Consider the following 72,089-nt stretch of genomic DNA (forward strand, 5'->3'; position numbering starts at 1 on the left):
AGTCCATTCAAGGTACTGGCCAATAGTTTAGTTGAGAATTGTAAATGTGTTAAAGATTGTTAGTAAAGTGTATATCTTGTTAGATAGCGCAAGCTCAGCCGTCTAGCGAGAGTGTTAATAGTGTGTTGCTGTATCATAGTGCACGGTACCATAACCCTGTATATTTACTGACACTGTATATAAGTACTAATCACTGTCGTCCATTGCATGTTTAACACCATAACCACTAATAATTGTATTGTGACCTTAAATTGTGCTTTGACCTATGCTAACCGTACTGTAACCGCTATTTGTAAAAGACGATGTTACTGGGGTGTGTTATAGACGGGTAATTCATATATAGAGAATTATAGCGTGGGTGACTGTATAGTTTCGCCAAAGGGCATAATATTGATTATCTAGTGACTGGTGTAACAGCTGTGTGTGTACGGGAATTCCCTGAGTGTTTATTGTGTTATTGTGTACGTTTCACTTGGTAACCGTACCACGTGGTGCTGTTGCCAGAGGAAACGGGTGTGACTGTTGAATAGTACGCGTGCATAGTATTCGTTGTCAACGACGTTCCATTGATAAGTATGGGTGCGTCGGAGTCAACGATTCCGGATCCCTTAGGTTGTATGGTGAAGAATTTTAAAAAGGGATTCAAAACATGTGATTTTGGGGTTAAAATGTCTCCTGTACGTTTGGTCACTTTGTGTACTAGGGAGTGGCCTACTTTGGTTGCGGCATGGCCGCCACGTGGCAGTTTGGATCCAACTCTGGTACAGCGCTTACACCTGGCTGTATCAGGTAGGCCTGAACTTTACGGGCAGTTTCCTTATATTGATTGTTGGAGACAGGCCGTAAATGACTCGCCAAAATGGATTCAGACATGCCACGAGGAGCAATGTCGCCTCATGGTGGCTAGGACTTGTTTGTCCACTAGGACTGGCGTTAGGCCCATTTTGGACACGCCCCCTGAGTCCGAGATCCCTTTGCCGCCCCCTTACTTTCCTTTAAGAGGAAGTGACGCGAATGCAGGAAGTCCTGCACCCCTTCCCCCATTGCCCCCATCCACTTCCGCTTCCTCCTCCAGTACAGAATCCACCCCCTCTCGTACTAAATCTCCCCTTCCGGAACCAGAACCAACCCCCAATTAGATCTGAATATCCTGATTTGGCGCCACTTCAGACTTCCGGTCAAGCTTCTTCTAGCTCGGCTCGAAGTGTTCTATTTACTAACTTTTCCCAAAACCAAGCTCCCACATCCTCATGTTTTATTACCCCCCGACCGGAACCTCTAACTGACGCCCCTCTACGTAGCCCCATACTAACCCGACAACTGACCAGTACCCAACAATTAAAACATTATCAGATGCCTCTTCGTCTGAATCCCGGGTCAGCTTATATCGATGCCGCAGGTCAAATGGCACATGCTGACCCAGTCTTCGTATATGTCCCGTTCACGACAACCGATCTCTTGAATTGGAAGACCCACAATTCCTCGTATACTGAGAAACCACAAGCTATGACTGATCTGTTCACCTCGATAGTTCAGACACATAACCCGACATGGGCTGATTGCCAGCAGTTATTAATGACTTTGTTCAATAATGAGGAAAGGACAAGGATTAATCAAGCGGCCATTAAAGCGCTAGAAGATAGAGCCCGTGCTTTGAATCAAGCCAATCCAGCAGCATCCCGACTGGAATGTAAATGGTGCTGATATGGTTCAACTCAGAGCCTATAGAGACGCTATAATTGCTGGCATGAAAGCTGGAGGAAAGAAAGCTATTAACATGTCGAAGACAGTTGAGGTGATTCAGAAAAGTGATGAAGCGCCCAGTGTCTTTTATGACCGATTATTGGAGGCATACCCCCTTTAATCCGGAAGACGCAGATAATTCCCGAATGGTGAACTCCGCCTTTGTCAGCCAAGCTTACGGAGATATTAAGCGCAAGCTACAGAAGTTAGAAGGGTTTGCAGGTATGTCTATCACCCAACTAATGGAGGTAGCGAATAAAGTGTATATGAATAGGGAAACAGAAAGTAAGAAAGAGGAAGAGCGTAAGATGCGTAGAAAGGCAGATATGTTAGCGGTAGCGATCGCAGGCGTAGATAGACGGGGCCCAGATAGAGGCGATAGTAAGTGGAATGAGGAACCTCTGAGTAGAAATCAGTGCGCATACTGTAGAGAAGAAGGGCATTGGAGAAATGAGTGTCCGCGAAGAGAACAGTATGAGAGAGACAGACCTAGGACAGGTTATGGAAACTTTAGAGGCAGAGCGAGAGGTAGAGGAGGCCCCGGAGGGAGTAATGGTAATAGAGGGAGTAATGGGAACAGAGGAAGTGTTAGGGAAGATAGGTATTTTCCAGCAGCGCAAAGGTCCCGCGATAGAGAAGGTAGGGACTTTGTAGGATTGGCTGACACGGTCATGGAGGACTATTGATACCGACCGGGCTCCATCCCCCTTGGTCGAGCGGAGCCTATGGTCGATGTATCAATAGGGGGAAAAAGGAGTGCGTTCATGATCGACACTGGTGCTGAACATTCAGTGGTGACTAATCTAGTTGCTCCTCCATCTGGAAGAACTATTACTGTAATAGGAGCAACTGGAAGAAGTGCTGAAAAACCGGTTCTTAAAAGTCGACTCTGTACATTGGGAGGCCACGTAGTAAAACATCAATTCCTTTATATGCCTGAATGTCCAGTCCAATTGCTGGGACGTGATATGCTATCAAAATTACAAGCGCAGATTACGTTCCTACCAAATGGAACAACATCCTTAAAGTTTAATGGACCTTCAGGTATTATGACATTATCCGTACCAAAGGAAGAAGAGTGGCGACTTTATACAGCGTTGACTAGCCAAAACCCTAGGAGTGATGAGTCCTTATTCAACATACTGTCAGGATCATCATTGTGTTTTACACAATATTGTGTATTTGGCTCTGGCTGGGATCGAACCTGAGTTGCCTGCATCCCAGTCAGGATCCTTACATTGGTCTCCACGCATCTTTGACTGTTTCTAGATGTTCTTGGTATCCTGTAGCCTGAGCCTGTTTGCCTGGGATTTGCACACCTGTTCCTGGTTCCATGATCATTGCTTGAGACTTCCTATTTAAACCCCGCAAGTCTGGTCCTCGTTGTCAGATCGTGTTTCCTGTTCCGTTTGGTTTCACTGCTGTTAATCTGACTCCTGGTTTTGATCTTCTGCTCGTCTACTGTTTTCGCCTGATTGCCGCCAGCCCTGACTTCTGATTCTGTTATCGACTACTCTTCTGGATATCCCTTGTCTGTACTGCGTTCCAGGAAGCACTGGTTATTTCAGCCCCAGTGCACTGTGTCACACCCTTGGGGATTTCTGTCCTGAGTCCCCTCGGTCTGTGCCGAATTGCAAAGGGTGCCTTAACTCTGCCTGCCGGACTCCCACTCCAGGTAAGATCCCTGACAGTACGATCTGACCAAATGGAGTCTGCAGAGTTGAGGATTACCGTTGCAGCCTTGACCCAGCAAGTTTCCCAGCTCACCCAGGCTTTGCAGGGCTTACAGCAGGAGCTCGCTTCCCTTAAAGGGAGAGTAACCTATGACTCTGGACTATCTGAACCGCTGGTTGCTCTACCTGAGAAATTTTCTGGGATCCGGTCTAAGTTTGACACCTTCAAGGTTGACTGCGAGGTCCTGTTTTTCTTGAGACCACTTACCTATGCCACAGATGCCATTAAAGTGAGGACAGCAATTACCTTATTGTCGGGGCACCTTAAGATTTGGGCCCACCAATTGTTACTCACCAAAAGCCCAGTCCTGGATTCCTGGGAGTCCTTTATTCGGTCCCTGGGGCTACAATGCAACAAGACACAAAAGTCCTATGTACAGAGAACACCTACTGTTGCTTCCCATATATTGCAACCCGGACTGGAAATGGTTTACACTACTCCTTTCACTCGGACTGATGTTACTACTAACCCTCCCACTCCCAAGTCTCCTGAAATGCCTGAAACATCTGGCAGCGAGGCGGAAGAACCCATGGAGATTGGACTGGTTAGGTGCCGTCAGTCATCTCAAGAAAGGGCAAGAAGGGTGGCGCATGGACTGTGTTTTTACTGTGGGGAGAGAGGGCATTTAATCTCCTTTTGTCCCATTCGTCCTTCTAGGCCTCGGGTTCTCCGTCTGGGTACTACTCCGGCATATCCCATGAGACCTGTCTGCCAACATGCTGCCTGTCCTTGCTTGACCACTTTGAACAATCCTCCGTCTTCTACAGTTGTTGCTCCTGAGGATGTGCTGGAATCAGTTACGAAAGAACCCGAGATCGCTATTTCCACTAAAGAGTCTGCTTCTAGGAAGGCAAGCACCACAACCACTACAAGTCCTATCAAGGAAGTCCCTCCTGCTGGTTGTACCTATGCCTCTAATGGGACTCTTGTCCGGAAGGAGGACTTGGAAGTTTTTGAAAAGGCCCTAATAGCTATGACCTCCACTCCTAAGGGTACTACTAAAACCAAGAAAACTAAAAAGTAACCTCCTGGGTCGTACTTGCCTTCCTCTTCTCGCCTACGGTGTCTTTGAAGGGGGGGGGGGGTAATGTCAGGATCATCATTGTGTTTTACACAATATTGTGTATTTGGCTCTGGCTGGGATCGAACCTGAGTTGCCTGCATCCCAGTCAGGATCCTTACATTGGTCTCCACGCATCTTTGACTGTTTCTAGATGTTCTTGGTATCCTGTAGCCTGAGCCTGTTTGCCTGGGATTTGCACACCTGTTCCTGGTTCCATGATCATTGCTTGAGACTTCCTATTTAAACCCCACAAGTCTGGTCCTCGTTGTCAGATCGTGTTTCCTGTTCCGTTTGGTTTCACTGCTGTTAATCTGACTCCTGGTTTTGATCTTCTGCTCGTCTACTGTTTTCGCCTGATTGCCGCCAGCCCTGACTTCTGATTCTGTTATCGACTACTCTTCTGGATATCCCTTGTCTGTACTGCGTTCCAGGAAGCACTGGTTATTTCAGCCCCAGTGCACTGTGTCACACCCTTGGGGATTTCTGTCCTGAGTCCCCTCGGTCTGTGCCGAATTGCAAAGGGTGCCTTAACTCTGCCTGCCGGACTCCCACTCCAGGTAAGATCCCTGACACATACCAGGAGTTTGGGCAGAGAACAACCCACCAGGACTGGCCCGCAATATTCCACCTATTAAAATCGAACTAAAACTTGGTGTTTATCCAGTAAGCCTAAGACAATATCACATCCCGCAGAAGGCTAAGAAGAACATCCAATCTTATCTGGATAAGTTCATACGGTATGGTATCCTAAAATTCTGTACTTCCCCCTGGAACACCCCATTGCTGCCTGTTCAAAAGCCCGGTACAGATGAGTATCGACCTGTGCAGGACTTGAGAGCAGTCAATGATGCGGTTGTTAGTATACATCCAGTTGTACCCAATCCATATAACCTGCTTGCTTTAATTCCGGGCGGGGCTACTTACTTTACAGTCTTAGACCTCAAAGATGCCTTCTTTTGCCTCCGAATTGCCGCAGAAAGTCAATGTATCTTCGCTTTCCAATGGGAAAACGCTGTAACGGGCTCAAAACGCCAAATGACCTGGACAAGACTGCCCCAAGGGTTTAAAAATTCACCTACCCTATTTGGTTCAGCTCTAAGTCAAGATCTACTGGATTTCGAGTCCATCCCAGGAGAGTGTGTATTGTTACAGTATGTAGATGACTTGTTGATAGCAGCAGTTACAAAGGAAATATGTCAGCAAGCAACGCACGATCTACTACACATTCTCTGGAAGGCAGGATACAAGGTGTCTAGAAAGAAGGCTCAGTTGTGTTTGCCAACTGTCAAATATCTGGGATTCCATATCTCTGAAGGTCAAAGAATTATGGGGCCAGAGAGAAAAGAAGCTGTGTGCCAAATACCGATACCCAAGAATAGAAGACAAGTGCGAGAATTCTTGGGGGCAGCAGGCTTCTGTAGGATATGGATTCCCAGCTACGCGATACTGGCAAAACCTCTGTACGCAGCTATAAAAGGTACAGAGCACGACCCCTTCTTATGGACTCAAGAACAGAAAACGGCATTTGAAGATGTGAAGAAGGCCTTGATGAGTGCCCCAGCATTAGGTCTACCTGATCACACACGACCATTCTACCTGTATGTACATGAGCAAAGAAGAATGGCTGTGGGAGTATTGACACAGTACTTGGGATCATGGCAAAGACCTGTCGCCTACATGTCTAAGCAACTAGATGCAGTGGCCAGCGGACTTCCACCTTGTCTAAGAGCAGTAGCTGCAGCTGCCCTGCTAGTAGCTGAAGCCGATAAACTCACTCTGGGTCAAGAACTTTATGTACGAGTCCCACATGCAGTACAGACGTTGTTGGATTACAAAGGAAATCATTGGTTTAGTAACAGCCGTATGACCAAGTATCAAGCAATGTTGTGTGAAAACCCAAGAGTGCATTTAGAGACTGTAAACACCTTAAATCCAGCTACCCTTTTGCCACAACCTACTGAAAGTCAACATGATTGTTTGGAAGTAATGAATGAAGTATTTTCAAGTAGACCAGATCTTCGTGATTTTCCCATCCAGAACCCCGATGTTCAATATTACACCGACGGCAGTAGTTATGTGAAAGAAGGGATCCGCTATGCAGGATATGCAGTAACAACAATTGACAAGGTGATAGAAGCTCGGCCACTGGCGAAAGGAACATCAGCACAAAAGGCAGAATTGATAGCACTGACACGAGCGTTACAATTGGCTGAAGGTTTAAGAGTGAACATCTACACGGACTCCAAGTATGCGTTTTTAACCACTCATGCCCACGGAGCTTTGTATAAAGAAAGAGGACTATTGAATTCAGAAGGCAAAGAAATCAAATATGCAGCTGAAATCCTACAACTATTGGAAGCAGTGTGGGAGCCGAAAGAAGTTGGTATCATACATTGTCGAGCGCATCTGAGAGGAGATGGTGATGTAACCAAAGGAAATCGGATGGCAGACAGTACAGCTAAGCGTGCCGCTGAATCAGGAAGACAGGAGTATGTGGGGCATATAGCTGCTCTTATACCAACTCCACTGTTTCAATGGACTCCAGTTTATACAGCTCAAGAAGAGGAGTGGTTAAAGACTGAACCTGGAAAGTATTTGGAGAACAAATGGTATCAGTTAGAAGATGGAAGAATAGTCATTCCAGCATCACTAGCGGTAGAAATTGTCCAAAATTATCACAACGGGACACATTCTGGGAGAGACAGCACAGAAGAATCTCTCAGAAAACATTTCTACATACCAAGATTGTCCAACTTGACTCAGGCCATTGTACGAAGATGTGTAACGTGTGCTAAAAATAATGCAAGGCAAGGACCAGTAAAGCCACCAGGAGTCCAGTTTATGGGGGGACTCCCCATGTCCGATTTACAAATTGACTATACAGTGATGCCTAAATCGGGTGGACATCGTTACCTGCTGGTAATTGTGTGCACCTATTCAGGCTGGGTAGAAGCATGTCCTACTCGTACAGAGAAAGCAGGAGAAGTTGTGAGATTCCTGTTACGAGAAATAATACCCCGATATGGACTACCCTGCTCTATAGGATCGGACAATGGTCCAGCTTTTGTTCATCAGTGCCTACAACAACTGACTCATATGCTTGGTATAAAGTGGAGGCTTCATACGGCATATAGACCCCAGAGTTCTGGTAAGGTAGAGAGAATGAATAGAACTATTAAGAATCAGTTGGCTAAAATGTGTCAGGAAACCCAACTTAAGTGGAACATTCTCTTACCCATAGCTCTATTGCGAATCCGCAGTACACCTACCAGAAGGATGGGCCTCTCTCCTTTTGAAATCATGTATGGGCGACCACCTCCCGTACTTGGTAACTTAAGGGGGGATTTGAGTCAGTTGGGAGAAGGAATTACCCGGCAGCAGGTTGTAGAGTTGGGTAAGACTATGGAGGAGGTACAGAAATGGGTACAAGATAGATTACCTGTGAATATTTATCCCCCAGTTCATAGTTATCACCCAGGAGACCAAGTGTGGATTAAAGAGTGGAATAATGTACCGTTAGGGCCCAAGTGGAGAGGTCCTTATGTTGTTCTTTTGTCTACCCCTACAGCGATAAAAGTAGCCGAAGTGACTCCGTGGATACATCACTCCAGGGTTAAACCAGCAGCAGTCGATTCTTGGCAAGTTACAGCAGATCCAGAGAATCCCTGCAAGATCCGGTTAAAACGCACGACTCAGTCGGAGTGACGAGGAACTTTGTGGATTACAAAATTTTATTGTTTCAGAGATTTGGTACGTGAGTGAGAAGGCCATAATAAAGCCTGTCCGCTCACCGACGTATAGTATATAAGCCAGGAAAAGTCTCGAAGGGACTCCTGTGAAGACGAGCAGAACTCCATTCCCTGCAGCCCTTACATCCTGGAAGCTGAGGTGCCTTCGCACGGACGAAGACTGAGGATGACGACGAAAGATGTGTTCTTGATAATGTTTATTTATGTGTATTTTTATATTCAGGAAGGTAGAGGTACCGACACTCCTAGCTGTGAGGTATGCATTAAGACTACAAGAACAGGTAACCATATTTCCCAAACCCTAATTTGGCATTCACAATACGAGTGTAAAGGAGATGTATCAAGATGTAGATACCTAAATATAGAATATAGTGTGTGCCATTTAGGAGTAGGAGAACCTAAGTGCTTCAGTCCGGAGTATCAACCTCGTACAATTTGGTTGACTCTCAGGAATGGAGATCCTCAAGGGACCCTAATTAACAAGACAGTATTAGAATCCGTACATTCTTCAGGTGTTCTGCTATTTGATGCGTGTAAGGCGATATCAAGTGGTAGAAAGCCGTGGAATGTATGTGGGGATCTTAGATGGGAGAGGACGTATGGGTCTAACGATAAATATATTTGTCCCAGTAGTAAAAATAAATATGTGAGTCCTAGATGCCCAAATAGAGATTATAACTTTTGCCCATATTGGTCTTGTGTGGGGTGGGCAACTTGGGGACAGACAGTAGACAAGGACATGATAGTGACTAAGTTGCCTACCAGCCCATATTGTAAGTCTATGGAATGCAATCCAGTCCATATACTTATAAATAACCCCGACAAGTTCTTAGACAAATATGGTAATTTATTTGGGTTTCAAATATATGGGACGGGTTTAGATCCTGGGACAGTATTGTTTATAGGGATAGAGACTGATACGGTATCCTCCCAGACTCATCAAGTATACCATTCCTTTTATGAAGAGATGAGCATAGATAATAAGATCCCCCATAATGCTAAAAACCTGTTCATTGATTTAGCCGAAAGTATTGCCGGTAGTCTTAATGTTACCAACTGCTATGTGTGTGGAGGTACTAACATGGGAGACCAATGGCCTTGGGAAGCAAAGGAGGTAATGTCCGGTTCTGAGGCAGTTGACCAATTAATATCTACACAAGCCGATTATCATATGAGTGTTAGTGGTAAATCTGAGTGGAGATTAAAGACCTCCATCATAGGTTATGTTTGCATAGCAAGGAAAGGAATAATGTATAATACTTCTGTAGGAGAATTAACTTGTGTAGGGCAAAAAGCTTATGATGATGATACAAAGAATACAACTTGGTGGTCGGCTTCAAATGTCTCAGAACCATCTAACCCGTTTGCTAGATACGCCAATTTAAAGGATGTGTGGTTTGACCTATCCATCACATCTACCTGGAGAGCCCCAGTAAATTTGTACTGGATCTGTGGTAAGAAAGCCTATTCGGAGTTGCCACAGGACTGGGAAGGGGCATGTGTGTTGGGTATGCTCAAACCATCCTTCTTCTTGTTACCGATTGAAACAGGTGAGACTTTAGGTGTTAAAGTGTATGATGTGAATCATAGGAAGAAAAGGGGACCCATAGAGATAGGCGCCTGGGAAGATAATGAATGGCCTCCCCAGCGTATTATAGATTATTATGGGCCAGCCACGTGGGCAGAAGATGGTACCTTTGGTTATAGAACCCCTATTTATATGCTCAACTGTATTATACGATTACAGGCGGTGGTTGAGATCATTACTAACGAGACATCACAAGCGCTCAATCTTCTAGCGAAGCATAATACCAGGATGAGGACAGCAGTCTACCAAAATAGATTAGCCTTGGATTACCTTTTGGCAGTAGAGGGAGGTGTATGTGGGAAGTTTAACCTGAGCAATTGCTGTCTTCAAATAGATGACGAAGAGCAAGCAATAGCTGAGCTTACTAGCCATATGGTTAAACTAGCGCATGTGCCTACTCAGGTATGGAAAGGGTATAATCCAAGTAGTTGGTTTGGTAGCTGGTATGAGTGGTTTGGAGGGCTTAAGGCAGTGGTAGGTGGAGTCCTACTGATTTTAATGTTGTGTCTACTCCTGCCGTGTCTTATACCCTTAGTAGTTAGGTCTGTGCAAAGCCTGATAGAAAATATAGCAGAGAGGAAGGCTGCTGCACAGATAATGGCAATATATAAATATAAGGCTCTAGATCAGGAAGAACCAATGCAGGAAGATGAGTGTTGAAGATTCACATCATAAGATAAGTCTGGTCTGGTTCAAGGTAACCTGCGGTGCCTCAAGTAATTGTGAAATATCAAGAGGCATCAAAGGGGGGAATGTGGTGGAATCTCGGTAAAAATAAATTTAGTAGGCCGAGATTACCACGTGGCATGTGTACGTGCATATGCTGACGTATCGATCAGTTGGTTGCACGAGGCAAGATACGATCAGTAGTGTACGGAGCATGTGCAAGAATACAGGATGTAATATTCCCCTCCTCCATTGTGCTGGACAAGCCATGCGGTCAAGCAGGAAGTTAATTCTTATTTGTATTGATTGGTCAAGAGAATGTGCGGGTGGAGCTTAATATGGGAGGAGTTATGTGCCTATATAAGGAGCCTGCACTATTGTCCGGGGCTCAGAACTTGCTGTATTTTGGTGACATTAGTCCCTCTGAGTCCCGATCGGTGATCCAATAAAGAATCTCTTCCTTCCTGAAGAAACCTGTGTCCATCTCTCTGTGCTTGGCTTCCGTCAGTTTCTCCGGTATCATTAGTGTGTCTGTGTGTGTGTGTGTGTGTGTGTGTGTCAGTATGTCTGACAGTGTATGTATCTGTGTGTCAATATGACTGTGTGTGTGTCAGTATGGCTGGGTGTGTGTCAGTATGGCTGGGTGTGTTTGTCAGTATTTCTGTCAGTGTATGTGTGTGTCAGTATGTCTATCAGTGTATGTGCCTTAGAACAGCTCATGATCCGTGTGTGTGGGTGTGTCAGTATGTCTATCAGTGAATGCGTCTGTGAGTCTGTTTGTCTGTCAGTGTATGTGCCTGTGTGTGGGTCAGTATGTCTATCAGTGTGTGTCAGTATGTCTGTATATGTGCCTATGTGTGTGTGTCAGTATGTCTGTCAGTGTATGTGCCTGTGTGTGTGTCAGTATGTCTGTCAGTGTATGTGCCTGTGTATCTGTATGTGTCTGTGTACCTGTATGTATCTGTGTATCTGCATGTGTCTCAGTGTGTGTACCTGTGCGTCTGAGCACCAACATTAAATACAAATATACCCCTCCATTCAAACTTTACCATTACATACAAACACACTCCTGCATTGAAACGTCAACAATACATACAAACACACCTCTGTGTTAAACACCAAAATTATATATATATAAAAAACCATACATTCACTTCAACACCACATACAAACACATTCACACAAACACACTTCCCGGCTCAGTGCTAAATACAACCCTGCAAACATGGGAAATTGTTAGAGCTTTAGCTGTCAAAGTATTGTTGGAGTTGCACGACAGATAGGGTTCTACCTTTTGTCCAACCTTGCAATTGGGGGGTCCAATAAAATTCTTGCACCAGGCCTCATTCTACTTTAGTACTGCCACTGCGTTGGGGTGGATACCGTGATTGTATGCCAGGAGGTAGGGGAGGGGAGGAATGGTCCATGGTTCCCAATCAAATGCTTGCACAGGGTCCAATTATTATTAAAGAAAGCCCTGTCTCTAGCGGAATTATGGTTATTTTCCTTTTTTTTTTCAATCACTACTAAACCCTATTGTAACATTTATATTGATGTAGTATGACCCCTGGTGGGAACACATTACTTGGGTTCTTCTGAATGGGGATTAGAGACCTCTGGTGGTTATATACTGTTACTACACCTTCTAACTAGTTTTAAGTTCTAACATTTTTAGAAGACATTTACCATAATGTTTGTATATTTATTTAGTTCTAAAAACCTCTGGTCATTAGCAGTTTATTACTATTTTTACCAAAAGTGGACCAAGATTTCCTTATTGCTGACAGTACTGTTTGAAAATAAGGCCCTGTTTGGATAGAGTTTTTTTTCGCTAGAAGATTGAGCGCTTGTGATGTCTCGTTAGTAATGATCTCAACCACCGCCTGTAATCGTATAATACAGTTGAGCATATAAATAGGGGTTCTATAACCAAAGGTACCATCTTCTGCCCACGTGGCTGGCCCATAATAATCTATAATACGCTGGGGAGGCCATTCATTATCTTCCCAGGCGCCTATCTCTATGGGTCCCCTTTTCTTCCTATGATTCACATCATACACTTTAACACCTAAAGTCTCACCTGTTTCAATCGGTAACAAGAAGAATTAGTACATTAAATAGCTTTTTCCTACGTTCCCTGGGCAAACCGGTTCCCTATTGATTTACAGAGACATGTCAGTAGCTGACTTCATAGCCCTTACTATACCAACCACAGAGTCTTTGTATTGTTTACCTTACTGCCCATAAGAGTTGTTATGGTTACAGGGATTTGGACATTCTATCCCATTAGCTCTGTATTTTGTCCCAATATTATGTTAGTATCTGAGTAAACTTGGGATATTATTGTTTTTTTTATGATTCTGTATAATCTTTTCTATTATGTTTGGTGTAGGATGGGTAGGATACCTCCATTTTAGTGCCTGTATGGGGTTTGTAAAGTCACTTTTGGGGTGCTGACCAATTCCTATGGCATTTACCATCTACATAGAAACATAGAATGTGACGGCAGATAAGAACCATTCGGCCCATCTAGTCTGCCCAATTTTATAAATACTTTCATTAGTCCCTGGCCTTATCTTATAGTTAGGATAGCCTTATGTCTATCCCACGCATGCTTAAACTCCTTTACTGTGTTAACCTCTACCACTTCAGCTGGAAGGCTATTCCATGCACCCACTACCCTCTCAGTAAAGTAATACTTCCTGATATTATTTTTAAATCTTTGTCCCTCGAATTTAAGACTATGTCCTCTTGTTGTGGTAGTTTTTCTTCTTTTAAATATAGTCTCCTCCTTTACTGTGTTGATTCCCTTTATGTATTTAAATGTTTCTATCATATCCCCCCGTCTTGTCTTTACTCCAAGCTATACATGTTAAGATCCTTTAACCTTTCCTGGTAAGTTTTATCCTTCAATCCAGGAACCAGTTTAGTAGCCCTTCTCTGAACTCTTTCTAAAGTATCAATATCCTTCTGAAGATACGGTCTCCAGTACTGCGTACAATACTCCAAGTGAGGTCTCACCAGTGTTCTGTACAATGGTATTGTACTTTCTACTGCTAACACCTAGAGGGGCTCTCCCCTTCTTTACAGAGCCAAACGCACATTGGGCGACAAGCATCGTCTGACTTTCTTTGTGTCATTCCTGCACACCCAAAATGTATGTGTACATCGATAGCGAGGGGACCCCACAAGTTTGTCGTCAGTATTTTGACACACAATTGTTTCATTATAAAATTAGCTTCATTGTATGGTATAGAATAGGGTATTTATCTTTGATGAGTCAGAGGGCAGACCAGAACTGGGTGCCAGAACCATGAGAGACTGATTACAATGGTTATGACTGCAAAAGCCGGAGGCACAGACCATGAGCTGCCTCAAACCACCAGGTGTCCTTGCATGGGATTGTCATTTTAAACGCAGAGTTATCTGCTAAACTGGGCCCTAATTTGCTATCCATGGGCATAATGGCGTACAAATGTTCAGACCGTGCCCTGACTCAACGAACCACCAGGTATCCGTTTTTATGTAACATTTTGATGATTTTGGCAATTAGCTAAAGCGAGCATGTTAGTTCAAAGCTCTTCCACGGCAGCCCATGCGCAGAGCTCTGCTCACAAGCTGTCACACACGCTAACGGCTCTGTGCTTGCTTTGTGCAGCGTGTGCAAATGTCTTATCTCAGCTGTCTCTAGAAGTCTGATACCAGAGGGCAAAAGTGGAACCGGGCTTGAAAAGGATATTGTGAATAACAGAATGAAGTGAATACATATTTATAAAGGTTGGTTAGTTCTTAAGATGGTGGAACACTAAACCCAACCACTGTAGTGGGACTCTGCCCTCGGACCTCTTAACCCCTAGAATCACAAATTCCTCACCTAATATATTACACCATTCAACACCATATGCTTACAGTACTTATAAATGATCCCCTAGTTTCCCCTGAGGTTTATGCATCCGGCACCTCAAATGTAATCCTATTATGCCACCTAGAGAGTAAATTGGGATTTTTTAAAATTTTTCTTAAAAAGAACGCTCAAAGCACCATAATCACTCCAGAGTACTGTAGTGGTGATGGTCAGGAATGTGTAAGTAAAGATTAACTAAAGTGTCCATTCAAGCTTATGGTTGGTTATAAGAAAAGGATATGCAGGGAAGCAGTGCCTTCAGGAATGTCCTTAAATCCAGAAAGGAAAGGACCAATATAAGGAATAAGAGGAGAAAGCAGAATATAGTGTAGTACTTCGGTAACTCCATTAAATATATATATATTTGTGAACGGGAACTTATGCCAAATAGAATATATATATATATATATATATATATATATATATATATATATATATATAAAAGAATAAACAGAAACTTAGTCGTTTTGAGTTAAGTCTGTTGTGGTGTGCTGAAACCGACAAGTGGATTAGGACCGCAATAAAGAGGGGCCCACCAGTTGTAAATAATTGTTACCAAAAAAAAGGGGTGAGGTGGGGGGGGGCAACTTCTTAAAAGTGAAGGCATTTCCAACGACCCATGTTCTTAATAATGTGAGTGGGCATATTGTGACTGGAAGCAGACATTGCCGCACCAATTTGAAATGAATGACCAGTAAACGAATTTGGATTTAATCTAATCTCACTAATAACCCCCTAATAGACAGCATACAGTTTTAGTGGTAAGAGTAAGCAGTATGAGGTTTACCTTGTAGGGAGATAACTTGCCAGAATCTCTGAAACCCTGACATGACACCATTTATTACCAGCTGGGTAGAATGGGATATCTACTGGGTATTTGATTAGTTTTTGTTTGTTTTAGAGATAGTTTAACAATCCTCTATTTTACGTAAATTCTTTAGGTCTCAGGAAATCATAAAATAATAATAATAATAATAACATTAATAACAAAGTATTTAACCAGGAAAGGTACATTCAGATTACCCTGGTTTTCAAGCAGGTCCTCGGGATGTTACCTTAGCCCAACATCCAGGGGTTGTTGGGCTAAATGCCTTATCCGTAGCAGCCTTGGTGTCCAGTAAGTCAGAGATAGCCCTGAATATTTTACTGTCACTGGCAAGTTGTCTAGGGTTTTTTTTGTATATGAAGTTGTTGAATTCCCTTTAAAACACTTTTAACTGGGTATGAATTTAGGAATGGTTTATTGTTAGGGTAGGATGATAACAGAAAGTGTTGAACACCTATTAAATACAGTTTAGTGGTATTGTATGCTCATTTTAAATGGCAACATGTGTAGAAGTGACAATAGATTTAATCGAAAATACATGTATTACTTTGAATTGTGAAACAAACTTCATAAACCATAAACCTAGATATCAGCTTACGGGCAGGGCTCTCTTACCTCTTGTATTTGTCTGTGTATATTGTACGTTTCTCCACTAATTGTACAGCGCTGCGGAATCTGTTGGCGCTTTATAAATAGCAATAATAATAATAATAATAAATAATAATCGTATGCTCTGTGGTATACTCTTGTCTCAACTCCCCGTTTTAAACTTTAGATTGTAAGCTCACGTGCCGGGCCCTCTTAACTTTTTATTTTTATTTTTTTTTAGTTCGTATATATTGTACTGGAATACGTGTTTTTATAAATTCCAGTAATAATAATAATAATAATTAATACCGTATTGTAGTGATAGTATTGTGCGATGTTACCCACTCGTGTTCCAATGTCCCTGTATTTGTAATTGTGTTGTTAGCATTGTTTTATTTAAATATGTTTTAGGCTACAGAAAATGAGAATCAATTTGATAACAACAGACAATAGACAAAAGAAATTATATTGTAAGTACCACTAATGAGCCACTAGGGGGTGCCAGTGCTGCATTAGTATCGTGTTGATATTTCTTTATTGATAGAATTGGAGTATAGATTTCAACCGTAGCAGCAGGTCATCCTAAGACAGGGTAGAGAGAAAAGCTACCACACTAAAATTAAACTGCTTCTAGTGCTCCCAGTGCGCCCACCAAAGTATGTGAGGAAAAAATAGGGATGTTTTTTTCTTTTTTTGTGTGTGTGTGTATGTGTGTGTGTGTGTGTGTGTTTATTGTATGATATGCATTGTGAGTATATACATAACAGCACTATCTCTGGGATTATTTAGTAACAACACTGTATTATTTTTTTTTATTTTTGTATCAAAATAATTTTTTCATAATATATTCACAATGCTCTCATAACAGATTATTTAAATACAATGTAGCTTACTTAGCACTAGCACTATTTAATTTGTCTCCCGTCTTGGAATTAGTGTTGGACCCACCGATATTGGGATACTGTGAAGTAGTGTGTGTGTGTGTGTTTATGTGTTTATGTGTTATGCAGTTTGTGTGTGTATTTATGCATTAGGCTGTGTGTGTGTGTGTTTATGCGTTATGAAGTTTGTGTGTGTATTTATGCATTAGGCTGTGTGTGCATGTGTGTGTGTGTGTGTGGTGTGTATGTGTTTATGCAGTATGCTGTTTGTGTGTATGTATTAAAACCCATAATTAGTGGGCAAAAAATGTGCAATTAATTATTATGGCCAATTTGATTTTCCAAACACACAATAAAGTGCTAATGCTTACTGTAATACCAAAAATAACCAAACTTTTTTTTAAATAACCTGTAATTTCATAGTTGCAAGCTGTCCCGTCAGCGTGTGTGTGTGTGTATAAAGTATCCTGTGTGTATTCAGCAGTCTCTCTGTGTGTGTTCAGCAGTGTGTGTATTCAGCCGTCTGTGTGTGTGTATTCAGCAGTCTCTGTGTGTGTTTGTGTGTGTGTGTGTATTGTATGTATGCACTCTGTATGTGGCAATTCCGCACAGGGCCGCCATCAGGGCATGACAACCATAACAGTTGTCATGGGCCCGGCGGTCCTGGGGGGCCCCGAGCCCCACATACTGCTGCAGTAAGTAATGGCTGAGCTGGGGAGTTAAACAATCTCCCCAGCCAGCCTGCACTCAGCAAGGGGCCCGCATAACCGTCCGCGGGCCCCTGCTGCTACTAATCATCTCCTCCGTGCAGGGCACACTGAGGGACAGCTATAGGGCCCTCCCAAAGACCCCACTAGGCTGCCCCTCAGTGTGCCTGTCTCCAAACACAGCCTCACTGAGCTGCCTGTAACTGCTCAGGGCAGCTCCCTGCGGCTGGTTCTGCAGGAAGTGACATCACCAGTCACAGTGCAGAGTGAGCTGTGCGGAGCTGCGCGTAGCTGCCCTGAGCAGACTTACAGGCAGCGTGTCAGCATTGTGAGGTTCCTTCAGAAGAGGACCACCAGAGAGGTAAGGTTTGGGAGGGTTTTGGGAGCCCCTACCCCCCCTTGCTCCCTCTGCATCCCCTACCCCCCCTGCTCCCACTGCATCCCCCACCCCCCCTGCTCCCACTGCATCCCCTACCCCCACTCCAGCCCCTACCTCCCCTGCTCCCACTGCATCCCCTACCCCTCCTTGCTCCCACTGCATCCCCTACCCCCCCCTGCTCCCACTGCATCCCCTACCTCTCCTGCTCCCACTGCATCCCCTACCTCTCCTGCTCCCACTGCATCCCCTACCCCCCTGCTCCCACTGCATCCCCTACCCCCCTGCTCCCACTGCATCCCCTACCCCCTTGCTCCCACTGCATCCCCTACCCCCTTGCTCCCACTGCATCCCCTACCCCCTTGCTCCCACTGCATCCCCTATCCCCCCTGCTCCCACTGCATCCCCTACCCCCCCTACCCCCCTGCATCTCCTACCCCCCCTACCCCCCTGCATCTCCTACCCCCCCACCCCCCTGCATCTCCTACCCCCCTGCTCTCACTGCATCCACTACCCCCATGCTCCCACTGCATCCCCTACCCCCCTGCATCCCCTACCCCCCCTGCTCCCACTGCATCCCCTACCCCCTTGCTCCCACTGCATCCCCCTACTCCCCTGCTCCCACTGCACCCCCTACCCCCACTGCTCCTACTGCATCCCCTATCACCCCTACCCCCATGCTCCCACTGCAACCCCTACCCCCCGCTCCCACTGCATCCCCTACCCCCTGCTCCCACTGCATCCCCTGCTCCCACTGCATCCCCTACCCCCCTGCTCCCACTGCATCCCCTACCCCCCTGCTCCCACTGCAGCTCCTGCCCCCTGCACTGTGCACAATGGTAGGGTTTCGCTTCTGGTAGTGGCTAGTGGGCTACCCAACTGCTCCCACTGCAGCTCCTATTACCCTTTGCACCCACTACATCCTGTCCCTCCTCTGCACCCACTACAGCCTCTATTCCCCCCTGTACCCTCTGCAGCCCCTTCCACTCACACCCTTTACAGCCCCTTCCTTTCGGCACCCTCTGCAGTCCCTACCCCTTTGCACGCACAAACATAAAGGGACACTATAGTTACCAGAACAACTACAGCTTAATTTATATTATACAGCTTAATGTAGTTGTTCTGGTGAGTATAGTCTACCACTGCAGGGTTTTTGCTGCAAAGACTGCCTTTTCAGAGAAAATGCAGTGTTTACATTGCTGCCTAGGAACACCTAGGCGCTTCCTGTGTCAGTGTTGCAAAATGTGCAGCACTGACATTCAACATCTCCACAGTAAGAACCAGGGAGGGGGGAATAAAATTAAAATATACACAAATAAATAAAATCATACTCCCCTTCCCCCTATTTTACACACACACTGAATCCTTACAAGCACACTCTGCACTACACACACACACACACTACATTCACTCAACACACTCTGCACTACACACACACTACATTCACTAAACACACTCTGCACTACACACACACTACATTCACTAACACACTCTGCACTACATTCACTAAACACACTCTGCACTACACATACACTACATTCACTAAACACACTCTGCACTCACTACAAACACTACATTCACTAAACACTCTGCACTACACACACACTACATTCACTAAACACACTCTGCACTACACACACACTACATTCACTAACACACTCTGCACTACATTCACTAAACACACTCTGCACCACACACACACTACATTCACTAACACACTCTGCACTACATTCACTAAACACACTCTGCACTACACATACACTACATTCACTAAACACACTCTGCACTCACTACAAACACTACATTTACTAAACACTCTGCACTACACACACACACACTACATTCACTAAACACACTTTGCGCTACAGACACACACTACATTCACTATACACATTTTGCTCTACACACACTACATTCACTATACATATTTTGCACTACACACACACTACATTCACTAAACACACTCTGCACTACATTCACTATACACTCCCTGCACTCACTACAAACACTACATTCACTAAACACACTCTGCACTACACACACACTACATTCACTAAACACACTCTGCACTACACACACACTACATTCACTAAACACACTTTGTACTACACACACACTACATTCACTAAACACACTTTGCACTACACACACACACACACACACTACATTCACTACACACGTTTCACTCACTACAAACACACTACATTCACTATACACACTACATCCACTACAAAAACACACACCTACATTCACTACACACACACACTCTGCATCTAATGCATGCATACAAACATTACATAAATTACACAAAACGTACAATCTGCATCCACTATATGCACTGCATCCATGACACACATACTGCATCTACTATACACACTGTATCCATGACACACATACCGCATCCACTATACACATTCTACATCCACTATACACACTGCATCCACTACACACACACTTCATCCTTGTGGGCGGACTGGGGGCTGGCCCCGGGGGCCCAGATCTTGAGCTGTGTCAGGGGCCCTAAAATTTCTGATGGCAGCCCTGATTCCGCAGCCTGTGTATATTCAGCAGTCTGTCTGTGTGTACTCAGCAGTCTGTCTGTGTGTACTTTTTTCAAATGTTGGCTACTATGTGATCACCCTAAAAAAATAATTATTAAAAAATAGTGCAAATCAATTTGTAATAACAGGGACATTTAGCATAATAAGCACATAAGAGAGCAACTGACAAATCAAAAGTGGTATAAATGCCACCCGACACTTGAGCTCTTAGGGAGGATCAATTCTTGAGTATACGTTGGATCCAAACTTCCATAAATCATAGTATGCAGTGAGAAAATCAGCGGTCTGGATATCAGGTAAAAAAAGCTTTAAGTTTAGAGCCAAAACGCCAACGCGGATAGAAAATAAACCAGTCCAAACCTCCAGGAACTTTCTCTGTTGTAGTTGCAGAAGTCCCGGAGTAGTTGTACTGTTTGCTCCCACTTTCTCCTGCCGATTCGGCATGCTGACATAGAACACAACGCGTTTCGCTGCTCTTCCTGTGGCTTTAACAAGCGTATATGTCATTTGTCTCCTACGCGACATATATATATAAATTGGTATATATCGGTCCCCCTATTCGATACTATAAATGTATCCAATCAATATATCATAGATCCAACTGATACATTATGTAACTATGAGATCCCACTTAAAATCACAGTTTCAAATTACATAAAATTACCTTTGATACATAGAACACACTTTATGATAATATCAAACAGGAAACATATACACGGAAAAGAGTAAACAAAAAAAAATATAAATAAAAATCAAACAGAGCACAGTAATCATAGACAAAATATCCAATATCATGAGTAACGATAACACACTCCTAAAGAATAATAATGCTGTAGCCCCCGCATCCATTTTTTCACTCTTCAAAAGAAAAGGGATTTTTTAGAAAAGGCTAACTGAAGAGAATCTCCAAAAATATAAATACTAAAAATGAAATATCAGACACAGAGAATAGAAGGTTTATGCAGAGGAAAATAAAAAAAGAAATTGCTAAATTTAGGTCAAAATAGCAGATCTAAAATTTTGATTAACTTAGCACAGTCCACAGCTTAGTTAATTTAGATGCTTAGGGAATATACTTCTATCAAAATAGAACTTTATCTCATGAGGGACCAGCACAATGTATATTTGACTAGGGTGGCAGAAATCCTTGCACTGACCCTGTAGACAAGTCCTTTCTACACCATTCACTGCATGAATGCCCTGCTCTCACTTTTAGCTCTGAGAGTGTCTTATTATTATTATTATTATTATGATATTTATAGAGTGCCGTCAAATTCCGCAGCGCTTTTAAATGGGTGGAATTGCGGTGATTTATAGACATTGTTGCAGCTGTAGACCAGCCCCTCAGAGCTGTCAATCAGGCTGCCGGAATGTTCAGTTCCAGCTGCCATATATCAGTTTTGTCCTAGATGTGCACACAGTTTAAATACATTGACTACTGTGTGTACTTCCATTGTAGCATATTCTCACAAACCTAGACCTCCAAGGAAACTGTGGGCAGCCTGAGGCTATAATCCAGTCACCACTTGACCACCACAGCAAAGCGAAGAAGTGAGTTGACCACAGAGGAGGACAATGGTGACACTGGGAGAGGAGGATCACTGGTGCTCACAGCCAATGAGCTAGCTCTGCATTGCAGCACTTTGCTTGGTTAACCTAGCAAAAGCTTTTGCTCTCCTCCGGAAGTAGTGGAAGTGGGGAATGTCACCCGGTAGACTGCAGGTAAGAAGTCAAACCACGTTAAGGAAGTTTGACTATTTATAATAGGGGCACCAGGGCAATCCTAACACCATAACCACTACAGCACACTGCACTGCCATTTTTTTGAGGAATTTTATAACATGACAGGAGGCTTCGTATTTGCTTAAGTCTCTCTTTACTAGAACTCCACAGCAGCACAGAAAAACAACCAATCAGAAAAAAAGTTAGGTATTATAAAACTCCCCTCCCCATGCATCATTTCAGAGTACCACTGCCTCCTGCTTCTAGTTGGTGGCTTTGGGTTTTATTATGATTTATATTTATTATTTATATATTATATTTATTATATATATATATATTATGTTTCTGGTATTTAGTCTACCTATTATAGTTTGCTTCAGATTATTTATTTATCTAGTATTCGTTATATATTATATATATGTTGTATTTAGTTACATTTTATATATATATATATATATATATTATATTTATATGTTTTGATATCATTTTATATTTCTCATATATATTTTATGTTTATGGTATTTAGTTATCCATTATATTTCACTTCATATTATTATTTTTTTATTAGTTATATATTGTATTTTGTTTTATATTTGTTATTTATTTTGGGATTACTACCCGTTTTTTACTCCTGCTTCCCCTGTTCTTGTGGATGTTTTTTCTTTCAGGTGGCAGTTTTAGGGGTGTTCCTGTCAGTTTGTTGCCCCCCCCACTCCCTAGCGCCATTCTATTAGCCGGGCTACGGGCACTCCGCTCGGGATGTCATGAGACTAGCCGCTTGGCTGCCTCCTCTGACTCCCCGAGCTCCAGCGTGAGCATGCTGGCGCCCGCGGTCTCTCGGCCGGCTCCCTCATAGAGCCACGTGGATCTGACAGGCTAGAGGAGGGTGCGTCTGCTCGCGGGCTCTCCTCCGCCCATGGTGGTCGGCCATCAAGGGTTTTTCTCCCGCGGGGATCCTGGCTGTGCACGAGTCATGCTGAGCCAGTTTGCCAGATAGATAGCAATTGGTTTCATATTTAGGTTAATAGATCCACCGTGACTATATCCAAGTGGGAAATATGTTCACTATGTTCTATTAAGACACACTTTGTGTACTTCTTATACCAGTTGGATAAGACTAACATAGGATGTGTGAAAGTTTTATTTTAGGTTGCACACTTAATCAGGGGTTTCTTATGTCCCAATCCCTGGGCTTCAGCATATATGTCCTAGTTCATCTCTGTAGCGGAGATGAGACTATTCAAGTATGATATTCACGGGGGGGCGGGGCCGGACCGCCAACGGGATCAGACGCTTCTGTCTGAGCTCCCGCTTTGGAGCCGAAAAAGCGGCGCAAACTGGAGGTACAACCTACCTAACCACCCGCAACAGCACCCACCTTGATCCCCAGATCCCGAGGCACACGGGGATACCCCTCAAGTGGCCTACAGTAACCCGACTAAGGCCCCGAGGCGTGAGGAGCTTGAGCCGGGATGAGACGGCCGCTCTCCCGGGTCTCCGGCGGGGGTCCGGCACTCCCCCCCCCCCCCCTCTGGACCGGGGGGGTCATCCCGGTCTGCACACACACGCGAAGAGACCCCTGTCATGCCACGACACGCGGGGCGGAAAACTGCTACCCTGCCACATATCCACTGCAACATCAGGATAGCCCAACACATGGTGAACCCAAGATGGCGGCGGTGAGAAATCCTCACAGATCAAACTGCTTAACTGAAACTGTGGATCTCGGCAGCATTCACCTGCACATAGACGCAGCCATTGCAAGGTTTTGGCGCAAACTGGAGCAAAGGCTTCAAGCATCGCTAGCAAGCAAGCCACTCCAGCCGGCAGCGAACAGGCTGAACAGACCTCACGGCAAACGGAGTAAGGCAACACCGCAAACAAGGCCAAGCCACAAGTTTGAAGCGGGAAACGCGGGGAAGGGGCGTCCCACTCCGGGCACAGCAACCACCCACAGGATAACCGAGCAAGCAAGCAGCCCGCCCAGGCCGGGTGCCAGGAGGGAATTACCTCCACAGCATCGACCACCCTGCAGGAGGAATGCCCGCCGCTGAAGGCGAAAGAGATCTGGCACCGACTGCACCCATAACGGGAATGCCTCGACCTCACAGAGCCATCGAGCCAGTGGTCAGACGATGCCACCCTCAAAGTGGGCCTGGGGCTGGAGGGGACCCGCGCCCTATCCTGGCCGCTCCGACACTTGGGACTTTTCGATATGGGCCTTACCAATACCGGCTGCAGGCATAGGATGACTCTCCTTAACTGTCACTACCGCACAGCGGCCTGGTCTGCTGCCTCGCCACCACAGTTACGCAATCACAGTGGACTATGTCCTGCTAAAATCTCGAGCCTGACCCCTCTGAGACAGACAACCGAAGTTAATGTAATGATATGTTTACTGTGTTATGTTTATTACTTAGCAAATTAGCTTGCACAATACTCGAATACCATATGCCTTACTGTCGAACTAGGTTGTCCTCCTATATAATTGGTTCTGACGATTATTAGCACTATTATTATTATTTCTTCTTCTTCTATTCGCCCAATAGGCCTCAAAGATGTGTTTGCATCATTTAAAATGGCTGCCTCTCTGCTCCCCTTCCCAAGCCTTTAACACATCAAATAGGTTTATGACCGAAAATAACAAGTGGAGCACATATCACGTCTGCTTATCGAGGGCTAGCATAGTCAGCCAGTTGGCAGCAAATGCTTGCTGATTAATCTTCCTTCCATGCTCACATGTACCTAGCGGGGTCTTTAATGTTAACCGCTCTATGCCTGCAGTTAGGGTAGCCTTTGTGCCTTCTAATTAGTTAAACACTAATAGCCTGTGTATTAATGCAATTAATTGAGAACACTACCATTAAGCTAAGATACCCCTGTTACCCCCTAAATACGGCGACTCTGCTACTGACTCATAACAAAAGCTAAGCAGAAGACTGTAACTCATGTTTAACCTTCCTGACACAGTACTGCTGAATGGGTTAAATGTTTATGCCAGATCACGATATTATTTTGTATACCCAACCCTGAGAGCCGAAACTGCCCAGTAGCTGCAAACAGGGTCACTTTCAAACAGAATGTTCTTGCGTGGACAGATCTGCCTACTATATCAGCTCTGTTAAGCCTTAATAACCCTCTGTGTGTTCATATGATTCACAAATGTTACCAAGCCTGTATTACTATGTTGTTCCTATGACGTTTTAAAACACAAAAAAATATGGTAATCTTTCTTCGGAGTGCACCACGCATGACCCTGTCATTATTAACCTATGTAACCCACAATGCCTCCTCTTTCTATTCTGTATCCCATAACGCATATGCCATAATAAAAGAAAGATTTAAAAAAAAAAAGTATGATATTCACTGTCATCTGCTGACAGTAGTTAAATTTTATCAGGGTTCTGTGACTAAGGGAGTTGGAAGGTGGTCCCTTCCATGCCCAATAAGGGGGTGCATCGAGTTGGCATCGAGTACTACTGTAATATACAATGGGTACAATACCCTTCAGGTGGTATGCTGAGGATGCATAATGTTGATGAAGAATATCAAACAAGTCCGCATGTTCATATGCATAACCAGTTTCGCAGTTAAAAATAAATAAATAAAATCGCTCAATATATTGTGATTTAATGGACACTGTAATCACTGCCTATATCCACTACAGCTGGAATACCACTATTTTGCCTGCTGGGCATTTAGGGACTGCTAGTCCCAGTTAAGGTTTATGCGCACAGTTTACACTGTCTAAGAGGGTTGGCGTCTGGGGGTCCTAGGTCACAGGGTACCCTGTAGATTTAAAGATTTTTAGGGGTCTCTGCCCAAACAGGAGTCCCTTATTACTCATTTAGACGCAACCAGGATTGACCGGCTATGACTGTGCCCCATTGATTGGCCTGCTATGACTGTGCCCCATTGATTGGCCTGCTATGACTGTGCCCATTTGATTACCCTGCTATATCTGTGCCCTTCTGGCTGGCTTACTCTATCTGTGACCATTGCTAGCCTGATCTATCTATGCTGAGCCCCTTTTGGCCGCAGGCCTGGGGAAATATCATGGAGGAGAGCTCAGTACCCACTATTGACATGGAGATAGGTGGATGTCCAGGCAAACACTACTGCCATGCTATCCAAAAGGACACCAGTTTACGGGCACCTGAGTATGATTGAAAGGGTGAAGGCCCTAAATCTCATGCCCTGGGGGGCAAGGTTTTTATAGATCCCAGGCACACAGCCACGGTTTACACCAACCCGACGACGGCACATCTCCAAGGGGATTCTCGCAGTAGCAGGGTCCAGTGCTCGGACGATGACAGGGGAGCACGGTTTCCCTACCTTTGAAACTACCCTTTAGCATCCTTTCTGGTATCCTTCTTAGGTATAGGTTGTTATTCCTACGTCATGTTTAGCTCCTGGCCCTTTCAGTTGAGTTTACTTGACTTGCTTTTCTGGTCTGCTATTTACCGACTCTCCGAGGTAAGTATTTAGTACATTTTAGTTTTCGTGCCTTCCTATTTTCCTATCGCTCAGGTCGTCGAGAGGCCTGACTTGACCTCCTCCGACCACCCGAGCTCTCGTGGATCGCGGAGAACGTCTCCAGCTTTCCTCAGACTACCGACGGTCATCCTGGATCCCGTGCGCGCGCACGGGATCCGGGCGGTCCGTTGGTAGTTTCCATCATTGTTTCCGAAGATTGAATTTTCTTATCATCTCTTTCTGTTATTAGGATGGATATGGCCGAGGTTGTATACTGTTCCATCTACCGTCGGTCTGGTTTATTACCAGCTGATTCCATCTCTCATGTGAGTGATTCAGAGAGAGGTCTCGTGGTCACAGAGAGACCTACCTCAGTCTTATGCTAGTATTAGTAAATGGTGTACCCCTGCTGTTGGTCACCCTGAGTTTCTAAGGGACTCTAATCTGGATTACAAGTGGGTGCAGCCCCCATCACCTCGACCCGAGACTGATATCTTTTATTTTCATGCGCAGAGAGCGAACCCCTCTCATATATGGAACCGGACACAGAGTCGTTATTAGAGGGCGTGGCCCTCCCTCAACCTCAGCCCAATACTGAGCTGGATACAGAGGACACGTTTTGAGTGACACATTCTCATAGAGGGAACCGGACACGGATGTACACTCTAATGTTTGGTTATTAACGGGTCCGGCCCGCTCCTTCTATCAGCCGGACGCTGACAAAGAGTTCGGTCACATTATTAGAGAGTGCGGCTCTCTCACACACTCAACGCACTACGGTACCATCCATTTGTTCATCACACAGGCTTGTACCTGTACAGGACAATGATGACTGCATAGGGGGGTGTCCCTCCTGCATTCAATTATACCTAATGGCCGTGCTACCGCTTTTCGTTATAGAGGGCTGCCTTATTATGCAGGGTATACATGTTTAGACTGGATCCCTCTATTTCACCTCCTATAATGAATTTACTGGATCCGGACCACTGTATCCCGCACGAGAAATAATCTCAGAGGTATTACGGGGGGAGATTTCCTGCGTATTTACACACACTCCTGGAGACGGTACAGCTAACGGATGAGCCTCTGGTATTAAGAGTGCAGGTTTTCATATATTCTGCGCTAGATCTAACAGACAATTGCATTCTGTTTAAGATATCCGGACCATTGCGAGCAAACTGCACAGACAGTTTTTCCCATGTCAAGGTGACTTGAGATCCTGAGGCCTTCATGGAGCAAACAGGAACTGCGTGCTCGGGTAACAAGACTAGGGAAGGCCACTACCCGGTCTGCAGGTACACCGTACGCATGGATCGCATGGACAGACCAGAACCCCAGTTGACGGGAGTTTCCTGGTCATTACAATCTTGGGATAAAAGGACAGGACTGCCCCTACTCCTCTGAGCACATATTTGGAGAACATGGTTCGGAGATGGAGCCCTCCGTCTATACTCTATATCCCTCACAGGAACCGTCTTGGTTTGGGTTATCGATAACCCACCTTTTCAACTATCATCAAGGAGACCTACGGTGGACTCTATGGAGGAACCCGGTGTGCTCCTGACTCCTACACGGATGTCAAAGTAGAGACGCAACCTACCGCTGGAGTACTGCTCAGGATGTGACTCAGGGCGACCAATATTCTCAAACAGGACAACACTTGCTCCGGACGTGGGAAACTGGAGCCTTGTTTTTTGTTATCTGCTCTCTGGAGCCACCTTTCATGAGTGAAGGGACTTTCCGCCTTACCTGAGTATTAGAGAAAGCTATGTTTTCGCGGGACTCCAAGCTAGGAAGGGAGGTATCCCTCTATAGGGAGGCCGGGACTTCGGTTCTCGCATTCACATTACTGGGTTCTTTGACATAGGGCCTGTAACGGACCGTTTCAGCAGACAAGGGGTTAAAATCCGTTTAGGCGATATGCCCCTTTCTGAGAGACAGGCACAGCTACTGCAGAACACCAAACTCCCGAACTGGATACAAAATAGCACTCCAAACTGGAACCTCACGAATAGCTGCTAGCAGACAAACAGGAAAAGCAGACATCAGCTTACACTCCTAGCAATCAATCTCCAGCAGCATACAGTGAATCCCCCCAAGAATGAGACAAGGCTCCGTGTTGAGGGTCAAGCAGTGGTCTCAGGTCTGGAACACCCAGCCTGCTTTTTATTACAGTTGTGCACATACAGGACAAACCCAGGGGGAGGCATAAAACAACCAATCAAGTAACAGTACAACCCACACATCCCCTCCCCTCAGATAAGCAATTAACATAATTATTACATACAGTAAAAATACAGTTTCCACACATACTCGGTAACTTTAAAACCATACATCACATTCACATAAAAATACATATCCACAATCAATCCATTCAGGGGAACAACATATTAAAAAAATGGCATGAATCAGACCAGGGGTTCAAAAGTTAGTAAAGTATCTTTTAAAACCCCTGTCAGCATGGCTAAATCTGGCTCACACAGGTTTTACAGAGGCCTCTATCCTGGAGACAATGGGGGGAAGTAATCCAATTATCCAGGGATAGAGGCAGACTCCATTGAGCACATGGTTACACAAAGACAGTAAAACACTTTAAAATACATAAAGTTACTTTTTATACATAACACACAGACATGTAACATATCCCCAGATAGCTGGGATCTGAACGCACAAAACTACCGAATAGCGCGCAGATCCTATTCACACATTTCAATTGCCATGGAGCTAAAGTCTTTCCCATAGTCTTTCATTATATGAATAGGCTCCATGGCATAGCTATCTGGGGGTATCACCGCTCACACAGGGCAAGTACCGAATGGCCCCACTGTGTTTAAAGGGCCAGAATGAGTGACATGCACTCTGTTAGGGCCGAATACGTTTTTTAAAAGGGCCCAATCTCCCAGGGACCATAATCACATGGCAAGAGGCTGGCAAGCAGTCCTCTCCAGGCCCAAGTGGCGAAGGGCACTTCGTCACAGGGCCTACCCTGGAAGATACGTGCCCGGACAGTCAGGGGTACAGGGACCTAGGGGCCCCACTATATTAGACCTTATCTTGTCGGTGGAGTGTAGCCAAGGAACCCCTACAAGAATTTCGGCAAGTTTGGCATGGAACAGGATCGTACAATGGGTAATCAGGTTAGTTTGCTCTCTCACTACAGCATGTGAGGACTCTTCCTTGTTATACAGGTCCCAATCACCATTGGATCCGGACATCTTATCACTCTTAGACGATGACATATCTAGATGGAAATCTCAACTCCGGTTTACGTTCCCATCCTTTTGAATATTTCCGGGATTCACAATCCCCAGAATAGTTGTCACCGTTCCACCACACAAGTTCAGTTTGGGACCTTGATTGGACATCCTTTAGGAGTCCTTTTTCTCCCGCAGCTGCGGATTGCACAGTCCATTTGGAATATTGGAATCGCTTAGGATACGGCCAGTTTGACCACACTCTTGCCTGCATAATAAATTTATTCTCGGATGAGACATCTCACCGGGTAAGTCATGAGAGAACGAAAGGTCCTACTCAGTTCTATTACGGAATTGGAGGTGGACTTAGACGCATTCCTTGTGGTTGGAGATTTGCCTGCAAGGCCACGTCGCGTGGTGACCCTGGCACGATCGGAGGAGCCACCTTCCACATCAAGAGTTGAGACATGGTGGCAGTTTCTTCTCGCGGCCCTTAGTCCGCAAATGACCTTCGACATTTTACAACTACAGGGAAATGGTTAAGAGGTCAGCTTGGCAGCTCATGGACCAGCTGCTAGGAAACAGGTCGCAACCCCACGTACAATGGAGCTATCAGCGTATAGTGTTTTTTCCGTATTTGGGATGCTTCGTCAGCTGGCATCCTCATCGACCCGTCTACTGGCAATTCTCGCAGTTGGAAAGTCCATTTAGAATTGCTCTGATATCTCCTGGAATAGGTACCAGTGAAACAAACAGCGTTGGATTTGTTGACTGAGCGTTAAAACAGCAAATACAAAGCCTCCTGTCATGTTATAAAATTGTAGATTATGCTAGCTTTAGTGTACCTATAATCTTAATTTTACTAATGACGAGAGGCGAGTATTTCCCACCCGTTCTTATCCCACCCTTGTTTAATTTTAATAGTTTGGATTAATCAGGTACGTATGCAACTCTGATTGTTGTCTCTGCTACCTGTAACCTGTTATTATGTCTGTTTTTCATAAGCAGGGTTGGGATATCTTCTTATTAAGGGAATTTTGGTTTGCTACATTGAGTACCTACATGTTTATTCAGAGTAAATTTCATTGGATAATCAACCTGTTCGATTCTGTTTTTTCTCTCGTTTCAGTTTACAGTCCATCAACGCGATCTGATTTGGCAGTTCTTCTTGGATGGTGGACATTGTTGTATTCATCGTATCTAGGACTTCGTTTCTTCCCCATTATGTTTTCTGCCTTTTTTTCTGTTTTTGTCGCAGCTTGAAAGAGGAAATGATGCATGGGGAGGGGAGTTTTATAATACCTAACTTTTTTTCTGATTGGTTGTTTTCTGTGCTGCTGTGGAGTTCTAGTAAAGAGAGACTTAAGTAAATACTCGCCTCCTGTCATTAATAAAATTAAGATTATAGGTACACTAAAGCTAGCATAATCTACAATTTTCTCTGGTGTTCCGCGAAGCCTGATAACATTAACAGATTCTCAGGATGGAGTCTCTAACAGTGACTGCCGCACCTGGGGTCTCCAACCGAAACAGTCGGTGGTATGTTCCTCGGCTTCTTTTTGTACTGGATTCAAATAACTTCCAAAAGTTCAGCTGTACGTATCACAAGCTGTTAATGCTTTTCCATTTGGATCCTGTGCATTTTTTTCTAATCGTCGTCCCACAGGAGACAGAAAATTCTATATATTTCAGACTGATTTCCTTGTACATGAAAGTGCCACTGTTCCTTGCTAACAAACAGATAAGGAACACGAAACACAATTAGGGTTATTTTCCTGTTAAGGAAATTAATGAAACAGGGCACCCATTCATGAATTTGCGGCAGGATGTGATTCCTATGCTAGTGGAACCGTCTTGTATTTTTGTATTCTGTGTCATTCAGCAAACAGGAAGTCTGGGGTGGCAGGATCTGAACCAGAAGGGATTTAATCATTTGGTAGGAAATCACTTTGTCGAAATGGGAATTCAAAGAGCCTTAGAACATTGTTGGGTGTCTACAAGCCTGTCTGCTGGTCCTAGCTTTACATTTATAAAGCAATTTCACACACTCTGGTTCCTCTGGAAACTTCATCTCCCCAAATCCTTTGCCATTGCCAACCTAGTCTCACTGCAGTTTGAAATCGATGGATAACTTTTGTTTTATTGGGTTCTTAAGCTGCACAAGGTATGTTGTCTCCCTTTCCTTCTGAAAGTCCTCCTACGTTTGTGGACAATGCCTTTACAACTTCGACTGGGATTTTCCTGCCTTCGAAACTTCCACTTTTGGACAAAACAAACCAAGAACGCTTTGGCTCAGAACAGGTTTTGGTGCCCACAGAATAATAACACCATATCATCTACAACAGCATACAGTGTTTATGGTGCTTAGAAACATAGAATGTGATGGCAGATAAGAACCGTTTGGCCCATCTAATCTTAGACAGCCTATGAAATAAATACTTATAAGCACATACAAAAAAAAAAAATCTATTTTTTTTTAGTTAATACATGATTTTGTCTTACTGGTACTGTTTTAGGGACAGGGCCGGCGCGTCCATAAGGCGGCACAGGCGGCCGCCTTAGGGCGCACCGGCTCCGGGGGCGCAAGATTTCAGTGACCGGCAGGAGGGAAGCTCTCCCTCCTGCCGGCCACCATCTCCGCACCCGGCGCGGCAGTGCTGCGATCAGGCGCGGCGAGGGAGCTCTAACCTCTGCTCTGCTCCCTCGCGCGCTGTCTGCTGATGCCGCGGGAGCCGGAATATGACGTCATATTCCGGCTCCCGCGGCATCAGCAGACAGCCCGCGAGGGAGCAGAGCAGAGAGGTTAGAGCTCCCTCGCCGCGCCTGATTGCAGCACTGCCGCCCAGCAGCCCCACTGGACCCCAGGGAATAATCCACACCAGCTCTCCAGGTAGGGAGGCTGGGTGGATATTATTTATTTATTAAAATAATTTGTGAATGTATGTGATGTGTCTGTGTGTGAGAGTGTCTGTCTGTGTGTGTGTAAGTGTCTGTGTGTGAGAGTGTGAGTGTCTGTGTGTGAGAGTGTGAGTGTCTGTGTGTGTGTGAGTGTCTGTGTGTGTGTGAGTGTCTGTGTGTGTGTGTGTGTGAGTGTCTGTGAGTGTCTGTGTGTGAGAGTGTGAGTGTCTGTGTGTGAGAGTGTGAGTGTCTGTGTGTGAGAGTGTCTGTCTGTGTGTGAGAGTGTCTGTCTGTGTGTGAGAGTGTCTGTCTGTGTGTGTGAGTGTGTGTGTGTCTGTGAGTGTGTGTCTGTGAGTGACTGTGTGTGAGTGTGTGAGTGAGTGTATGTGTGTCTGTGAGTGACTGTGAGTGTGTGTCTGTGTGTCTGTGAGTGACTGTGAGTGTGTGTCTGTGTGTCTGTGAGTGAATGTGTGTGAGTGTGTGCGTGAGTGAGTGTATGTGTGTCTGTGAGTGACTGTGAGTGTGTGCGTGAGTGAGTGTATGTGTGTCTGTGAGTGTGTGCATGAGTGAGTGTATGTGTGTCTGTGAGTGATTGTATGTGTGTGCGTGAGTGAGTGTATGTGTGTCTGTGAGTGATTGTATGTGTGTGCGTGAGTGAGTGTATGTGTGTCTGTGAGTGATTGTATGAGTGTTGCATGTGAGTGTATGAGTGTCTGTGAGTGATTGTATGAGTGTTGCATGTGAGTGTATGAGTGTGTCAGTGTATGTGTGTGTCTGTCAGTGTGTGTTTGTGAGTGTCTGTCAAATCACTGAGAGTATCTTTGTCATTGAGTCTGTGTGTGACTATCAGTGTGTCTGTCAATGAGTGTCAATCAGTGTGTGTGTCAGATCAGTGAGTCTCTGTGTTTGTCATTGAGTGTGTGTGACTGTCAGAAGAACACTAAGGGACAGGGAAGGGAGGGGACCAATAATGGACGGGGAGAGGGGCTGGTTAAGAGGCACATAGGTGAAGATGTTATTTTTGAATGGGGGGGGGTGGAAAAATACATCTTCGCCTATGTACCCAAAAATCCTTGCACCGGCCCTGTTTAGGGATATTATAACCACTACTGAATAGGTTAGCATTATCATTAAAAATAAAAGCCACAGATTATTATCCCAATAAAATTTACTCAAAATATCCATATTCGTACAAACATTTGACATACACACACACACAAAAAAAACATTTTCAGATGTTTATTGGTTCAGAAAAATAAATCTTTTCCTGTATTATAGTTACCTCAATAATTCTTAAGTCATTATTTAGAAACAAAATCTCATTATTCCTGCCTTGTAAATCCATCATTGTTATGTACGTCAGCCAGCACGTGTTCATTAAGAAAACGTTGGCAATCTGTACCGCATTATGCCTTTCATTTTTTAGAAATCTGTTTATATCTTTGAAAAGTTAAATTCCGTCAAAGTAAGATTTAAAAATTCTGACAATATTAACTTCTTAAGTTAAGCTAAATACCCAAGTGCCACTCCGATTTAGATGAAAAGTTCTATAAACAGTTCCAGAATCCAATTAACAAGGATAAAAGCATCCCAGAGTCAGTCCGTTTGAAACTGAATTTCTGCCAATTCTTGGGTTTGATCAAAATGCCAAATATGTTTCTATTAATAAAACTCTGCAGACATTTATTTATTTTCTTCTAACCGTGTGGGATGTAGTCACATGCTAGACATGCCTTTTAAAAATTACACAGCGTAACTAAATATATACACATGTGTGCCAATTATTTGTAAAAAGTCAGCACAGGGCACTATCACAGTCTTTAGATAATTATCGACCCGGTAGAAGCTGTCAATGAGTTGTGAACGGCGCGACATGCTCACTGTATTACCATTTTGATACTATTTTACAACACCTTTACAATTATCGGTTTGGTAAAAATCATATCCCTTGCGTTAAAGGGACACTCCACGCTATATTGCTCAAATATAAAAACAATACAAATCACTGTTTAAAAGATAAACCCCAAATGAAAACTTGCATGAGTTTAATTATGCATTTTTTCATAGGTGGTATATTGAAAAACAGCTTGTAAAACCTGCAAAGCCCTCCCTTTCTAACCCCGCCCAGACTTTCTGGGGCTGTCCAATCACAGACTTCCCAATGCAGCTCAACGAGAAGTCTTTGCAAGGCAGGTGCTCTGGGCATTTGCTGCCTCGTGAGTTTAGCTTCACTGAGCTAACCAAACCAGGAAGTAACAGGACTGGGTGTCTGATTGACAGCCAGGGGGACAGTAACCAGTTTAATTTATAAAAGAGTCAATTTCTTTTGAAATCTGCAGTTGTTCCAAAATGAAAGAAGAGGACACACTCTTCACAAATTTCAGCAAGCTAAAGTGCTTTAGGGGTCTGGAATGTCACTCCAAACAGAAATGTTTTAAACAATCTTTCCATAGAAAACTAATTGAATTCAATCATTACAACTAATTTATAAACCACAGAAAACCTTTTCAAACTGTTAACCAATACCCCAAATACTCTCCAAGTGTTTGTGTATGAGCAGAACAGAGTTGATGACTCAACAATGTTGGGTTGATGACATCCACAACATTAAACCACTTCTCATTAAACATAAAATAAAACATGACGTAGAGACATTGTGATTTTGTAGAGAACGATGGGATCTCCATCGGTCTTGTGAACTGTGACACGGGTGGGAGGCAGGGCCGGATTAACATAGGGGCTGATGGAGCTGCAGCTCCAGGCCCAAGCCCATGGAATAGGCCTATTGATTTTTTTATTTTTTTTAAACACTACTCTTAGAGTTGCCAGGTATTTCTCAGGTATTTCTTAGGGTTGCCAGGTATTTCTCAGAAGTATTTCTCCGGTATTTGAGGCTGCCTAGCCAGTGCCGGTATTGCAGTAATAGCAATACAAATGTCAGTCTCAGTATGAACAGAGATTATTCTGCAATACCAGTGCTGGCCAGTAGGGGTTGCTGTGTGTTTGGAGAGAGGCAGGGATAAGAAGTCACAGCATCTCCCACCCTCTACTCAATGATCCGCAGGGGAGCAGCTCTGCACAGAGTTTCCACCAAGAATGCAGAGACAGCTAACAGCTCAGGTAAGTGAGGGATGGGGGAAAGGCTGCAGGGAGACATGGGGACACAGACAATAGGGGACACTAGGGGACACTGAGACACTAGGGGACACTGTGAGACATGGGGACAATGAGACACTAGGGGACACTGGGAGACATAGGAACACTGAGACACTAGGGGGCACTGGGAGACGTGGGGACACATACACTAGGGGAAACTTTGAGACATAGGGACACTTGGTGACACTAGGGGACACTTGGAGACCTGGGGACACTGAGACACTAGGGGAAACTGTGAGACATAGGGACAGTGAGAGACTTGGTGACACTGAGACATTGAGACACTGGGGACCCTGAGACACTATGGACACAGTGGCCCCATGTCTCCCAGTGCCCCCTAGTGTCTCAGTGTTTCTATGTCTCCCAGTGTCCCCTAGTGTCTCAGTGTCCCCATGTCTCCTGGTGTCTCTGTGTCCCCATGTCTCCCAGTGTCCCTGGTGTCTCTGTGTGCCCATGTCTCCCAGTGTCCCTGGGGTCTCTCAGTGTCCTAGTGTATGTGTCCCTAGTCTCCCAGAGTCCCCTAGTCTTTCAGTATCCCCATGTATCTGTGACCCCATGTCTCTCCTAGTGACACTTGGAGACATGGGGACACAGACTCTAAGGGTCACTGGGAGACATGAGGATACAAACACTAGGGGACACTGGGCGACATGGGGACACTGAGAGACATGGGGACACTGGGGGACACAGGGAGACATGGGGCACTCTCAGTGTCCCCATGTCACCCAGCCAGTGTCCCTAGTATCTCAGTGTCCCCATGTCTCCCAGTGTCCCTAGTGTCTCAGTGTTTCCTAGTCTCCCAGTGTCTCAGTGTTCCACTGTCTCCCAGTGTTCCTATGTCTCCCAGTGTCTCAGTGTCCCCATGTAAAATAAATCTCAGGCACTCACTGTGATAGATTTAAGCAGGTTTATTGGACACCGCAATGTTTTGATCTGTACCCAGGTCTTTATCAAGTCTCCAGTGTCCCCTGTGTATCACATTGTCCCCTATGTATCACAATGTCTCAGTGCCCCATGTCTACCAGTGTCCCTGGTGTTTCTCAGTGTCCGTATTGTCTCAGAGTCTCCTCGTCTCCCAATGTCCCCATGTCTCACAGTGCCCCCAAGTGTCTCAGTGTCCCCTAGTATAAAATAAAAAAATCTCAGGCACCCACTGTGATAGATCTAAGCAGATTTATTTGACAACGCAACGTTTTGACTTGTACCCAGGTCTTTATCAAGTCTCCAGTGTCCCCTATGTATCACAGTGTCTCAGTGCCCCATATCTTACAGTGTCCCCTTGTGTCTTAAAGTCACCCAGTGTCCCCATGTCTCAGTGTCCCCAGGTCTCCCAGTGTTCCCTAGTATCTCAGTGTCCCAATGTCTCTCAATGTCCCCTAGTGTCCTGGTGACATGAGGACACTGGTAGACATGGGGACACAGACACTAAGGAACTTTTTGGGGTTTGTTCACCCCTTTCGGCAGTTCTGGCTATGTGATTTGCGTCAGTGGCCCACACTTTTACCCTGTCCATAGACTTCCTGCTTTACTGGACACTGCTGTTAGAGGGTATGGATTTACTTGAAAGATGAAAGCGTGGTTATGTGGTTTCTCATAGCTGCATCCTATGAGTTTCCCTCCAGCACCATCTCCATCAGATACATGACGCTTGGGAGGTAGGACTGTGTTAGTGTTTTTGGTCGATAAGATTTTGTAATTAGGCCCATCATAACTGTCAGCACCAGGCCCACTGGGCTCTTAATCTGGCCCTGGCACAATGCATCCCTTACACACTATGAGGAAACCTACCTCTGGTGGGTCTTGAACCCTTGGTTCCCAGTTGATATTGCTGCGCACTTGCTGACACACAGATTTTGGCGCACACTCATAGTGACCTATACGCAATAAATTAAACACACACAAGGATCAATACAAACATACTGACTCAATAGTATCCCAAACACATTAATTGAGGCCTCCATTCAAGTTCTCCATAACCAGAGCTGGAGAAGCCTGTCGCTAGCCTGCTCCCTGCACTAGTCGCCATTGTCATAGATAAAAGGCACGCAGAGGGTTACAGTCTTTGCCTTAGTTAAGTTCTTCCACGTCTGCAGACGCTAAAAGCTAAATAGTTTTGTCAGCAGTTTCTGCAGATGGTTTTTCTGTTACTCGTGAAATGTTACGTTTGCTTTAACCTTGTATATGAGATGTTCTCAAGTAAGTCATTGTTGCTTGTAGACATGCGCAGTAGACTAATTGCTATTTTATTAATACGATGCTCTCCCATTAAAGATTCAGATGATTTTGGGCTACAAACCGAGTAAGGTTGTGGTTTTATTATCGGTTCTCTCGAGCGCTCGAACACCTATTAATTCGGAGCCTCTGGTTATCTCTCTTGGATGATTGACCCGTCATAAATTTTCTATATCACCAATGGGATTCAAGCCTGCACAGAGTATCAGCTGCTGGAATATGACATCACAATGCATCCCGGCAATCGTTATCTCTGTGCATTGCGAGGAGCGTCTGGTTTCTGCTGCTCTTCACTGGACTCAGGATCGAACAGTCTGAGACTGCCCACCAGGAAATATCCCTGTGTCCCGTTACGCCTGTCTGCTGCATTAGATCGCCCAATGCGTTGGCTACCCAAGGACAGTTGCACCCCGTGGCACCTGCCCCTCTCCCCCAGCTACGCCTCTGACTGTGTACAAGTGGAACAAAGACCTTCACAGCTTCTGAAACAGAAGTCTGCACAGTATATGTCAGTGCATCACAGAGCTCCCCAGCAATAGCACTTGTATTTTGTATGATTGCATCAGAGAGCTCCACAACAGCTTATGAATTTATCACATAGCTCCAATCCAATAAAACTCACTGTAATGTGCAATGTATGAGTTCCTCACTGAGCTCCACAGCAATATTTGCATGTTAACTCCTTCACTTGAGGTTCATAGACAAATCCCTTTAATCACTTGTGGCAAATTATCTCTCATAAATTTTGTAAAAATGAAAAGTAAGTTGGATTTTTTTCGAGTAACAGATAATTGCAGACAGACATGCAAACAGTGGCATTAAACAAAGCCTCAAAATCTCCAAGTAATCCTTCACTCATTCACCCCCGAGGCGACAACTATATTAAAATCCATCTTTTGACACTTAATCTACGCCTCCCGAAGGAAGAGATGTATTTGATTTTTTTTTCATGTAAAATAATCTCGGTTTTGTTGTTAACGTAACCCTTGCAAATTGTAGCTGTACTCGCAAATTTTCTGAGTTTTTTTAGTACTAAATGGGTTAATCAGATTAAAGAACAATACAAAAAAAATAAGTCCCCGGAACATAAAGAAACTCATTTGCATTGATGGCTTACACATTTCTGAGCGGTGTGAGCTTCCTTGTCACTTTTCGACAGACAAAGCATGCGCAATGCAAGAATTTCTCCTGAGCTGCAGAAAGACTATAATTAGGGAAACACAGTAAAAGTGTTTGAGAATCTAGCGCCGCTGAGAGTAAACAAAGAATTGTAATTGCTTTTTAGTGCAGTGATGGGTACCTTTGGCACTCCAGATCCCTAGAAACTATATTTCCCATGATGCCCAATTAGCTAAAGGCAGGCTCCGGGGTATCAAGCTTAACCATCACTGTTTTTGTGTTAAAGGGGAAGAAAAAGATGTGACTGGGTCAAGTTGCTCTTCAGTGCTTTCTGTAAAAGACGTTCTGGTTTGCCAAAGCTCGTCTGGTGTTGAAGAGAGAGCAGGTCACCATCTAAGACAGTCAACATCATAGCACATTCAGAGACTCCATCTTAGACAGTCTCAGAGAAGATAGAGATTGAGGGGCACCCAAGACCCCTAGATCCTGGTCCGTTTTTTTTTTTCCTTTTCACCTACCCATATGAATTTTCTGCCCATTCTCCCCTCCTCGATCCATTGTGGGAAACCTTGAGAAGATAACTGTGTCATTCTTCATAACCAGACACAAATAAAAGTGTTTTTACATGGTAGAATGCCATAGTAGCATTGTGTATTGCAGTAAATGACGGATGTGTAAGTACTCTGTTTCATCACAGTCATGAATTAAGAGGTCCACAAGGTAGGATTTGTGTAGAGCCGTTGCTGGTACAACACTGAATGGATTGGTGCATTCGTTGTTGACCCACAATCTCAAGGTATCCAGGCATGGACTGACCCACTGGGATATTCCCTGGTGGGTTTCCATATCTGGGGTTGACTAGTCATTCAGACTGTAATAAGAACAGATGGTGTCACTGGAAATGTTTACAAGAGACCACACATGAGATGAGAGAGTGTTAATACACTCTTCACACACCAGTTGTCATTGATTGGGAACTGAGTCGCAGAAAACAGTCTGCTTTTATCCTTGCTACTCCGGGTATATACACTGCTCAAAAAAATAAAGGGAACACTTAAACAACACAATGTAACTCCAAGTCAATCACACTTCTGTGAAATCAAACTGTCCACTTAGGAAGCAACACTGAGTGACAATCAATTTCACATGCTGTTGTGCAAATGGGATAGAAAACAGGTGGAAATTATAGGCAATTAGCAAGACACCCCCAATAAAGGAGTGGCTGATGTTTTGGTCACTTTTGAATGCTGGCGGTGCTTTCACTCTAGTGGTAGCATGAGACGAAGTCTACAACCCACACAAGTGGCTCAGGTAGTGCAATTCATCCAGGAGGGCACATCAATGTGAGCTGTGGCAAGAAGGTTTGCTGTGTCTGTCAGCGTAGTGTCCAGAGCATGGAGGAGTTACCAGGAGACAGGCCAGTACATCAGGAGACGTGGAGGAGACTGTAGGAGGGCAACAACCCAGCAGCAGGACCGCTACCTCCGCCTTTGTGCAAGGAGGAACAGGAGGAGCACTGCCAGAGCTCTGCAATATGACCTCCAGCAGGCCACAAATGTGCATGCGTCTGCTCAAACGGTCAGAAACAGACTCCATGAGGGTGGTATGAGGGCCCGACGTCCACAGGTGGGGCTTGTGCTTACAGCCCAACACCGTATAGGACGTTTGGCATTTGCCAGAGAATACCAAGATTGGCATATTCGCCACTGGCGCCCTGTGCTCTTCACAGATGAAAGCAGGTTCACACTGAGCACATGTGACAGACGTGACAGAGTCTGAAGACGCCGTGGAGAACGTTCTGCTGCCTGCAACATCCTCCAGCATGACCGGTTTGGCAGTGGGACAGTAATGGTGTCGGGGGGCATTTCTTTGGGGGGCGCACAGCCCTCCATGTGCTCGCCAGAGGTAGCCTGACTGCCATTAGGTACCGAGATAAGATTCTCAGACCCCTTGTGAGACCATATGCTGGTGCAGTTGGCCCTGGGTTCCTCCTAATGCAAGACAATGCTAGACCTCATGTGGCTTGAGTGTGTCAGCAGTTCCTGTAAGATGAAGGCATTGACGCTATGGACTGGCCCGCCCGTTCCCCAGACCTGAATCCAATTGAGCACATCTGGGGCATCATGTCTTGCTCCATCCACCAACGTCACGTTGCACCACAGACTGTCCAGGAGTTGGCAGATGCTTTAGTCCAGGTCTGGGAGGAGATCCCTCAGGAGACCATCTGTCACCTCATCAGGAGCATGCACATGCATTTTAGGGAGGTCATACAGGCACGTGGAGGCCACACACACTACTGAGCCTCATTTTGACTTGTTTTAAGGACATTACATCAAAGTTGGATCAGCCTGTAGTGTGTTTTTCCACTTTAATTTTGAGTGTGACTCCAAATCCAGACCTCCATGGGTTGAAAAATGTGATTTCCATTTTTAAATTTTTGTGTGATTTTGTTGCCAGCACATTAAACTATGTAAAGAACAAAGTATTTCAGAAGAATATTTAATTCATTCAGATCTAGGATGTGTTATTTTTGTGTTTCCTTTATTTTTTTGAGCAGTGTAGATATAGTCAACATTTCTACTTGCCACTAGCCGTTGGGAAATGAAAATGTAAAAGATAGAGAAAAATAACAGATGAGATCAGCATCTTGTAATACCATCTCATTGAAGCAGTCCGGGTGCAGTGTCCCTGTCCCCCTTAGTCCTGCGATGCAAAAACTTTTCAGTTTTAGAGAAATGACAATGTTTACATTGCAGGACTAAGACTACCTCTAGTGGCTTTCTACAAGACACCGAGTTTCTCTGAGTAAAACAACGCTGGACGTCTTCATGCTCTGCATAGGGACATCCAGCATGTTTAATATCCCCATAGGAAAGCATTGAGTCAATGTCTTCATATAGGGAAGTCTGGTGAGTATAATCAGAGAAAAAGCAGTGTTTACATTGCCCCCTAGGGACACCGCCAAGCGGCCACTCCTCAGATGGCCACTGGAGGTGCTTCCTGGGGCAGTGCTGCACAGTAGGCAGCACTGCCGTTAAGCATCTTCAAGCTCTGCTCTGCACTGTAAATTGGTGCTGATTGGCCAAAACTGTGTTTGACCCCGCCCCCAATGCTGCCTCCTTGCTGATTTCAGCCAATCCAATTGGCTAAAAATCTAAAATTCTGATGATGTCACCAATGAGGTGGATTGAGGGCGGAACAGTGTTGGAAATAACATTTTACCATTTTCTAATGGGGCTAAGGTGGGGTGGGGCAAACCACCTAAATTGTGGATTAAACACTATAGGGTCAGGAACACAGGTTTGTGTTCCTGACCCTATAGTGTTCCTTTAAAATGAAAATTTTGCTAAAAGTAATCCCTATTGCTTGAAGAACTAAATAAAAATAAAATAATTAAAAACTCTAAAAAAGGACCATTCCCTTTTTACACAGTATGGCCATGTGGTGTCATAAAATCCCCACCTGTTTTATTTGGAATAGGTCGTTTTTCGTATCCTTGTAAGATCTGAAGCAGTTTATATGGAAGTTGACCCTTCCGTGAGCATTTTGTATAAATTAAGGTAATTTTAGCAGAATCTATGCTGTGGGTGTTTTTTTTTCACAAATTCAGCTTATTTTCTATAAGAGATGTTGCTGGCAGATAGTAAACACAACGAGTGTTTGAGATAAAAAGGCTTATTATTTTAATAGTGAGACAATGTTGCAAGCTTGATTGTGACATATCCTGTTTTTTTTTCACAAAGTTAGGCAACTATAGGCCAGTAAGCCTTACTTCAGTAGTGGGGAAAGTGATGGAAACCATGTTAAAGGATAGGATTGTTGAACATCTAAAAACACATGGATTTCAAGATCAGAGACAACATGGGTTTACTTCAGCGAGATCATGCCAAACTAATCTTATTGACTTTTTTGATTGGGTAACTAAAATAATAGATCAGGGTGGTGCAGTAGACATTGCTTACCTAGATTTCAGTAAGGCTTTTGACACTGTTGCACATAGAAGGCTTATCAATAAACTGCAATCTTTAAGTTTGGATTCCAATCTTGTTGAATGGGTAAGGCAGTGGCTGAGTGACAGGCAACAGAGGGTTGTACTCAATGGAGTATATTCGAAGCATGGACTTGTCACCAGTGGGGTACCTCAGGGATCTGTACTTGGACCCATTTTCTTTAATATTTTTATTAGTGATATTGCAGAAGGTCTTGATGGTAAGGTATGCCTTTTTGCTGATGATACTAAGATATGTAACAGGGTTGATGTTCCAGGAGGGATAAGCCAAATGGCAAATGATTTAGGTATACTAGAAATGTGGTCAGAATTGTGGCAACTGACATTTAATGTGGATAAGTGTAAGATAATGCATCTTGGACGTAAAAACCCAAGGGCAGAGTACAGAATATTTGATAGAGTCCTAACCTCAACATCTGAGGAAAGGGATTTAGGGGTGATTATTTCTGATGACTTAAAGGTAGGCAGACAATGTAATAGAGCAGCAGAGCAGCAGCAAATGCTATCAGAATGCTTGGTTGTATAGGGAGAGGTATTAGCAGTAGAAAGAGGGAAGTGCTCATGCCATTGTACAGAACACTGGTGAGACCTCACTTGGAGTATTGTACGCAGTACTGGAGACTGTATCTTCAGAAGGATATTGATACCTTAGAGAGAGTTCAGAGAAGGGCTACTAAACTGGTTCATGGATTGCAGGATAAAACTTACCAGGAAAGGTTAAAGGATCTTAACATGTATAGCTTGGAGGAAAGACGAGGCAGGGGGGATATGATAGAAACATTTAAATACATAAAGGGAATCAACACAGTAAAGGAGGAGACTATATTTAAAAGAAGAAAAACTACCACAACAAGAGGACATAGTCTTAAATTAGAGGGACAAAGGTTTAAAAATAATATCAGGAAGTATTACTTTACTGAGAGGGTAGTGGATGCATGGAATAGCCTTCCAGCTGAAGTGGTAGAGGTTAACACAGTAAAGGAGTTTAAGCATGCGTGGGATAGGCATAAGGCTATCCTATCTATAAGATTAGGCCAGAGACTAATGAAAGTATTTAGAAAATTGGGCAGACTAGATGGGCCGAATGGTTCTTATCTGTCGTCACATTCTATGTTAAAGTTTACATCAGGAGATAGAGATGTGTTACAACATGTGCATTCTATATATTCCATACCTTCCAACATTTAAAATGGACAAATAGGGACACTTTAATTTTAGGGGTGTGAATGGAGGTGTGGCAGTTCTGAGAAATTTTAAGTTTAATAATAACAATTCATCCAACTAAAATATAATTTAGAACAAGAACAATGTATCTTATTTACACAGACTGATTTCTAAACACATTTATTGTAGTTTAAAGACACATTACTGGGAGTATTATTGCTGTGGAGCTCTGTTATACACTCAGACACATTACTGGGAGTATTATTGCTGTGGGGCTCTGTTAAACACCCATTATTGCTATGGGGATCTGTTATACACCCAGACACATTATTGGGAGTATTATTGCTGTGGGGCTTTGTTATACACTCAGACACATTACTGGGAGTATTATTGCTGTGGGGCTCTGTTATACATTCAGACACATTACTGGGAGTATTATAGCTGTGGAGCTCTGTTATACACAGACACATTACTGGGAGTATTATTGCTGTGGAGCTCTGTTATACACTCAGACACATTACTGGGAGTATTATTGCTGTGGGGCTCTGTTATACACTCAGACACATTACTGGGAGTATTATTGCTGTGGGGCTCTGTTAAACACCCATTATTGCTATGGGGATCTGTTATACACCCAGACACATTATTGGGAGTATTATTGCTGTGGGGCTTTGTTATACACTCAGACACATTACTGGGAGTATTATTGCTGTGGGGCTCTGTTATACATTCAGACACATTACTGGGAGTATTATAGCTGTGGAGCTCTGTTATACACAGACACATTACTGGGAGTATTATTGCTGTGGAGCTCTGTTATACACTCAGACACATTACTGGGAGTATTATTGCTGTGGGGCTCTGTTATACACTCAGACACATTACTGGGAGTATTATTGCTGTGGAGCTCTGTTATACACCCAGACACATTACTGGGAGTATTATTGCTGTGGAGCTCTGTTATACACTCAGACACATTATTGGGAGTATTATAGCTGTGGAGCTCTGTTATACACAGACACATTACTGGGAGTATTATTGCTGTGGAGCTCTGTTATACACTCAGACACATTACTGGGAGTATTATTGCTGTGGGGCTCTGTTATACACTCAGACACATTACTGGGAGTATTATTGCTGTGGAGCTCTGTTATACACCCAGACACATTACTGGGAGTATTATTGCTGTGGAGCTCTGTTATACACTCAGACACATTACTGGGAGTATTATAGCTGTGGAGCTCTGTTATACACAGACACATTACTGGGAGTATTATTGCTGTGGAGCTCTGTTATACACTCAGACACATTACTGGGAGTATTATTGCTGTGGAGCTCTGTTATACACTCAGACACATTACTGGGAGTATTATTGCTGTGGAGCTCTGTTATACACTCAGACACATTACTGGGAGTATTATTGCTGTGGGGCTCTGTAATACACTCAGACACATTACTGGGAGTATTATAGTTGTGGAGCTCTGTTATACACAGACACATTACTGGGAGTATTATTGCTGTGGGGCTCTGTTATACACTCAGACACATTACTGGGAGTATTATTGCTGTGGAGCTCTGTTATACACTCAGACACATTACTGGGAGTATTATTGCTGTGGAGCTCTGTTATACACCCAGACACATTACTGGGAGTATTATTGCTGTGGAGCTCTGTTATACACTCAGACACATTACTGGGAGTATTATTGCTGTGGGGCTCTGTTATACACTCAGACATATTACTGGGACTATTATTGCTGTGGGGCTCTGTCATACACTGAGACACATTACTGGGAGTATTATTGCTGTGGAGCTCTGTATACACTCAGACACATTACTGGGAGTATTATTGCTGTGGGGCTCTGTGATACACTCAGACACATTACTGGGAGTATTATTGCTGTGAAGCTCTGCTATACACTCAGACACATTACTGGGAGTATTATTGCTGTGGAGCTCTGTTATACACTCAGACACATTACTGGGAGTATTATTGCTGTGGGGCTCTGTGATACACTCAGACACATTACTGGGAGTATTATTGCTGTGAAGCTCTGCTATACACTCAGACACATTACTGGGAGTATTATTGCTGTGGAGCTCTGTTATACACTCAGACACATTACTGGGAGTATTATTGCTGTGGAGCTCTGTTATACACTCAGACACCAACAACATGGAACTCCTAGAAAACAAAAACAATAGGATAGAAAATAGGGACGGTATCTCCTGAATAGGGACACCTGGGAGGTATGATATTAATGTTCATCATTACCTGCCACTTATAAAGGCAGATACAAGGATTCTGCACAAACTTGCAAAAATTGGGATTATTTCCTAAATCGTGAATCAATTCACAGAACATTAAATAAGTCCCTCCGTATTTTTTTTTTTTTTTAGATCGTAATTTGTTTTACAGCTTTCTGGTTTAGGGCCCTATTCATCAAAAACTGAATTGTGAGTTGAAAACAGACTAGCGAACACAGGATATGGCTGAGAATACTGATTGCTATATTCCACAGTATTGTCAACGCGGTGCCCCCCTAAACCACGGGGTAGGCAATGTTCAGCACTCCAGATGTTGTGGATTACATCTCCTCTGATGCTTTGCCAGCATTATGGGGGATGTAGTCCACAACATCTGGAGTGCTGAAGGTTGCTCACCCCTACGCTAGCATGTTCAGTCCCCTACCCGTGATAATGTTCTAGCCCTGCATCCCATTCTTAACCAGGGTAGTAGTGAGGTTTGGTGCTGCCATAGTCCTGATCAACTCAGGACTTACCTCTTCTTCCCTTAGTCTACCACAAACCCCCAATCTATTGACTCATGCAGGGCTTGTGGAGGCATAACAGAACAATGTCACACACAGTTATTCACCTTTTCCGGCATTTTGTGGTTGTTGTTTTTTTTGTTTGTTTGGCTTTGTTTTGGGTGGGGGTGGGGGACTTTTTTGGCACAATTCATCAATTAGCTTTTATTTCTTTATCTTCTTGCTTATTTTGCTCCCTAACCCTCATTTTGTAGTACATGCCAACTTTTTCAGTGACGTAACTGATATATCAATCTGTACATCACTTTTACGTTCTGTAGACAAGCGTTCTGTCTCAGCATCACATATATAAATCTATGATCCGTATTCTGTCAAAGTCACAGAACCGCAGAGTCCTTTTGTTTTCTCTGCCAAATAGGTCAGGCCCCAAGGTAAATGCAAAGAAATCCTTCGTAGGGCAACAGGTTATTCAATTCATACAGAGCCCAGTAAAACTAAAGGTAAGTGACGGTAAGTACCTAGCAAGTGATAAGATCCAAACCGAGCACAGTGAATTCTTCTGATTGCATTTGGGTGTTGCAGCCATTCAACCTTCAGATGAGTCCTATTAAATAAAAACAAAGGAAATACCATAAATGTACACATAATTAATTTACTCACCTAAGAAACGTCAAATTCATCATAATCACCTAATTTATTCATTCTTTTTCACACATGAGCCATTCTATTTGAAACAAAAAATATACAGTTTCAACTGAAAATAAAACTGTATTTATTTTGTATTTTTTTTTATCTGCTAACACTTTACATATGGCAAAGATACATTTATATTTCAAGTTTCTATTAACAAGAAATTAAAAGAGCAATAAGGGCACATAAACAGAAGTAAAAGTGATTTAAAGGGATACTATAGGCACCCAGACCACTTCAGCTCTTTGAAGTGGCCTGTGTGCAGTGTCCCAGTCCCCTTAACCCTGATAAACTGCAATAATTACCTTTATGGGCTAACTCCACCATTAGTAGTTGTTAGTGTTGTCGCGAACCCGGAATTTCTGGTTCGCGAACGGCGAACGCGAACTTCCGCAAATGTTCGCGAACCGGTGAACCGCGCGAACCGCGCGAACCACCATTGACTTCAATGGGCAGGCGAATTTTAAAAACAACAGGGACTCTTTCTGGCCACAATAGTGATGGAAAAGTTGTTTCAAGGGGACTAACACCTGGACTGTGGCATGCCAGAGGGGGATCCATGGCAAAACTCCCATGGAAAATTGCACAGTTGATGCAGAGTCTGCTTTTAATCCATAAAGGGCAGAAATCACCTAACATTGACACCTGAGCAGAATAGAGACTGTTCCCCCTACATAGGGTCACTTGGCAGATATGGATTGACACCTGTCCTCAAAACCCCTGATACACACTGACACAGAGCAGAATAGAGACTGTTCCCCCTACATAGGGTCACTTGGCAGATATGGATTGACACCTGTCCTTAAAACCCCTGATACACACTGACACAGAGCAGAATAGGGACTGTTCCCCCTACATAGGGTCACTTGGCAGATATGGATTGACACCTGTCCTCAAAACCCCTGATACACACTGACACAGAGCAGAATAGAGACTGTTCCCCCTATATAGGGTCACTTGGCAGATATGGATTGACACCTGTCCTCAAAACCCCTGATACACACTGACACAGAGCAGAATAGAGACTGTTCCCCCTACATAGGGTCACTTGGCAGATATGGGTTGACACCTGTCCTCAAAACCCCTGATACACACTGACACAGAGCAGAATAGAGACTGTTCCCCCTACATAGGGTCACTTGGCAGATATGGATTGACACCTGTCCTCAAAACCCCTGATACACACTGACACAGAGCAGAATAGGGACTGTTCCCCCTACATAGGGTCACTTGGCAGATATGGATTGACACCTGTCCTCAAAACCCCTGATACACACTGACACAGAGCAGAATAGAGACTGTTCCCCCTACATAGGGTCACTTGGCAGATATGGATTGACACCTGTCCTCAAAACCCCTGATACACACTGACACAGAGCAGAATAGAGACTGTCCCCCCTACATAGGGTCACTTGGCAGATATGGGATTGACACCTGTCCTCAGAGACCATGATACACACTGACACAGAGCAGAATAGAGACTGTTCACCGTCCACAGAGACCATGATACACACTGACACAGAGCAGAATAGAGACTGTTCCCTGTCCACAGAGTCCATGATACACACTGACACAGAGCAGAATAGGGACTGTTCCCCCTACATAGGGTCACTTGGCAGATATGGATTGACACCTATCCTAATGATCCCTGATACACACTGACACAGAGCAGAATAGAGACTGTTCCCCCTACATAGGGTCACTTGGCAGATATGGATTGACACCTGTCCTCAAAACCCCTGATACACACTGACACAGAGCAGAATAGAGACTGTTCCCCCTACATAGGGTCACTTGGCAGATATGGATTGACACCTGTCCTCAAAACCCCTGATACACACTGACACAGAGCAGAATAGAGACTGTTCCCCCTACATAGGGTCACTTGGCAGATATGGATTGACACCTGTCCTCAAAACCCCTGATACACACTGACACAGAGCAGAATAGAGACTGTTCCCCCTACATAGGGTCACTTGGCAGATATGGATTGACACCTGTCCTCAAAACCCCTGATACACACTGACACAGAGCAGAATAGAGACTGTTCCCCCTACATAGGGTCACTTGGCAGATATGGATTGACACCTGTCCTCAAAACCCCTGATACACACTGACACAGAGCAGAATAGAGACTGTTCCCCCTACATAGGGTCACTTGGCAGATATGGATTGACACCTGTCCTCAAAACCCCTGATACACACTGACACAGAGCAGAATAGGGACTGTTCCCCCTACATAGGGTCACTTGGCAGATATGGATTGACACCTGTCCTCAAAACCCCTGATACACACTGACACAGAGCAGAATAGAGACTGTTCCCTGTCCACAGAGACCATGATACACACTGACACAGAGCAGAATAGGGACTGTTACCCCTACATAGGGTCACTTGGCAGATATGGATTGACAAATCCCTGACAAACAGCTACCACATGCAAGGAAGGCAGCAGGGGCGCAAATGACCCACTCCCGACGCGGGAAGGTAGTGACGACAAATAACAATACAGGACTCTTTAGAGGCCCTGTAATTGTAATCAGTCCACTTGAAATCCTTTAACTTTGATCAATTGGAGGGAAGTCTGGTGCAGAGCCACTGACCCATGCGCAGGGCCAGCCTTAGGCCTTTGGGCGCCCTGTGCAAGAAATCTTCACCCTGTCACACCCATGTGCAAGAAATCTTCACCCTGTCACACACACACAGGCAGACAGCCATACACACGCACACACACTGACTGACTGACTAGGTTTGTCACCTCCTCAAAAGGACGCATGAGCCTACAGGCATTGCGCATGAGCGTCCAGTAACGTGGCAAAAAAATTCCCAGCTCCCCAGAGGCTGTCCTAGCACCCCGGTCATACAAATATTCATTAACAGCTTTTTCTTGTTGGAGCAGGCGGTCGAACATTAGGAGTGTTGAATTCCAACGTGTAGGGCTGTCGCAAATCAAGCGCCTCACTGGCATGTTGTTTCGCCGCTGGATATCGGCAAAGTGAGCCATGGCCGTGTAGGAACGCCTGAAATGGCCACACACCTTCCTGGCCTGCTTCAGGACGTCCTGTAAGCCTGTGTACTTATGCACAAAGCGTTGTACGATCAGATTACACACATGTGCCATGCACGACACATGTGTCAACTTGCCCAACTTCAATGCCGCTATCAAATTTTTTCCGTTGTCACACACCACTTTGCCGATATCCAGTTGCTGCGGAGTCAGCCACTTTTCCACCTGTGCGTTCAGGGCGGACAGGAGTGCTTGTCCGGTGTGACTCTCTGCTTTCAAGCAAGTCAAACCCAAGACGGCGTGACACTGCCGTATCCGGGATGTGGAATAGTACCTGGGGAGCTGGGGGGGTGCCGTTGATGTGGAGCAAGAAGCAGCGGCACAAAAGGACTCAGCCGAGGAGGTTATGGAAGAGGATGGAGTAGGAGGAGTAGAGGAGGTGGCAGCAGGACTGCCTGCAATTCGTGGCGGTGTCACCAACTCCTCTGCAATGCCACGCATTCCTTGCTTGTCAGCCGTCAGCAGGTTTACCCAATGCGCAGTGTAGGTGATATACCTGCCCTGACCATGCTTTGCAGACCAGGTATCAGTGGTCAGATGGACCCTTGCCCCAACACTGTGTGCCAGACATGCCATGACTTCCTTTTGCACAATCGAGTACAAGTTGGGGATTGCCTTTTGTGAAAAGAAATTCCGGCCGGGTACCTTCCACTGCGGTGTCCCAATAGCTACAAATTTTTTGAACGCCTCAGACTCAACCAGATTGTATGGTAAAAGCTGGCGGGCTAATAGTTCGGACAAGCCAGCTGTCAGACGCTGGGCAAGGGGGTGACTTGGTGACATTGGCTTCTTACGCTCAAACATGTCCTTGACAGACACATGACTGTGGGCAGATGAGCAGGAACTGCTCAAGGCGGGAGACGGAGTGGCGGATGGTTGAGAGGGGGCAAGAAGGACAGCAGTGGTTGACGTGGCTGAAGATGCTGGACCAGGAGGAGGATGGCGGCTTAGAGTAGGCGTGCTGCTTGTACTCATGTGTTGATCCCATAGGCGTTTGTGATGTGAGATCATGTGCCTACGCAAAGCAGTTGTACCTAGGTGGGTGTTGGACCTCCCACGACTCAGTTTCCTTTGGCACAGGTTGCAAATGGCATCACTGTTGTCAGAGGCAGACACACAAAAAAAATGCCACACTGCTGAGCTCTGCAATGACGGCATTCTGGTGGTGGACACAGCATGCGTTGATTGGCGTGCTGTCGGGCTGACCCCGGGTGCCGATGCATGCTGTCTGACTGTGCCACTAGCTCCTTGCGACGACCCCCCCCTGCTTCCAACTGGTCTCCTCCTCCTCCTCTCTGTCTCCCCATCTGAACTTTCGCCCTGTTCTTCTTCTCTTCTAGCGGGCACCCACGTGACATCCATGGACGCATCGTCATCATCAACCGCTTCGCTTGTATCTGACAACTCAGAAAAGGAAGCAGCAGCGGGTACAACATCATCATCATCACACCGTACCTCCATGTGTTTAATGCTGCCTGCCTGAGACATATCCCTGTTATCTACATCCTCTAGCAATAATGGTTGCGCATCACTCATTTCTTCAAACGGGTGTGTGAATAACTCCTCTGACATACCAAGTAAAGCGGCTGTGGTGCTAGTTTTGCTGGTGGTGGCAGGCGGGTGAGTGCTATCTTGACAGGTGCCTGAAGCTAAGCTGGAGGAGGATGGTGCGTCAAGGTTCCGAGCGGAGGCTGTACAAGATTGGGTGTCCTGTGTTAGCCAGTCAACTAAGTCCTCAGAACTTTTCAAGTTCAGGGTACGTGGCTTCTGAAAACTGGGCATTATTCTAGGGCAAAAGGGAATCACAGCACCACGACCACGACGGCCCCTGCGGGGTGGCCTGCCTCTGCCTGTCATTTTTTGGGGGATTTGTGGTACTATGCGTGCAAGCTACTGTGAGACCAGATATGATTGGCAAATGTGCACTGGAACAGTTCTGCAGAGCACACACTGTAGGCCTGAGACACCCGCTTGAAGACAAGTAACTGCTATTCAATCTATAACAGTGAAAAACGAATTTTGTTTTTAAAAGCACGCTATAGAGACACCAGATATGATTGGCAATGTGCACTGGAACAGTGCTGCAGAGCACACACTGTAGGCCTGAGACACCCGCTTGAAGACAAGTAACTGCTATTCAATCTATAACAGTGAAAAACTAATTTTGGTTGTAAAAGCACGCTATAGAGACACAAGATATGAGGGGCAACTGTCAAAGCACGCTGGCACAGGTCTGCAGAGCACACGCTGAAGTAGGCCTGACACCCAGACGCTTGCAGACAACTAACTGCTCTTCTATTACAGTGAAAAAAAAATATTTATTTTAAATGTAAAGCTTAACCAATTGTTAAAACAGATATGAGTGGTGGCACTGGGCAAATAGGCACAGTATCCAATGTGAACCTCACACAGAAGCTGGCAGGCAGGCAACTGCTCTTCTAGTACAGTGGAAACAAAATTTTGGTTGTAAAAGCACGCTAAAGAGACACCAGATATGATTGGCAACTGTCAAAGCACGCTGGCACAGGTCTGCAGAGCACACGCTGAAGTAGGCCTGAAACACAGACGCTTGCAGACAACTAACTGCTCTTCTATTACAGTGAAAAAAAATTATTTCTTTTAAATCGAAAGCTTAACCAATTGTTAAAACAGATATGAGTGGTGGCACTGGGCAAATAGGCACAGTATCCAATGTGAACCTCACACAGAAGCTGGCAGGCAGGCAACTGCTCTTCTATTACAGTGGAAACAAAATTTTGGTTGTAAAAGCACGCTAAAGAGACACCAGATATGATTGGCAACTGTCAAAGCACGCTGGCACAGGTCTGCAGAGCACACGCTGAAGTAGGCCTGAAACACAGACGCTTGCAGACAACTAACTGCTCTTCTATTACAGTGAAAAAAAATATTTCTTTTAAATCGAAAGCTTAACCAATTGTTAAAACAGATATGAGTGGTGGCACTGGGCAAATAGGCACAGTATCCAATGTGAACCTCACACAGAAGCTGGCAGGCAGGCAACTGCTCTTCTATTACAGTGGAAACAAAATTTTGGTTGTAAAAGCACGCTAAAGAGACACCAGATATGATTGGCAACTGTCAAAGCACGCTGGCACAGGTCTGCAGAGCACACGCTGAAGTAGGCCTGAAACACAGACGCTTGCAGACAACTAACTGCTCTTCTATTACAGTGAAAAAAAAATATTTCTTTTAAATCGAAAGCTTAACCAATTGTTAAAACAGATATGAGTGGTGGCACTGGGCAAATAGGCACAGTATCCAATGTGAACCTCACACAGAAGCTGGCAGGCAGGCAACTGCTCTTCTATTACAGTGGAAACAAAATTTTGGTTGTAAAAGCACGCTAAAGAGACACCAGATATGATTGGCAACTGTCAAAGCACGCTGGCACAGGTCTGCAGAGCACACGCTGAAGTAGGCCTGAAACACAGACGCTTGCAGACAACTAACTGCTCTTCTATTACAGTGAAAAAAAATTATTTCTTTTAAATCGAAAGCTTAACCAATTTTTAAAACAGATATGAGTGGTGGCACTGGGCAAATAGGCACAGTATCCAATGTGAACCTCACACAGAAGCTGGCAGGCAGGCAACTGCTCTTCTATTACAGTGGAAACTAAATTTTGGTTGTAAAAGCACGCTAAAGAGACACCAGATATGATTGGCAACTGTCAAAGCACGCTGGCACAGGTCTGCAGAGCACACGCTGAAGTAGGCCTGAAACACAGACGCTTGCAGACAACTAACTGCTCTTCTATTACAGTGAAAAAAAATATTTCTTTTAAATCGAAAGCTTAACCAATTGTTAAAACAGATATGAGTGGTGGCACTGGGCAAATAGGCACAGTATCCAATGTGAACCTCACACAGAAGCTGGCAGGCAGGCAACTGCTCTTCTATTACAGTGAAAAAAAAATATTTATTTTAAATGTAAAGCTTAACCTATTGTTAAAACAGATATGAGTGGTGGCACTGGGCAGATAGGCACAGTATCCAATGTGAACCTCACACAGAAGCTGGCAGGCAGGCAACTGCTCTTCTATTACAGTGAAAAAAAAATATTTATTTTAAATGTAAAGCTTAACCTATTGTTAAAACAGATATGAGTGGTGGCACTGGGCAAATAGGCACAGTATCCAATGTGAACCTCACACAGAAGCTGGCAGGCAGGCACCTGCAATTACATTACACAGGGAAAAAAAAAAAAAAAAAAAGCAGTCTGATGTCATAGCCCTAAAAGGGGCTTTTTGGGGTGCTGTCCTTACAGCAGAGATCAGATGAGTCCTTCAGGATTGTAGTGGACACTGAATACCCTAGCCTAGCTATCAATTTCCCTATGTAATCAGCAGCAGCTAAACTTTCCCTCCTCTCACTAAGCATGCATCTTCCGAATGAATCGAAAATGGATGCTGGGAGGGAGGTTGGAGGGTGTGGAAGGGAGGGAGTGCTGCTGATTGGCTGTAATCTGTCTGCTGACCGAGAGGCACAGGGTCAAAGTTTGCCCAATGATGACGAATAGGGGGCGGATCGAACTGCGCATGTGTCCGCCCGCCGCGGCGAACGCGAACACGCTAATTTCGCCGGGAACTGTTCGCCGGCGGACAGTTCGGTACATCACTAGTAGTGGTCTACCAGACAGCCACTAGAGGGACTAATGGGCCTTTAGGCTACTTTTGGTGGCCTAACTGACTCTGGACGTCCTCACGCTATGCATGAGGACTTCCAGTGTCACCCAAAACGCCATAGGAAAGCATTATACAATGGGGCTGCGCATAAGGAGTAGTCAAGGCGGAACCTACACCATTAGCACTGGACATCGGCACTGAATTCATGTGACAGAAGAACTCTGCGCTGCGGGGGGGGGGGGTCGCGCTAGTGAGGGGGGCACTATAAAAAGCTATAGTGCTACGAATACAAGTTTGTATTCCTAGCTTATAGTTTCCCTTTAATTCCTAAATGGCAGAGAATTAAGTAATGAGACTGTAGGGGCATGAAATATACACCAAAATTGTTTCATTAAGCTAAATTTTTTTGGTGCTTAGAGTGTCCCTTTAAATGGTGCTTAAAGGGATACTTTAGTGCCAGGAATACAAAGCTGTATTCCTGGCACTACCAATACGTCTGCCTCCCCCCTCCCTGATACATGTAGGGTTAAAAATCCTTTATTTACTTACATTATGCCAGTGCCGAGGGTGCTGGGTCAAAGCTTCGCCTCCTTCTCCGTCCTGCACCGAGCGGGTTCTAATACGCATGCACGGCAAATGCCGCTTGTGCATTAGACCTAATCATAGGAAAGCATTGAATCGATGCTTTCCTATGGGGAAAATGTGATGCTGGAAGTCCTCATGCAGAGCATGAGGACGTCCAGCATCAGATAACGGACAGAAAGTCTGTTACGATTCCGGAAGCGCCCCCAGTGGCTGTCTGGTAGACAGCCACAGAGGGCAGACTTAGTGCTGTAATGTAAACATGTTTTACATTGCAGCACTAGGTGCAAAAGGTCTGGGTGCCTACAGTGTCCCTTTAAAATAAACAGTGCCTAGTACCCCCTTCCCCTCTTGAATTTTCTGAAATTTGTTTCCATAGTGACTGGATTCAATCTTTAGCCATAGACAGAGATACATTAATAAGCATTCTATTGGATTTGACATCTAATATGTTTACCCATCGTCAGCATAGCACGTACATAGCTAAACGATAACTGATGCACTATGCACACAGGCACTTTTTCCACTGATTGCCCGATCAATATTTAACATTACATTCTTATATTCTTAGAGGGATTTTCCCAGTGAGCAGTTCACAGCCAAGTTACACAATTTATGTTAAAATTATCCTTGACTAAAAAAAAAATATTTTGTTTGTCTAAGTTGACGAATGTTTGAAATGCACTTTAAATGTAAAAATGTATTCGGACCACACTTGGAATTCCCAACACTTGGATTTCACTTTAGCGAGCAGGCCTGACTGGGTTATTCACAAAACGGTAAATTGTCAAGAATTTAAACTGTTAAATAAAAAAGGAGAGGGTTTGGAGAAGTTCTTCAAGTCAGCCATGCCGTCAGTTTGACTGTAACGGCTTCAGCATAATATTTGCAATCCACTTACAGTACTCCTTACTGTTTAGCGAATAAACCCCAAATTCCTCCATTGCAATGCAGATACGCCGGGGATTCCACATGGTAATGTAAAACAGTTTTAAGTTGGAAATTGTATTGTATTTCTTGCCTTTGAAGAGGGTTATTAAGAGGAAACACTGAATCCTAAAAATATAGGTCATTAATAATCGTGTTTTACTGCTAAATAAATAATTTAAAAATAAAACAATTGTGTCTTTATCTTTTGGGAACAGAATTAATTTTGTCTCAGAGAGTTTCAGTAGACAGTTATTTGTCCCTTGAGGGCCCGTGCTATCCAGTCATAGTTTTTTTTTTTTTTTTTTTAAATCAAATATAACACTAAAATGGTAGAATTGTTGTGAATATTAACAGACGTGGTTTCCATTTTGTAATTGTTTGCTATTAATCATTTTGAAATAAAATAGTAGTTGTTTTGTTTTTTCTTCAGAAGGTATTCTGATCACAGCACATTTTATAAATTGCAGTATTCTGAGGGGGGGAAATACGGGGTAAAATGCCACCAATTTTTTTTTCTTTTTTTTTTAATGTGTTATAACAATAATGCATTAAATTTATGCAAAATAAACATTTAAAAATGCCTATAAAATTTAATTGGTGCAGCTGCAGGTAGGCCCCTCCAACACACTCTTACCCCAGAAACCTCTACACAAAAGAGGTTTATGGGAGAAGTAAGTTATCTTTAGCGTTACTCTAACCATCTTGACCACTTTTGTTTTTTTGATTGCTTCCCCCACCGTCGCACCTTCCTTCATCGAGCCCTTCCACCTCACTATCCCATCTGATAATTTTTGTTTCATGTGCCTTCCCTCCTCTTTTTTACCTCTCTCTCTCTCTCTCCCTTGCCCCTTGCCGGCTTAGAGCACACGCACGGCTCTGAGCCAGTTAAATGGTTATATCAAAGGCTTCTCTATGAGAAGCCATTAATTGGACTTTGGCCGCAACCTCTTTGTTGTCAGACTGAGGCGTGCAGAGCAGCGCCGGTTGCTTTTCCCGTTATTGAACTAAGGTAAGTAAAGTTGTTCTAAAATGCTTTTCAAGTGTTCGAGAGGGGGGAAACCTGAAAAATAACGGGTTGGAGAATAACGGTTGGAGAAAGTCTTTGAAAATAATTTTAGTCATAATTTAGAATGAATACAACTGCTCGGAACTGATAGGAACCAAACTGTTTAGTAAACTCTCGGCTGAGCCACAGTTCATACATGAACAGTCCACGGCTTTAATAAGTTAGAAAAAAATTTAGAATGTTAGACTTAAATGGACATAGTCCAGAAACATACTCTCAGCCTAGAAGATTGACAGGAGCCAAAGGCGGAGTTACACTCCAGTGAAAAAAAAAAAAAAAAAGCTTAAAAATGTCAGAACTGGTAGTATTTCAAGATGAAATGATTCACAGACTGGATCCTTGCACCAGATGGTGCTTAGAGTAACCACTTAAAATAAAAATGGATTTCTCATTATTATGTCATCTACTAATATATACAGTTAAAGGGACAATCAAAGAGTATATGGATGCTCTTAAGCAGTCTCTGCAGATGTCTTCACTGAATAGTTACATCTCGTTTGGTACCATCCTGTGTCTGCTTTACAATCAGTAATTCTCCCAAAATTAAACCCTATATTACATTCCCGTATTTATCATACGCTGAATTTCAGCCAGATTCACATTGAACAAATCAAGCAGATGGCAAATTCGTACAGAAATCCCATATACCTGTATTTGTCCACTGGCAACTTAATCAGCCTGTAGATAAATAGTTAAAACAAAAATAAATTAACGCCTTAAGGGTCAGTGAAGGAATAATTCTGCCTCAACAAGACAGAATTCAAAGAACACTACTGCGTTAGGAATAAAAACCTGTATTCCTAACGCTAACGCGCCCTAGTTTATATTTAGAAAAGCGGGGACCCTCTCAACTGCAACAATAATAATTATAAAAATAAGGTCAACTTGCCCTTTTTTTACAGGCACCAAGACTCTCTTGGTTCTGCTGCCTGCCTACCTGGCGATAGTCCAATCTAATGCTCTTTGTAGAGGAACAATGGGGACGTGATGCGCACGCACGGTGAGCACCGCACTCGCATCCCCTAAAGGCGCTGCATTTGATTGGATGAAAGTTTCTCTTGGTTTCTTTTTTTATTAGGTTATTATTTATATAGCGCCATCAAATTCCGCAGCGCTTTACAATGGGTGGACGAACGGACATGTAGTTGTAACCAGACAAGTTGGACACACAGGAACAGAGGGGTTGAGTGGGGACACTGCTCAATTTCCTTTAGAGGAAAAGCCACTGGTGGCTGTCAGGAAGTGGGGTGGGTGAATTTCTGGCCCTATATCCTGTATTAAAATGGAATGTTCCATTCATTTTCAGAATGTAGGGTGCAAATGCAAATGCAAAACACTCAGGACATTCCTGTAAAAGAATGGCCTTCTGGGAGTGTCCCTGCCATGTATACCCGTCTCTATTACCATTGTTATAGAATATTTGAGCTGGAGAATTTGCATGTATTTGTAAATGTTGTTTGTCTGCTTCATCAGAAGTTGAATCATGTGTTGTTGATGGCTAGTCCTGGAGTTGAATAAAATATTTGGGGTGTTTCTGCCCTCCAAAATAAAAGTGTTATCTCTGTTATTTGCGTAAGGTGGGGGCACGGCGATAGAGTATGTGGACCTGTGCTAAAAGTTGAATCACTTGGGTTTATGAGCCAAAAGTGTCTTTGTAAAGACAGTGTCTGGAGCACTCAGAGGAATGAATTCCTGATTGGAAGAAGGAGAGGTCGGAACAGGTGATATCTGCCTGTTTAGTGGCTAAAGAACAAGATCTTACCCAGAAGAATCCATGGTGGTGCTTTAAGGAACGAACAATGTAGCGGGAGCAGTCTGGATCGCAAGCTGGGGACCAGTCTACCCTGGTACTGTAACAATTCCAAACCGAAATAACCAAACTTTAAGTTTTTTTTCCAGTTTGTTTGTTTCGGGCCTAGCATTTACAATGACAAATCCTTGTCAATTACCAACAATTTAAAGTTTTGTGAATAAGCATGTACGGTAAATCATTATATTTGCAGGGTTACTAATAAAATCAGCAATTATGAAGAATTGGCAATGGGTTTGCCAATTTAACACCTAAATAGCTAAACTGGAAAGCCGTCAAGCTGGGGATGTTTTTTTTTTAATTTTTACAAATAGCTATTGTGGCCTAAAATGAGCGATTTTCTTGTTAATTCTCTTCAATTTCCGTGTTAGTAAATTACTTTGGTTAATTGTTAGTGAATTAGATTTGCCTGACCCTTGGTTGTTAAAGGGTTATGATGCTTTGGCCATTTATATTGTTTCTGCTTGTCATTGAAACCTGAGATGGATATAAATTTAAAGATCTGAATTAAATATAAAGCTGTCACTAAAAACTGATTGATGCATTTTATTTAAATATATTTAAAGTTAATTAACCATGCAAGTGCCACTTAATGGATTAAAACTGCATCTCTGCAAAAGGATAATATAATCCCTTCCTCTCCTCATCTGTAAATTACCTAATATGCAATTGGAATGGTATCGTGGGAGTCCCAAGGGTCTCCAATAAAAACTATTAGTCATATCTTGTACTAAATGGCAGCTGCAGACAATGCCTTATTTTGTCCATGGTGCATCTACAAATTTCTGCCGCAGGAGTCTTTCATCTTGATTGAAAACGGAAAGGGACACTGTAGGCTCTGCACCGGGATACTGATAAATTTAATATTCCTGATGAGATGCTAGTGTGTCTGATGGGCTGACTGGTGTTCTGCCTTAATTTTTTAAATAAATATTGCTGCCGTGTGCAGGGGCTCCAGTATAAGTAGAAAGAGCAACAGGAACCAATTGCTCCTCGCTATGCACAGAGTTAAGGCCGTCGGGGTCAGATGTCAGATTCTGTTAATGACAATGGGATCAGGCTGTAGGACACTGTACCGACCTGACAAAGCTCCCTGGTGTGTCAGGGTGAGTGTGTGACAGTAAATATGTTTATACCAGTGAGTGTGTGTGAGTGTGCTTGTGTCGGTGAGGGTGTTTGAGTGTCAGAGTGTGTGTGTCAGTGTGTTTGCGTGTCAGTGAGTGTGTTTGAGTGTCAGAGCATGAGTGTTTCTGTGTCAGTGTAAGTGTATGACAGTGAAGATGTTTATGCCAGTGTATGAGTGTGCTTGTGTGTCGGTGAGTGTTTGAGTGTCAGAGTGTGTGTGTGTGTGTTTGTATGTCAGTGAGTGTGTTTTAGTGTCAGAGCATGTGTGTTTCTGTGTCAGTGTAAGTGCATGACAGTGAAGATGTTTATGCCAGTGTGGGTGAGTGTGCTTGTGTGTCGGTGAGCGTGTTTGAGTGTCAGAGGTTGTGTGTTTGTATCTTAGTGAGTGTGTTTGTATGTCAGTGAGTGTGTTTGACTGTCAGAGCATGTGTGTTTGTGTGCTATGGAGTTTTAATATATGTGTAATATATTAAAATATATATATGTGTATTTATTATAAGCCTTTACATATACGTACACATTTTTATGTTTATAATATATATACATACATTTGAGGAACACTGCAACATTACCTGACCATATTTGGTTTTAACTGAAAAACCCAGAACTCCAAAGCAATAGAGCTTACAGCATTGTGTTGCATGGGAATGTATGATGAACCTGCATAGCAATAAGTTAGTGCTTGTTCGTGACCTTGGGAGTAGGAAGTGGAGGGGGAAGGTAGCCCCCCAGGATAATCTTGGTGGGGGGTGGATGTGTCAGATCCCCCCAGTAATATTCTTGTTACCAGTCCAAACTTGGAGTATGTTCAGTGAAGCTGGCCTGGCTGATGTTGGCTTTTTTTCCTGTTTATATTTTGATTCAGCCGGCCAGGTAGCAATGAGTCATGAGAAGCTCTTTCCCACAGAGAAAGAGAACAGGCAGGCATTGCTTGCTGGTGGGACAATATGATGGACACCGGTGCACCATGGGAACGCGGCAGGAAGTAAGACAGGAGATGACTTGGAGAGACAGGGTGGGGAGGGCTTAAATTGTAAAACTGGCTGAGAAATGCATAAGTAGGGAGAAAGAGAGGCAGGAGGGTGATGAGAGACATGCAAGAAACAGAGAGAGACAACACAAAAAGAGAGACATTACATTAAAAGAGAGTGCAGAAATTACAGAGAAAGAAACAGATGGAGCTAACATAGTAAGAGATAGAACCTGAAATAATAGCGGACAGAGGAATCTTCACACAATATACATACCTCCCCCTCCTACCATATTGACATAAGACATTAATAGACATCTACAATCACACACATTGACTATTCACACAGACCGACTTCTACAATCACACACATTGACCATTCACACAGACCGACACCTACAATCACACACATTGACTATTCACACAGACCGACTTCTACAATCACACACATTGACCATTCACACAGACCGACACCTACAATCACACACATTGACTATTCACACAGACCGACACCTACAATCACACACATTGACCATTCACACAGACCGACTCCTACAATCACACACATTGACTATTCACACAGGCAGACTTCTACAATCACACACATTGACCATTCACACAGACCGACACCTACAATCACACACATTGACCATTCACACAGACCGACTTCTACAATCACACACATTGACCATTCACACACATTGACCATTCACACAAATTGGACGTGAAACACTGCACATACAGACGCCAAACACCATGACCACTTTAAAACACTGAAGTAGTCATGGTGCCTGGTGTAACGGTCTAACATCAATACAGCCATGCAAACACATAATCCATAAACAAACACTTTATAAATACACATAAACACCACTTGTGCAAAATTCAGCTAGCAAAAATCTACACATGTATCCTTACCAGTATGCATTCATGAATTACCTACACTATGCAGATACAAACAGAAATTCACACTGACACAATACACATCCATAACCTTTTTTATTCACACTAACAATGCACACTGACTTTTGCAGTTAAATACTTGCACTGTACATAGTTACATTGCTGTATTTACACATTTACTACGGTAACAGATACTCTTGCATTCACAAGTACATAAACAAGCACACACAACTGACAACATTCATATATTCACACTTTAGTTCACTAAACAATTCATTGTGGCAAAATGTAATTGTGTATTACAAAATCTAGGTTAAAAAAGACTTGAGACATTTGTTCAGCTTAGTTTTATGAACTTAAATGTTATATTTATTTTTTCCGCTAGCCTCAAGTCTCTATTTTAGTTCTATGCTAAGTGTCTGGTATTCTGTAGTGCGTATGTTTGTATAACATTTGTGGCGTAAGGTAGGCAGTCTTGCCTCAAAAAAAAAGGGGAATTTTTTTTTTCTTTTTTAGTTAAAAGCTGTTCCCCCCAGATTTTATTGTGTGAGACCGCGGTGTACATAAAAAAAAATTGCATCCTTCGTGGGGGCAAAATTCATTTTTGCACATGGAGACAAAAAAAAAAAAAAACGTACGTGATGATTAAGCTCCTTGCAAGCTGAGATTTTCTTATTGAATCGTCGGCTCAAGAGACTAACAAAGCCAAGAACAGCTTCATATATACGTTATTACGCACCTGCACTCACCCACCGTCACCTGCCACGCGCTAGCCTAAGTTCCTGTCTAAAATTAACCCTTTGCTACTTTAAACACATTCAGCATGCACGTGAAATGATGTGGTAATGGCCCATAGCGTTTCAATCCTATAAAATTCAAGTAAAACTGATTTGGCTTTGGCTGACCCCCATATAACAGAGGGCCCACGATATATATTAGTGTTCTTTAAAGTTCTCCTTGTCAGTTGTAATAGCAAGGAATGGGAGAAGGTATGACATACCAGCCCTACGGCCAGTTAGGCAAACACATATTATTCCAAAACACTAATGTTACCCCTTCCCGACATTAGTGGGTGCTATGCTGTCCTGCAAATCAAGGTTTTCATGAAGATAGGGCGGCATAGCACGTCCTAATGATCTGGTCCACCTACTCACCCAGCATGCCAGTCGTAGTCTGGGGTTCTCGCCCATCAGGCCAATCGTGGTCTGGGGTTCTCGCCCCCAGCATGCCAATCGTGGTCTGGTAACTCAGGTAGTCCCCCAGCAGCAAATGCTGGTGATCTGAATCACATGATTACGGTGATAGTCTGTCATTGCGATCATTGGTACATTGTACTCTGCCCTTCTCTTTCCTTACTTTGTTCTGTGGCAAGTGAGGCAGAGAGATCACAGAGTTACAGTGTTACAAACTGTTAAAAACAAGTGTAACAGAGCTCCCTGTACCCCTGGCTGGGTACCTCTGCCGAGGACCGCTTCCTAGCTGGAACAGGGATAAGCTGCAGCACTTCTGCCCACAGTCGCCGTGGCTTGACTGGGGTCCTGGAACTGCTCCCTCCTGGAGCCAAATGGAGAATTCGCTCTAGACACCCCCAGGCACTGGACGGCACTCAGTCCTTGGAGCTGTAGTCCTTACAAAGACTTTCCCGGTTGAATCCTTCACACTGGAACAGTGATTAAAGAATAGCCCTTTACCCTCCCAATAACCAGACAACACATAGTTCTGGGAATACAAGCTAGAATACCTTTAATCTGGCCAGATGGCCTGCTTTTAAACATTTCTGAACACAGACAAGCACACCTATGACACTTCCACAGAAAACATGATAATCCCTTCCCTATGCCTGGGATATAATTGAGTCAGGAACTGTACAAAATTAATTACCTCCAGACACAAAAAGCAAACACCCAAAAAGTACCATAAAAATACATAAAACCTTATACCTTATACCACAAACTTTATATCCCCTGATAGGCCCGATCTGTGTGACCAACGTATCCAAAAATCACCCAGATTCAGGGGTTCAGGATTTTCCTGGAGAGTCGGTCTAGTTCGGTAGTTTAAAAATGAACAAACTACCAAACATAGTCAATGTTCTTACCCTGGAGCTTGTTCCCCTTGTTCGTGGGGATGTTTCCCCCGAACAGTGTCTTCTAGGCCCATCGCTACCGGGCAGGCAAACCAAGCAATTGCTTGGGGCCCCAAGCTGGCCTGGGGCCTGAAGCAGAGCCAGTGCTTCCTATAAGGCTGCAGCCGCCTGAGCGCTCTATAGAGAGCCTCAGGCGGCTGCAGCACTCCTCTCTCGTCACCTCCCCTTCCCTGTAGCGCAGTGGCGTCGCTAGGGGGGGGCCAGAGGGGGCCATGGCCCCCCCTACATCATGCTGTGCCCCCCCAAATGCCAGCAACCTACTGGCTATGTGTTTAAATGATATTTCCTCGGGTTGTAACAGCCTGTTACAGCCCGAGGGAATGCAGGAGAGAGGAGCTGGAACTGTGCTGGGGGCTGTCTGTGGCCGGAGGGAGCACTGACAGGCTCCCCAGCACATGCCCCGCCCCCAAACGAAGCCCCGCCACCCGCACATAAGCCCCGCCCCCGCCGTTAAGCAGCAGCCCATGCTGCTTCTGTAAAGGATGAAAGATGGCTGACCCCCAGCAACAGGCTCCAGTGACAGGTAGGCTTAATGTGCTTGCGTGTGTGTGTGTGTGTGTGTGTGTGTCTCTATGTATGGACTCAGCCTCCCTCCCACCCTCCCCACCACCCTCAGCCTCACCACCCTCCCTACCACCCTCAGCCTCACCACCCTCAGCCTCCCTACCACCCTCAGCCTCACCACCCTCAGCCTCCCTACCAACTTCAGCCTCCCCACCCTCCCCAGCACCCTCAGCCTCACCACCCCCACCACCCTCAGCACCCCACAACCCTCAGCCTCAGCACCCCACACCATCCTCAGCCTTAGCACCCCCCACCACCCTCAGCCTCAGCACCCCCCACCACCCTCAGCCTCCCCACCCTCCCCAATAACCTCAGCCTCCCCACCCTCCCCAATACCCTCAGCCTCACCCCCTCACCACCCTCAGCCTCACCACCCCACCAGCCTCAGCACCCCCCACCACCCTCAGCCTCCCCACCCTCCCCAATAACCTCAGCCTCACCCCCTCACCACCCTCAGCCTCACCACCCCACCAGCCTCAGCACCCCCCACCACCCTCAGCCTCAGCACCCCCCACCACCCTAAGCCTCAGCACCCTCAGCCTTACCACCCCCACAACCCTCAGCCTCACCACCCCACCACCCTCAGCATCACCCTCCCTCACCATCCTCAGCATTGCCCTCCCTCACCATCCTCAGCATAACCCCCCTCAGCATCACCCCCCCCCCACCCCAACCACCCGCAGCATCACCCCCTCACCATCCTCAGCCTCACTCCTCACCACCCTCAGCCTCACCCCCCTCAGCCTCACCCCTCACCCCCCTCAGTCTCACCCCTCATCCCCCTCAGCCTCACCCCTCACCCCCCTCACCCCTCAGCCTCACCAGCCTCACCCCCCTCAGCCTCACCCCCTCAACCTCACCCCCCCCCGCCACCCTCAGCCTCACCCCCTCACTCTCACATCACCCCCTCACTCTCACATCACCCCCCTCACTCTCACATCAACCCCCCCTCACTCTCACATCAACCCCCCCTCACTCTCACATCAACCCCCCCTCACTCTCACATCACCCCCCTCACTCTCACATCAACCCCCCCTCACTCTCACATCAACCCCCCCTCACTCTCACATCAACCCCCCTCACTCTCACATTAACCCCCCTCCACTCTCACATTAACCCCCCTCCACTCTCACATTAACCCCCCTCCACTCTCACATCAACCTCCCTCCACTCTCACATCACCCCCTCCTTCTCACATCACCCCCCCTCCTTCTCACATCACCCCCCCTCCTTCTCACATCATCCCCCGTCCTTCTCACATCACCCCCCCTCCTTCTCACATCACCCCCCCTCCTTCTCACATCACCCCCCTCCTTCTCACATCACCCCCCCTCCTTCTCACATGATCACATCACCCCCATCCTTCTCACATCACCCCGCTCTCCCTCTCACCATCACCCCCCTCACACCATCACCCGCCATACACACAACACACTTCAGTCTCAGACAAAAACGCAAACATGCTCACAGAGACATACATTCTCACACACAAGGATACTCTCTGTCAGACACACTCTCAGGCACATACACAGGTAAACTGCATCAATGTGTATATGTGACACTTTTTTGTTAGTGGGGCCTCATGTTTGAGTTACGCCTAAGGCCTCATAAAGTCTAGAGCCGCCTCTGCTCAGCAGTCTGTGTGTGTATGGACTCAGCAGTCTGTGTCTGTGTCTGTGTGTGTGTATGGACTCAGCAGTCTGTGTGTGTATGGACTCAGCAGTCTGTGTGTGTATGGACTCAGCAGTCTGTGTGTCTGTGTGTATGTCTTTGTGTATGTGTGTGTGTATGGACTCAGCAGTCTGTGTGTGTGTATGGACTCAGCAGTCTGTGTGTGTGTATGGACTCAGCAGTCTGTGTGTCTGTGTGTATGTCTTTGTGTCTGTGTGTGTGTATGGACTCCGCAGTATGTGTGTGTGTATGGACTCAGCAGTCTGTGTGTGTGTATGGACTCAGCAGTCTGTGTGTCTGTGTGTATGTCTTTGTGTCTGTGTGTGTGTATGGACTCCGCAGTATGTGTGTGTGTATGGACTCAGCAGTCTGTGTGTGTGTCTGTGTGTATGGACTTAGCAGTCTGTATGTGTGTATGGACTCAGCAGTCTGTGTGTGTGTGTTTGGATTCAGCAGTCTGTGTTTGTGTGTGTGTGTATGGACTCAGCACTCTGTGTGTGTGTGTATGGACTCAGCCCACTGTGTGTGTGTGTGGACTCAGCAGTCTGTGTGTTTGTGTGTGTATGGACTCGGCAGTCTGTGTGTATATGTGTGTGTATGGACTCAGCAGTCTCTGTGTGTGTGTGTGTGTGTGTGTATGGACTCAGCAGTCTGTGTGTTTGTGTGTGTGTGTGTATGGACTCAGCAGTCTGTGTGTTTGTGTGTGTGTGTGTATGGACTCAGCAGTCTGTGTGTGTGTAAGGGCGCAGCAGTCTGTGTGTGTGTGTGTGTGTGTGTGTGTGTGGACTCAGCAGTAAATGTGTGTGTATGGACTCAGCAGCCTGTGTGTGTGTCTGTGTGTATGGACTTAGCAGTCTGTATGTGTGTATGGACTCAGCAGTCTGTGTGTGTGTGTGTGTGTGTATGGATTCAGCAGCCTGTGTTTGTGTGTGTGTGTGTATGGACTCAGCACTCTGTGTGTGTGTGTGTGTATATGGACTCAGCAGTCTGTGTGTATGGACTCAGCCCACTGTGTGTGTGTATGGACTCAGCAGTCTGTGTGTTTGTGTGTGTATGGACTCGGCAGTCTGTGTGTATATGTGTGTGTATGGACTCAGCAGTCTGTCTGTGTGTGTGTGTATTGACTCAGCAGTCTGTGTGTTTGTGTGTGTGTGTGTATGGACTCAGCAGTCTGTGTGTTTGTGTGTGTGTATGGACTTAGCAGTCTGTGTATCTGTGTGTGTGTATGGACTCAGCAGTGTGTGTGTGTGTGTGTGTATGGACTCAGCAGTCTGTGTGTGTATGGACTCAGCAGTCTGTATGTGTGTATGGACTCAGCAATCTGTATGTGTGTATGGACTCAGCACTCTGTGTGTGTGTGTGTATATGGACTCAGCAGTATGTGTGTCTGTCTGTGTGTATATGGACTCAGCAGTCTGTGTGTATATGGACTCAGCAGTCTGTGTGTGTATGGACTCAGCAGTCTGTATGTCTGTGTGTGTGTGTGTGTGTGTATGGACTCAGCTGTGTGTGTGTTGGATTCAGCAGTCTGTGTGTAAGTGTAAAAATCAGCCTGTGTGCATTCAGCAACGTCTGTGTGCATTCAGCAACGTCTGTGTGTGTGTATTTAGAAGTTTCTCGGTGTTCGTATTTGTGTACTGTGTGTATGTACTCAGCATTCTATCAATAATTACAATTTTTATTCCTGTGAGTTGTTGTGTAGGAAGGGCCCCAGTGCACTGCTTTGCCCGGGGGCCCTTAACACTTAAGATGGTACTGCTTGTGTGTGTCAGTGAGCTTCTATTTATTGAGCATGTGTGTGTCTCTGAACTTCTTTGTAGTGAGCCTTGTGTTTATACAAGTGAGTTTGTCTGTAGTAAGCCTGTGTGCGAGTCAGAGAGTTTTTTTTGTCTGTCAGTGAGCCTATTTGTGCATGTCAGTGAGCTTGTGTGCTCACTGTACTATATATATATTGACCTGTAGGAATGGCATACATTTTTTTTCCAGGGCTGCTTTCCAGTTTGGCTCTGCCAGCGAGTGCGCTTTACCGCTGAATCATCTGTGTGAGCTGCCGCACACTTTAGCCCTGTTACACGCATTTGGGAGCTGCTGTTGACAGGTACTTGTAGTCTAGAGATTGGGACATGGGGTATATGCTCAGCTATCTGTATAATACTATAGTGCTGTTCTCTGTATAATACAGGTCTGTGTCTGTATAATATCCTGGGACAATCATTGTTCCCTGTATAGTGCTGCTCTCTGTCTTGGGATATTATACACAAACAGATCTGTATTTAGAGAGAACAGCACTATACAGGGAGCACTGACTGTCCCAGGATATTATACACACAGCCATGTATTATACAGAGAGCAACACTATACAGGGAGCACTGACTGTCCCAGGATATTATACACACAGCCATGTATTATACAGAGAGCAGCACTATACAGGGAGCACTGACTGTCCCAGGATATTATACACACAGCCATGTATTATACAGAGAGCAACACTATACAGGGAGCACTGACTGTCCTGGGATATTATACACACAGCCATGTATTATACAGAGAGCAACACTATACAGGGAGCACTGACTGTCCTGGGATATTATACACACAGCCATGTGTTATACAGAGAGCAGCACTGTACAGGGAGCGCTGAATGTCCCAATTTCTCAAATGTTGGCAACTATGGCACTATATCAAGGGAAATGTTAGTTTTTTTTAATAATCCCTAGTGGAAAATAATGAATCCTCCACCAGGGATTATAAAAAAAAAAAAACACATTGTGTCGGGGGCGGGGCTTAGCATGCGGCAGGGGCGGGGTCAAACTGCAGCGAGGGCGGGGTTAAATGTGCCCCCCTACTTTTGTCCCTGGCCCACCATGTGCCCCCCCTAAAAATGAATCCTAGAGACGCCACTGCTGTAGCGTGGCCGAGCTCCTCTTCCTCCTGGCTGTCAGTCCGGCCGGGTACCGCGCAGTACAGGAGATTCAGTTTCCTGTTCCCCTGCCGGACTGACAGGAAGTGCACACTGAATAGGGAGGGGGAGGAGGGGAGTAAAAAGAACATGGGGAGAGGGGAGTAAGAAGGACACAGGGAGGGGGAGGGGGGGAGTAAGAAGGACACAGGGGGAGGGGAGTAAGAAGGACACGGGGAGGGGGAGAGGGGAGTAAGAAGGACACAGGGAGGGGGAGGGGGGAGTAAGAAGGACACAGGGAGGGGGAAGGGGAGTAAGAAGGACAGGGGGAGCAGTTTTAGATAATTTGCACATGTTTGTGAGAACTGAAAAATGTTAATGTGTGTGTGTATGTGTGTGTGTTTTAAGTATGTTGGATTTAGTTATTGTGCACTTTTTTTAATGTATATTTGATTTTATGGTACAGTGGTGTTTTTTGCAAATGTTCAATTGTTGAAAATGTTCAAATTTTATGCACAGTAAATGCAACAGCAATATTTGCACTGTAAACCTTTTTTATTTATATAAAGTGTGGGTGAACTTAAACTGTATGGCTATGCTGTGGTTCCTGTAGGCTTTGCATGCATGTGGGGAAGGGTTGGGGGGCCTCCATGTGCATTTGCTTGGGGCCCCCAAATTCCTTCAAACGGTCGTGGTGTCTTCCGAAGTGTTATAAAACCCAGCACAGGCGATCATGGAAGTCCAGCGGTGTTCGGGAGTTTCAGTGTCAGAAAATAGTTCCATGAACGACCAAATACCGCTGCCTGCGTTCGTGTGAACAAGATGGCCGCCACCTAGTAGTTGTCCATAGGAAATGCGGCCACCCAGACGAACACTTTGAACACTGAGGTGGAAATTGCTACAAAGTATCAACTAGACTTAACAAGCTCCCGGGTGGTCTCCGCTTCGTGCGACTGTTCTGTTCCCGAACCATATAGTCCAAATACACGAACTAAGACTTTTTCAGTGTATATTACAGGGCCCATAGTCTGTGGGCAGGAGACAGGCAAGAATGCTCCTCCAGGAGCTTGTGGCAAACTCACGTGAAAAGGGGAGTTTGTCACAACAAGTGTTAAAAAAACACTATAGTCACCTAAACAACTTTAGCCTAATGAAGCAGTTTTAGTGTATAGATCATGCCTCTCAGGTTTCACTGCTCAATGCACTGCCATTTAGGAGTTAAATTACTTTGTTTCTGTTTTTGCAGCCCTTGTCACACCTCCCCTGACTGATTGACACAGCCTGCATGAAAAGAAACTGGTTTCCCTTTCAATCAGATGTAATTTACCTTAAACAATTGTATCTCTTTCTCTGTAAATTAAACTTTAATCACATACAGGAGGTTCTTGCAGGGTCTAGTAAGCTATTAACATAGCAGGGGATAAGAACATCTAAGTTAAACCATAGGCGTGCGCAGCCCATTGCATTAGGGTGTGCACCCTAAAGCACAAGCACACGCGGCGTGTATATATATATATATATATATATATATATATATATATATATATATATATATATATATGTATATATAGATATATATATATATATATATATACACACACACACACACACAAAGCTGTGAGGGTGCTGTTAGTGCGATGTGTGTGTGAGGGTGCTGGTAGTGTACTATGTGGGTGAGGGTGTTTGTGTGTGCGTGCTTGTGAGGGTGCTGTGAATGTACTGTGTGTCAGGGTGCTGTTTGTGTGTGTGTGTGCACTTGTGAGGGTGCTGTAAATGTACTGTGTGTGAGGGTGCTGTTTGTGTGTGAGGGTACTGGTAGTGTGCTGTGTGTGTGTTTGTTAGGGTCCTGTTTGTGTTTGTGAGGGTGCTGTTTGTGTAATGAGTGTGAGAGTGC

Source organism: Pelobates fuscus, chromosome 6, assembly GCF_036172605.1.
Source record: "Pelobates fuscus isolate aPelFus1 chromosome 6, aPelFus1.pri, whole genome shotgun sequence".
In the NCBI taxonomy this organism is placed as follows: Eukaryota; Metazoa; Chordata; class Amphibia; order Anura; family Pelobatidae; genus Pelobates; species Pelobates fuscus.